A 51988-nucleotide genomic window follows, 5' to 3' on the forward strand; every position below is an offset into this window, starting at 1 on the left:
AGAGACTCTTGAATGCTGACAAAAACTGAGGATGGATGGATGTGGGGGGGAGGGAGGGATGGGCATGGAGGAGGGCACTTTGGGGATGAGCACTGAGTGTTATGTAGAAACTAATTTGACAATAAACTATTTGTAAAAAAAATAAATAAATAAAATAAATGCTTTTAATAATGAAAAAAAAAGTTTTACTTAATGCTCTTTGCAACATGGACACTTACTCATAATAAAAAACAATTGTAGGGCAAAAAAAAAAAAGAATAGGGAAAAGAAAAAAAAAAAGGAAGTTTTTACTGGAGAAAAAAACCAGAGTTATGGTTAGAAACGGAAGATAATAGGTATTGTGTGGTACTATGAAACCTAATAACAGTATGTGGACTTGAACAACCACCAGGCTAGGAAGTGGCTGAGTCCAGACAGAACTTTAGGATAAGGCAGGAGGCCCCCAAAAGGGTCATTTTAGAGTATTAATATTACAACGAGAGCTGAGGAATATGAACTCTAATAGAAACTATGATACTAATACACTAAGGGAAAAGGACAGTTGAGATCAGAATCCTACAAGTCAAGGTCAAAGCAGAGGCCAAGTGCTGGTGAGCCCATCTGGGGTGTGCTTGGGGAGGACATGAGAGCAGTAATTGGTGGAGATTCTAATAGGTAGGTATTGGATGTCTCAGGGATGTAGGTTCAGGGTTCAGAAACCCAGGCTTGGGGAAAGTCAGGGCAAGTCCCTGAGGCAGGGAACGAAACACACAAAAAACAAGAACTCAGATAATGAATTATCCTGGTCAGCAGTGGGACAGCAGCAAAATCAGCTTAGGTTGAATGACAGGCTGCTGAAGTAGGATCTTCTAGGAGCGTCCCTACTAGGAACTGCCTTATTGCTGGATTTGAGCTGGGCTGAACTAAAAGGTGGCAGCTAAAATAAAGAAAAGTAATCTATTAAAATGCAATGTCCTATAACCCAACAAGTCTGTCTTGGAAAATTTACTCTAGAAAAATACTGAATGTGCCCAAAGAAGCATATTCAAGGTTGCTCATTGAAGCACTGCTTGCATCCAAAGAATTGAAAACAACCTCAGTGTCCATCAATAAGAGACTCATTATGTGCATCCGTACTGAAATAATGCATAGCAATCAAAAATAATGAAGACATTCTTAGTGATTGACATGGGAAGATCTCCAATAGATAAGGTTGAGTTGGAGGTATAAAAAGTGGCACAATGTTATGAACTATGTGAAGTTGTTTATGTCTCTGAGAGATAGTAGGAGGGAGAAAGAGACCTGCCAAATGTAGAAGGTTCTGGCAGAGTAGAATCTGGCAATCATTAAAGATCATTACATTTGGGGGATGCCTGGGTGGCTCAGTGGGTTAAGTGTCCAACTTCAGCTCAGGTCATGATCTCAGTTTGTGGGTTCCAGCATTGGGCTCTGTGCTGACAGCTCAGAGCCTGGAGCCTGCTTTGGATTCTGTATCACCCTCTTTCTGCCCCTCCCCTGCTCGCTCTCTCTCTCTCTCTCTCAGAAATAAACTTTAAAAAAAATTTTTAAAAAAGATCATTACATTTTGACATGTCACATACCACAAAGATGCTGACTCAGGAAGAACTAAAAAAGATGGATGGCTTTGGATAGAAGGAAGCCATCCCTGACCTTCAGGAGAGCTTCCGGCAGCTGAGCCTTAGGAGACTGCAGAAGTTAGTGGGCATGGCCTCCACTGTTTCTAACCTCGGCCTTATGGGTAAGAGAGGCATGCTGGAGCTGTCAGGCAGAACGGTCCAGGGAAGAATTTTTAGACCAAGGCAGATCTGGGCATATACTTGAGGCAGGAAAGGAGAAAGCCCTTCAAAAGAGAAACTAAGGAGAGCACAGGAGTAGAAAGCAGTGGGCTTGTAGAATGTTGAGGCTCCCAAGGAAACTTGGAGCCCACCTTCCCCTCTTATTTTACAGTTGAGGAAACTGAGGCCTAGGGAGGTGTTGTGGGTTCAGATCATGGTTTGGAATCAGACTCCATTTCTTAGTAGCGTGGAAACTGCTTTGAGCCACTGTTTCCTCATCTCAGAAATAGAAGTAAAAGCTGCCTACTTCATACAGTGGTGAGGCTTTATTTCTGTTTTTTTATCATTATTATTACTGTTGTTAGTTAACATTTATAAACATCTACCATGCCCAACCCTCTTGTGGTGCCCTCACAGACTAACTTATTTAATTTTCATAATAACCCTGTCGGGTAAGAACTATTATTATTCCCTTTTTACAGCACAGAACTGAGGCATCGAGAAATATTAAGTTCCACAGCTAACACGTGATGGGAGCAGTATTCAAAGCAGGCAGTGGGTTCCTGAGTCCCAAGCTCTTAGTTATTCAGTCTACTGCCTCTGCATTAGGTCACTGAAAGTGCCTGATACAGCGCCTTGCATGTGGCGAGGAGTCAACAAAGCAGGAACAATCACCGCTAGCTAGAGAAGGAGTCCGCACCTTCTCAGTGGCCACTTCTCCGTGGCCAGGTGTGTCACTTTGCACTACACTGCACTGGTCACCTTGTTCTGAGCTACCTTGGAAAAGAAGAAAAAAGGAGGGGAGGCTGGGTGGCTCAGTTGGCTAAGCATCCAACTTCGGCTCAGGTCATGATCTCATGGTTAGTGGATTCGAGCCCCGTCGGGCCTTGTGCTGACAGCCAGCTCAGAGCCTGGAGCCTGTTTCAGATTCTGTACCTCCCTCTCTCTCTGACCCTCCCCTGCTCACGCTGTCTCTCTCTCTCTCTCTCTCTCTCAGAAATAAATAAAAAACATTAAATTTTTTTTAAAAAAAAAAGAAGAAGAAAGGAAAAACAGAAAGTTAGCTACTCAGCTGAGGAATCAGGGCCCAAATGGCTCAGAAGGAGAACTTTTGAAACACAGGGGCCCAAGGCCCATCAGTCAAACCCCATTTCAAGCTCTTTTGTTCAACTGGAGGTGGGCCGAGTCAAGGATTGCTTAACATAAGGGGCGCACCGGTCACCATTTGGTAGTCTTTCTGGTGATATGGAGATTTTTATAGTCACAACACAATGGATTAAAAAAAATTTTTTTTAATGTGATTATTTATTTTTGAGAGGCAGAGCATGAGCTGGGGCGGGGCAGAGAGAGAGGGAGACGCAGAATCTGAAGTGGGCTCCAGGCTCTGAGCTGTCAGCACAGAGCTCGACAGGGGCCTGGAACCCACTAACAGTGAGCTCACGACCCGGGCTGAAGTCGAACACTTAACTGACTGAGCCACGCAGGCACCCCAGCACAACCGATTTTTGTATCTTCTGTCATGGTACCTCATCATGGGTGTTCCGACACACGACACAGTAGCTCTAGACCATAGCGGCTTTCCAATAGCCTGGCCCGTGAACGTGGCCCCAGCTGGAAACCATCTCCATTCACAGGCTGTATGTGTGCTGGAGCACTCCTTCACCCTCTTTTTTGTTTTTTAATGCTTATTTATTTATTTATTTATTTATTTATTTTTGAGAAAGAGAGAGCATGTGTGTATGTGAGTAAGGGTGGGGCAGAGAGAGAGAGAGAGAGAGAGAAATTCCAAGCAGGCTCTGTGCTATCAGCACAGACCCCGACGCCGAGCTCAATCCCATGAACTATGAGATCTTGACCTGAGCAGAAATCAAAAGTTGTATGCTTAACCGACTGAGCCACACAGGCACTCCCTCCTTCACATTCCTTCTTTTCTTTAAAAAAAATTTTTTTAATGTTTTATTTATTTTTGAGAGAGAAAAGAGAGAGAGCGTGAGAAGGGGAAGGTCAGAGAGAGAGGGAGACACAGAATCCAAAGACAGGCTCCAGGCTCTGAGCTAGCTGTCAGCACAGAGCCCAATGCGGGGCTTGAACCCACGAACCCTGAGATCATGACCTGAGCTGAAGTCGGCGGCCCAAGCAACTGAGCCACCCAGGTGCCCCTACCCACTTCACTTCCGAAGTGAGGAGATCTCCACCTGCACAGCTGGGGTAGATGCAGCACAGACCAACCACGGGAAGAGGAGTTGTTCTTCAGCTTTCCAGGTAGCGGGCTGCCACGGTCCTCATACCACATTTGCACCCAACACATATTTTGGTTTTTAAAAAGCAGCTTCTGCATCCAAGGCTATCTTCGAATGGAGGGGCTCATACATTACAGTAAAGGCAATTCTGTGCTGCAAGATCTGAAATGGTCACTGCTCTTCTGTGTGCCTATAATAAAGCTTCACTAGGAGCCCAATGAGAATGTAAGGACTTTTTTCTTTATGTTATTCTGAAGACCTAGAACTAATTAGAAACCCACAGTGCTTTTTCGAAGAGCCTGTGGCAGAAGGGAGGGATACAGGTAAGATGTCCATTCTTTCAATAAATGCTTACAAGGACCTATTATGGGTTCTGCACTGAGTGTTTAGAGGGTAGGGGAGAAAGACAGCAGAGTATGACCATGACCTTTCAGGAATTTATCATTTACAACACAATAAAAGACAGAGCTAGGATTCGAGGCTGGCCACGGTGCAAGCTTTCATTTCCTCACTGGTAAAGTGGGATATTAACAGGACTGCCATGGTAGTGTTGCTGCAAGAATGAAATGAGACATTGTATTTACGACATTGTACAGAATGTCGACTACAGGGTTAGAGCTCATGGCACACTAGTTACTGTTGTAAATAACTGAAAGCAGGTAAGGATCACATTGATCATGATAATCCTGAAGATAAAATTCACAAAGATAAGAGTGTTTAGAAGACTGGAAGTGTCATGAAACATTTGACAAACATGAAAGCCGTAAGTCCTCCCCAAGTGAGGATTCCTCCTCTCTTCAATGGATCCAAACTCCAGCCCCCCCTCTAGACTGTTACATGTGTCCCCACTGTGTCTTTGTGCTGGCCACTCCCCAGGCTCTGGACCTGACTTTTTGGCACTGTCTCCTAGGGCCCTGTCCCTCCCAATGTAAGAACAATCTTCCTAAATCTTAATCTTCTCGACTCCAGCTTCCCTGCTCTCCTGACCACAGGGAAGCCTATGCCAATTTTCCACTATTCACCCAGGATCCTGCCTTAACCTTAACATTTTTCTTTAAAAACTTGTCTGTTTTTTTCAGGAGCACCTGTGCAGCTCAGTCACTTAAGTGTCCAGCTCTTGATTTTGGCTCAGGTCACGATCTCACTATTCTTGGGATTGAGTCCCGCCGTGGGCTCCATGCTGAGTGTGGAACCTGCTTGGGATTCTCCTCTCCCTCTCTCTCTGCCCTTCCCCTGCACTCTCTCTCTCTCTGTTTTTCCCTATCTCAAAATAAGTAAATAAACATTAAAGAAAAAACTTGTTTCTTTTATGCAGGTGTCTTTCCTGCCCTCTAGAAACAAGATAAGATCAGAAATGTGGCCAAAAGTCTGGGCAGCTACTTTTCTCTCTTAGGGATATTCCTACATGTCCTTTGCTGACCTGGCAAGATCTGTGAGTGGGGGAAGGATATTAAAAGTTTCTTGTAGGTGGGTTGGCCCGGCAATCACACACTCCAAACCCCTATGCTTGCCCTTTAGAGCAAACACAATCATTATTCATTGAATGTCACTTTTTTGGAATGGAGGAGCCTGCAACTTTTCCCCTGGACCCTGGATGTCAAGGACATGTAGTGACGGTGCAGGGAAGATGGCAGGTGCCGCCAGAGGAGCCTGCCTCCGGGCCTCTAGCAGCAGCCGTTCAGCCCTGGGCTCTCCCTGTACAGCGCCAGCCCCAGGGCACATGTGGATAGTGCAGAGCAGCTCGCCAGGCGAGGCAGAGTGTTAATGAAAACCAAGTGCATGGGAATGGCATCAAATCACTTGGTGCTTTGGGGTCTATTCTGGGGCTCCACCAGATCTGATTGCATAATAGACCCATTTGACGTAATTGGAAGTGGAAGCCAGCAGTTTCTTTACTTGTTTTGAGACCTGCAGCATCTGGCATGCAAGTCTAAGGGGGCCGGACTCATCTGGAATGGATCTGGGCAAATGCAGGAAAGGAGGAGCCCATCCTGCCCCTTGGCCAGTGTCCTAGGCTCTGTGCTAACATCCCCTGTCCTGACCTCCTAGGTGTACAACCTCTGTGGCCCCAAGGGCCTGACTGATATCTTCACATGGAACCTGAAAAGATAAGGCTATAAAGCTTCTATCATGGCCAGATCTAGGGAAATGCAAAGGCCGCACATCCCACTCCTTCTCAAATTTTTTTAAGGAGCCTTGAGACTCCTCTGTTAGAACAATCTCGGCCCTTTGGCAGGAGTCAGATTTGTCAGGGTCCACACTAATTTGAAGCTTTGAGGTTGAAATAGTTCCGTTGTGTTATGATGAGGAGCACAGGCTTTGAAAGTATCACCCTAGGGTTTTCTTGCTGCCGGTACAGGGCCAGGGAGACACAGGAGGTTTGCAATGGATGACTCAATTGTCACCTCGCGAACCCATGCAGCAGCAGTCTTAGCATCCAGCCTCCCCGCCTTGCTTCCCCAGGAGTAGCAGGGAAGGAAGTTGGAAATACCCCCATAGAGACTATGAGGCCTATGCATTGTAGCCACTTCAGCTGTGAACTGTTACACAGTAATTAACTACTGCTTTCTGCTTGGAGACATCTGAAGTTTAAGCGTAAAATCCTACAGAGGGTGTCATGCTAGTTATAGCAAGAAACATCTAGAAGGGACGGAGGTCTGAAGGAGCATCTGGCTGCCTGTGAGTCCAGTGCCAGAGACCTAACCTTCCACAGGATAACTGAGAGAACCCTGGAAAAGACTCATGGGAAACTGCACTGTGTTAATAAAGAGAATCCTAAGCCCCTGGCTTGCTTTGGCATGCTTGAGCATGCTGACAAGATCCAGAACAAGCCATAAGCACTAAGATCAGGCAGCTTGCCAAACTTTTAGCAGGCTTTGCACACTGCTCTTGGAACCACTTCAGAAAGAGTGTGGGTCCAAGTAGGTTTTGTGATGGGAGATTCTTGGTAAATTTCTTCTCGGTAGAACCCTGACAATTTCTGGGTAACATTTTTTCCTTCTCTTGAGAAGCAGATGGAATAAACAGATCAAGCCTGTTGTTCTATTATTCTATTGTTCTAAGCAAGATACACCAAGATCTGTGTCCATTACTAGGATACAGATAGATTGGAGTAAGGGAACAAATTTAAGATTAGCAACTTCTTTGCATATATCTGTTTGTTTAGTAATCACGCCGATTTGCTTTCTGTTTGTATTTTAGAAAGAGAGAGAGAGAGAGAGAGAGAGAGAGAGAAAGAAAGAAAGAAAGAAAGAAAGAAAGAAAGAAAGAAAGAAAGAAAGAAAGAAAAGAGAGGAAAAGGAAAGAAAAGCAGAAACTTGCCCTATAAATTAAGATTGGATGTCCTCACAGACACAATTTCTGCCCCAAGGAAAGTAATACATGAGGTCAGAGTGGCCAGGAGCTCGGCCTTAGGTAACAGGAAGCTTTCTGTCCTCAGTGCACTTCCAAGGGACCTGAGCCAGACCAGGTTTCTTGGGACACCTGGACAAAGACTATCTGACAGAGGGCCAGAGCAGGGAGGGTGGTAGCTCTGCACTGGGTGGCATTGCATTTGATGGGAAAGAAATATAATATATGAGAAAATGAAGGGAAAGGAAAACCTTTTGGAGATGTCTCTTTATTTGGTGTCCTCTACATTTCACTTCGAAGCAATTAAGAATAAATAAAATACAGGCTTTCCCAGAGAGGGGAGACATCCTTGACTTGCGCAGAACCCAGAGAAGATGCATTTTACAGCACTTCGATGACAATGGAGATTTCTGAACTTGGATGCGAGCATTGGCCAGACTAGCATTTAGTTCAGTTGATACCTGCCACTAGCTGAAGTTTCACTCTGAACCACATAGGCCCACCCTGAGCTTCGGGACATCTGGTTTACCACACACCTCTCCACCTTGCTTTTATGCCTACTTGACAGCTAAAAGCTCTCATTTTCACTCCTGGGTCTATAATTTAAATTTCTAAAGGAAAAAGAAAGACTCTAAAACTTTGGGGTTTAGTAGACATTAGTAAGAGGAAGCCTTTTGCCTTAGGGAGAAAAAAATACATGATCTGCAATTTGGACCTATAGCCTCAGTGACTGTTTAGACCAGAGACCATATATGAAAGGCTAAATTGCCGCATAAATTCTTGAGGCACACTGTGGACAATGGTTAAAATGTAACCTTGTTTTAGCAAAAGAAGGAAGGGAGGGAAGGAAGCAAGAAGGAAGGTTTCCTAAAGACGTCTTTAAAAAGATTATTATAATCAATGGTTGATGTTCTCCCAACGAGAGATAAAATATATCCTTGACCTAAGTGAAATCCATTAGCAATCCATTTTAAGAAACTCATGCATGCGCTGGCTGTCTTCCGAGTAGCAGGTATGTGGTGTTTGGTGTTAGTGCAAACTAACATGATGCACTTGACTCACTTTAATTCAATGATGCAGATTTAGGTAGATATAAATTTGATCCAGCCTATCTCATTTAATGGTTTATTTTTTTTTTTAAAAAAAAGCTTCAATTCACCTTTTCCATTTGTTTCACTTCAGCTCTTTCACCAAGTAATTCTGTCTGTATTGTCACCCTCATACTCAATGTATGGATAAATATAGAGGGAAATGATCACTGGGAGGAAAATTAACGTTTGGGTCATACATCAACTCTGCTTACTTGGCATCCAAACACATAATTCACATTGCTGAAAAGACTCCAGTGATTGCTTATCCATTACAGATCAATTGCAGAAAAGGCTGTAACATTATCAGAAGCATAATTTAGGAATCCTATAAACATTTAGGATTTAAAACCTCACTTACTGAATAGCCAATGCATAGTAATTAACTCAGGTGTGAAATTAAATTCAACCCTAAGAAATATTTACATGCATTTGGTTTTAAATCCTGTTTTGAAGCCTTTCTAAAGAAACTGCATGCTAAAGGATCAAAAGGCAGTGTTAACAAACTGACTCCAAGCCGTCACCATCCCATCCTAAGGAAAATCACCTCACCATTCATCGTCTGCTTAATGTAAAGCATCCAAATGTATGCATCCATAGCCCAGTAAGAAACTCATTTGTCCAATATTAGGCTGTTTGAATTTTGTAATGCACTTCCCATTAATACACATCCATTCAGCATTTGTATACTTTTCTATTTGTCTGTAGCTGCTCAGAACCACTCACCATTTCCTGTTTGATCACATAGCACCTGCGGAGCTCTCTGCAGAAAATCTGCCTTTCTTTGGCCTAGGCTCCTTATCTCCAAGAGCCAACTAATCAAGGTGGAGGGGCAAGAGAGTGGGAATGGTCCTGGGAAGTCCATCAAAACTAAGACAAGAGTTGTCACATCGCAATCCTATAAACAAAGCTAGGAAAAGTTTTCACACAAGAAAAAAAGAATAGCTGTGGTCTTGCCAGCTCTGATCAGATATTGTAGAGTAGATCAAGCTGTAAGGAAATGTAGAGATCACTTCGCCCACCCTCTGACACCAAACTTCTACATAAAGTCCTCTGTCATTCAAATGTAAAACTTTCTACTATTAGAGAGCTGGAAAATCCACACATCTCCTATAAATGTATATTGAGTTTCAGTAGAATTTAAATCCACTACACAAAGATTCCTTAAGCTTTGCGCAAGGCCAGTTAGGTGTAAAGCAAGAACAAAAGCAGAGATTTCTGGCTGTGAAAATAGGCTTTGTAGCTTTATCTCCTTCCTTTGGATGTAAAGGCTGAAGAGGAAGGTTAAGAGTAAGGCTAAGAGGCGCTGAGCTCATTCCCTGCCTTGAAGAAAGGAGTGTCTTGATGGAAGGCATTCAAAGAAAGTTCCAAGCACTCTGAGCTCGTGCAGCAGGTACATGACTTGGAAGCTCCGTGTTCTGGTTGTCTGTGGAGCTGCTCCGAGTTGGGGGCTACAAACTTTCACTTGCAAGTGTGGCACACATGGTGGGGCGCTTGGGCGGCTCAGCAGGTTAAGCTTCAGTTCAGGTCACGATCTCAAGGTTTGTGAATTCCAGCCGTGCCTCAGGCTCAGAGCCTGGAGCCTGCTTCAGATTCTGTGTCTCCCTGGCTCCCTTCCCCTCCCCCACTCGTGCTTGCTCTCTCTCCCTCTTTCTTTCTCAGAAAATAAATAAACATTAAGAAAAGAAGAAGAAGAAGAATAGCGCACGTGGCTATTGGGTCCTGCTTCACTCCATTGTCTCTGGGGCCTCACCACCTCCTCTTCTGTCTGTGCCCTCTGTCTTAGTAAAGTTTTCTCTGGGTTCTATCAGTGTGAGAAAAGTTTAATCCTTTCTGTGCCTTAAAAGATTGATAAACTGGGATGTCTGGATGGCTCAGTCAGTAAAGCGTCGGGCTCTTGGTTTCGGCTCAGGTCATGATCTCATGGTCTCATGAGTTCAAGCCCCAAATGGGGTCCACGCTCATAGTGCCGAGCCTGCTTGGGATTCTCTCTCTCTCTCTGCCTCTCCCCTGCTCGCTCTCTCTGTCTCTCTCAAAATGAATAAACTTATAAAAACTTGTAAAGAGATCGATAAACTTATACTCTCGTTTCATATCCACCATTCTATTACAAACAGCATCATGTTATCACCTTCACACACAGTAATGCATGTTCATAACCAGGCTAGAACTGGGGAAGAATCATTCATCTATGGATCATAGATAGTCTGGGAGCCCACATTTTGGTGGGTGAGAACTTTTTAATGTTTTCCACTCTTATGCTTAAGAAATTACTTCTTACATATAACTCTATGGGTAAGATTAAATTCTGCTTTTCCTCTTTTAATGAAATAATTTTTCACCATCATCCTTATAAAAATCCTTTCAGCACATGAACACCTTTTTAATGATAGCCCTTAAGCGCCACTGTTTTCCCAGTGACCCAACTAATGTACACTTTCCTGAATCATTTTTTACTTGGGTGTAAACTCCTATAGACAGGAATATGTCTATTTTAATGGATGCCAACCAATAGGTAGTAAGGACTCTCCTATCACATGTAGATGTGTAGCAATAGTTTCTCAGGAGGAGGAGAACATTGGCTAATGTTACCTGAGAGCTTAGTGTATGTCAGATATTATTCTTAGAGCTCTACCTGGAATCAACTGATAAATTCTTCCTGAAGAATTATTAACCTCATTTTACAGATGAGGAAACTGAGGCATGGAATGGGTAAGTTATCCATGCAAGTTACAAAGCTTGAGAGTGGCTAGTAATAAAAAGAGAAACAAACATGGTGTAAGTCCATTTCTTTGATCTCATTTCCTCAACAAGTAACCAACTTCCTTCACAAAGACTCATCTTCCCCACAGATACAGTCTCTTGAAATTAAATAATAATAAAGCTAAAGTGGAGGACCTTCTCACTGGTCCATCTCCATCAAGCCCATAGTTTCCAGCATGATTTCTCGTTATCATTCATTTGCAATCCTTCCTCTGCCCTTAGAAATTAAACTCTGTCCAGAAATAATTCTGACCAGATGTGGCTCAAGTATTTCAATCTTTGTAACTAAACTAGTCTCCAGTTGCCAGAGGTAATTTTGTTTGCAGATTCTTTCTTTTGAGTCTCGCTGCCACAGAGAAAATTGTGCATAAAAAGCAAAGGGAGTAAGTAGGAAAAATCTTTTTAGATAAAATCTATTAGCTAGTGAGACTTTCTAAATCCACGTGAACCCCTTAGCAAATAGATCTGGCAAAAACAAAAAAGTAAAAAATATATTTCTCTGAACTTCTCTATAGGGAAATGATGAAAATGTAAGTAATCTGTGATCATGAGCAATTAAACCTTGAAAGCAAGTTTTGTTTCCAAATTTGAAAACTAAAATAAAAATCACCCATAATCCCACCATTCAAAAATCACCACTTGACATTTCTGCACCTTTTCTTCCAGTCTTTTTGCCTATTTTTAAAACACTGTTAACAAGCTATCTTTGAGGGGTGCCTGGGTGGCTCAATCGGTTAAGAGCCCGACTCTTATTCTCGGCTCAGGTCCTGATCCCATGGTTTCTGGATTGAGCCCCACATCCGTCTCTGTGCTGACACTGAGAGCCTGCTTGGGATTCTCTCTCTCCCTCCCTCTCTGCCCCTTTCCATCTCTCAAAATAAATAAACAAACATAAAAAATTTTTTTAGTAAGCTGTCTTTGAGAACTCAAGGTTTATGTGAGCCATTTAATAAAGAAGTTTATCCCTTGGTATTTACTCAAGGAAAGAGCCAACACTAATTTGGAAAGGTAAATGCACCCTATGCTTATTAATAGCAGCAATATTTACAAGCCAAGATATAGAAGCAGCCCAAGTGTCCATTGATAGATGACTGGGTAAAGAAGATGTGGTACACACACACACACACTCACACACACACTCACACACACATATGCATGCACTGGAATATTACTTAGGCATTAAAAAAAGAAGATCTAAGATCAGGGGACGCCTTGGTAGCTCAGTCAGTTAAGCATCTGACTTTGACTCAGGTCATCATCTCATGGGTCATGAGTTCGAGCACTGCATCAGGCTCTGTGCTGACAGCTCAGAGCCTGGAGCCTGCTTCAGATTGTGTCTCCCTCACCTCTGCCCTTCCCCCACTCCCTCTCAAAAATAAACACTAAAAAAAACAGATCTTGGCATTTGCAACAACACGGATGGGGCTAGAGTGAGATAAATCAGACAGAGAAAGACAAATACCATATGATTTCACTTACATACAGTACCTAAAAAAGAGCACAAATTAATAAACAAACAAAAACCAGAACATAAATATGGAGAACAAACTGGTGTTTGCTAGAGAATGAGTGAAATAGGTGAAGGGGATTAAGAGGTAGAGACTTCTCGATATAAAGTAAGTCATGGAGATGAAAAGCACAGCATAGAGTATATAGTCAATAATATTGTTATAACCTTGTATGGTGACAGATGGTAACTACTCTTATTGTGATGATGATAGTATAGTGTACAGAATTGCCAAATTACTGTGTTATAAACTTAAAACTAATATAAAATTGTATCTCAAGTAAAATTAAAAAAAAGAAGAAAACATTTGTCCCCAGGAAAGAAACTCTATTGTCTCCCTGTCCTCCTATAATATATTAATCAAAGGCAACTCAAGTCATTGAAGGAAAAATAAAATTATTTTAGCCACTCAACTATAGCCTTTCCTATTTGGAAAATAAATTCTTCCATTAAAATTAAAGGTTACCAAATAACGCTTAGCATGCACCCCCTCATTTCTGAAGGTGATTTAGCTACTCTCAGCTGGTAGCTCTTAACGACAGTATTGAAAGGTATGTGCAATGAAAGGGTCAAGTTTAAGACTTCTTTAAACCTCTGCTCTCCGCCCCTGTTAATGGCTTCCTGGTGTTAGAGATTTGTTTAATGATCAACAGTGGCTTCTGTTTCTACCACTGAGTCTTTCAGAAAACAGCATAACCAAGTCAATGTTTAACTGGATTCTTTGGGTCTGAAATGGCAGAGTGGGAGTTGAAGGGACATCTCCGTGGAAACCGGGCTCCCAGGAAGTCGCCAGAGGGGTTCCTGTGTGGTGAAATAAAGCTAGAAAGATGTCATGAACTGCTTTGTGGAGCTGGGGTAAAATTCTGAAGTACCTTAATTAAAACCAGCCAAATGAAAGGCCCCAAACCACTTCCCACATGGTTCTTTGAACATCTTTAGCATGAAATGGGCCTGGGCCACTCTAAGCCTCACCCTAGAGTGACCAAAGTAGCGCCTTTGCAAAACAAAGAGGAAGAAATGCCCTCAGCCAGCCCCGTGGACTTTGCATTCAATCAGAATCTGGAAGAAAAGAGTTCATATTTGTTCGGAGGCCTGCAGGACCGGAACAAAGCTCTAGAAAGACAGCTGCCACCTCTCCGAGAGACCGGGTATGGAAGATACTCTGCAGGTAAATGTTAAGACCCATCATGAGATCTGCGTATTTGGGCCAAGGAGGGCTATTGACAGATGCTATTGACAGATGTGCTTGACTGTCTGTTTCTATAACAATATCAGAAAGTTTCTAAATTGCTGAAATGTGAGGGAACATCTTTCAACTCAAGGCTGAGTGTTTGTCAATTTTAAGTATTCTGGGTACATTAGAACGGGCGTGCAACAGCCCTGCACAGAGGGCTTCTTACCATTCCACACGAGAAGGAAAAAAAAATCCTTCTGTTTCAGCTTAGTTTATAGTGCTTTCGATGTTTATACCTAGCTTTGCCAGACGATTAAAATTATATAGATAAGATGCGATAAATTATGACAATCATATGTTTGTTAGATTCTAAATGCAAATCATTCTCCCCAGTACCATTTAGTGCATCACGCTTTGTTGTTTTGAAAGCAACCCTTTCGCAGTGAATTCATCCTAATGTGGAGTTGGAAACCACCCCAAACAGAATTGATTTATTGCAATACAGATGAGAGAATGAGTCATCCCCTCCCCAAGCCCACATTCTTCACGCGGAATATGCACTAAGTTCTGTCATCTGCGGAACTAAGAGAATTTTTCCCATTATGACTGGAAGTTCTGAGCCTGAAATGGCTATAAAGTAGCCTGGGGTATTTTAGAAGATTTCATTTTTATGAAAATCACAATGGTAATTAAACAGAGATTCTCACTTGGGAAGAGAAATATAAGTATATAATGCATACATATGTATGTATCTATGTAATTTTTTTCTTTCTTTATATTCTGGATCGATAACACAAGTAAGTTCCCATTACTGGTCAAGTTGGCCAGAAAGCCTGATATTCTCTTTCAGTATCTGGTAGATCTCACCTGGACTGATTGTCGTGCCTCTTTTCTGCAGAACTGACAACCCTTGACTGGCTGTATATGGCCTGATTTATGTTCTCCAACGTCCTAAGCATGTGAATGAGAATTTTCCTCTACTTTCATTGAAGAATTCCTTTTTATGCAAACCCTGTATCCAGAGTTTTAAGATTCTGGTAACTGAATAGTGAAAATTAAGTCTAATGCATTAGAGTCCTACCTGGAAAATATTCTTATTTTTCAAATGACAAAATCACATTAAAAATAAATAACAAAGGGATGCTGAACATCCTGACCCCTAATTTCAAATGACCCACAGTCTAAGCCCAGCTAAATACCAAATTGTATGACTTTGGGCAAATTACTGCATCAATTTCCTTTGCCTATAAATCAAGGGTAAAAATAACTGCATGACATAGCCTGTACCGTTTGGGATGAATTGAATTACATAAGGAGGTGTTATCACTGAAATCATAGTATAAAAATAAGGAGTAGTCAGGCTGCTGGAAAAAAAAAAAAAACCCGTTGCCAGAAATACATCTTTTAATCAAAAATGTTATTTCTTGTCATTACTGTTGTTTCTGTCTTGTTCCATATGCTGGCATCTCTTGAAAGAAAATAAGGACGTGGAGAAGTTTTTAACATGGTCATTCAAATGTTGTAAGGATAGAAACACATAATTCTGCAAGGATTTTTCCATTTAGAATGCAAAGTGAAACTGTAGGGTAGTCTACACAACAATCTAGGAATCAGAATGCTTCCAGATTTCAAAGAGGAAAAGACAAAACTTCATTCATGCAGCATTAGGGCATGGTAGCAGTCCTAACATCCCTGGATAATCAAGCTAAAAAATAAAACCCATACTGGACCTGTTGAGTCCTAGCTCTGTTTCTAATAAGGCTTAACTCTGTAGCCCTGTTTTGCCTCATCAGGAAAGAATATTGATATGTTGTATTGTGGGAATACACGTTGTATTGTGGGAACTTGTAGGAATTTCTTTCTCTAGTCAGGGGGACTATTTGATTGGGAACATGAAATGCTAAACTTTGCATACTCCTATTATACACCCATACTCCATTTTTTATTACCTTTCTCTCTACCTAATACCTATCCATCTATATATCCACCATCCATCTATGTCATGTGAAAGGAGTATTTATTTTCATTTCTTAAAGATATATTTTTTTTCTGATTTCCCAAATTTATTTTGTAGAGATTTCATGAAATGAAAACAAGTGAAAAAGTTTCTGTTTTCTGGACCAAATTCTATGTTTGAACAAATTTGTAGTCAACACATGGTTGATTTTTCAGATTTTCCTCTAAATATCAGTCCAGGGAAGAAATGAGGAAAACAGAAATTAAATCCTGGGTCTAAGCTAATATTTTATCATTTGCATCCATGTAGGAACCCTGCTTTATGTGTTTCATCCCCACTTCAACATGCAGGTTGGACATATATAACTAAAAAGGTACAAGAATGTACTAACAAAGTCAAATGATTAGCCCAACTTAATAGTAAGTGTTTTAATGGTTTGTTTTTCTTTCTCTCCCAAACTTTCAAGTGCCCAGGGCCATGTATTTTGACATCCCACTGGAACATGTGGAAACAAGCATCATTAAAAGGCATCCACCCCGAAGACTTCAAGTAAGATGAATTTAAAAGGCTTCATAAGGATTTTCTTGGATTTAATGGTAACATCCCTTTATACTATAACCATAAAGAAGGGATATTGAAAATGACTAAGCTAATGAGAATGTCATCAATTGCAAAGACCGTATTTCTTTAGGATTTCCCTTTATAATGATTTCACTTTTAAGACCACCACCAAAGGAAGGAAATATAGTATCAAAGGAACGGGCATTATGGGATTCAAAAGACCTTTGCATTTTGCATTTGATGAGTTAGAATGGAGAATCACTTGCAACAAACAATGATAACAATAATAACAGCGAGTACTATTTAATTACCACCCACTTCAAGTCAGATATATTCTGGGCAACTTGATCGATGTCAATCATTTAACCTTCATATCTCCTCTACAACAAAGGAAGAAGTATCTTTGCTTTGCAGTTGTGATTTAGAGAATTAGGTAACTTTTCCCAGGACAATGGAGCTCAGATATCAAACACGTCTCTGAAGCTCATGCTCTTAACTAGCAGCATAGTTGATTTGTACAGACCTTCTATCCCTAACCTTTTATCGTTGTAAATGTTAACTGGTTGCTGAAATTGAGGACATTGGATTCCAAGGCAGCAAAGCAAGAGATTTAAATGCCTTCACCTCAATAAATATTTAATCAATTCTCTCTAGAGAAGTATAAACTCTAAGAACTCTCATCCTAGAAGGGGAAAGAGATCTGAGTGGGTCCCTGAAAATGAGCATCAGCTAAGAGAAGGGTTTGGGCTCTCCTGTGAGCGGGATCTATCACTGACATTTGGGAAAAAGGAATTGGAACAAAATCCCATCTGATACACAATTCACTCAGACATCTGGACAAATCCCAGAGGTATTTGAACTCATTTGTTGGGGATTATTTCTATTTCAATTGGTTTTTATTTACCTGTCTTCTCCAGAAGCTCACGATCATTATTTGAAGTGATTATATCTTTTGTTCACCAAAAGAGCATCGTTTCCTAAAATATTAGAAACCTCAAAACATGTTTAAAGAAAAATCAAGTATAATTATATCAAATTGATATATAATTTTAAAACTTTTGAGCATATCTCTAACTAAACTGGACAACTTAAAAACTTACCTTTTATTCCTAAATCAAATGTATCTTTTCAAAGTTAGTGTGCTTAATATAATGTTCCTATGGAGCCAGTAAGCTAAATAACTCTAGTAGAAGATATTACTATAACCAGCAAAAAGTATTTGTAGCTGTCTGTAGTTTACAAAGTACTTCTTTTTTCTTTTTAACACAAAGAGAGACAGAGCATGAGCAGGGGAGGGGCAGAGAGACAGGGAGTCACAAAATCAGAAGCAGGCTCCAGTCTCTGAGCGGTGAGCACAGAGCCCGATGTGGGGCTCGAACTCATGACCAGTAAGATCATGACCTGAGCTGAAGTCAGACACTCAACTGACTGAGTTACCCAGGCACCCCCACAAAGTACTTTTTAGATCTATCAACCCTAAAGCAGCTAAAGTTAGGCTTTGATTCTCGAGTCAATCAAGGGCAAAAGGAGAACTTTGGTGTTTCAGAACAAAAGACGGTATCCCCACATCCTAACCAACCTCCTTAAAAATGAATCAAGACAAATGAATTATTTGAGTGCAAAGACGATGTCTTATTGAGTCTTATCTCTTCAGTCACTAACACTTAATATGTTCTCCCAAAAAGCTTATGAATGAATGAATGGTGAATGAATAGATGAATGAATGACACTGAGACCCATTATCCCTGGTGGGAACAAAAATCAAAATGCCTTGTCCTTGCTGTTGCAGACCTGTAGCATCCCTGTATTGTAAGTGTAATTGACTAGTTGCCAACATGACGAATTATGAAGATATAGGAGTGTTTGTTCAACCCAAGAACTGGGAGGCACTTGGGCTTCAGGTAACAGCTTTGCCTTGGAACCTGAAAGGCACAACTCTCTCTGTGTCTCCCCTGAGCATTCCTTCATGCATTCTTTATTCTTCCTGCAGATCGACTTTCTTTGCTCCTCAGGACCACTTGGTGAAATATGGACACCTCAGTTCTTGAATTTGCATTTTTATAGTTCCAGTCAAATAGACAGATTGGCCTGGCTCTTTGGGCTCCAATTTGAAATTCCTAGGAGGAAAGATCTTATTGGTTCAGCTTTGATCATGATTCCAGTTCTGTTCCAATAAGCTATGACTAGAGGATATGCTTATGCGTAGAAATGTGAGCAGAGAAGCGCCCCCCCCCACCGCCCCCCGCCACCAGCCCATAAATTCTGGAAGCAGCTCCCAGAGAAGAGGGAAATCACTGGGAACTTGGCAGACACTCTCTAAGATATCAACTATAATTATCTTCACAAATGAGGCTCAGCACATTTTCCACCACAAATGGGTTTTTGAGAGAATAATAAATGCTGGGTTCCCATGACATGCTAATTAATAGCCTAATCTCTGCCAAAGAAAATTCTAAAAGTATTTTTAATTATTAAACCAAATCTAATTGCATCCTAAATAATTTGAGTTGCACATTTGGCACTCTCCACTTCCTAAACATCTACTCTTCAAGTAAAGAGCAGGTCATGAACTAAAGTTCTCCAACTTGGAGCTGCTTAGCTCTGGGAGCCCCTTCCAGGGAACTCTCCATCCAACATGCTCATCTCATGCTGAAAGGAGATGAAAGGCACTCTGCACTGTCCCTCCTGGCCTGATTCACCTTCTCATCCAACCATCTCTGATCCAACCTAAGGTGGAGATCAACCGCCTCCACCCCCAGGGCCCCAGGTAATGTGATTTCCTCAGATTACTTCCTCCCTCATCTCCTAAGATTTACTTAAATCTCACCTTGCTAGAGGCTTATCATAACCTCCTGAGAGTTGCGATCCTTACCCTGGTGAGTCTGGCTCCCGTGATCCTCCATGATCTTTTCTTTTCTCCGGAGTACCTGAGCTCCATCTAACACACCAAGCAATTTACTTCTATTATGTTCATTGTGTATTTTCTGCATCACCTCCTTGCCAGTGCTAGAATACAGTCTTTCACAGATGCAGGAATTTTGTCTGTTGTCTTCACTAATGTATCTGAGTTTCTAGAACAGTACCTGGCACATAATAGCTGATCAATAAATATGAGTTGAATAAATGTTGAATGAATGAATGAATGCAAAGGGGAAAAGATGAGTATAAAGACTGCCAATAAGAGACAGGGAGGCTGGTTCTGACTCAGACGGTTTCATTATTTGTTTTCAATATTATATGGTTTGCCACAAATTTATTCCTTTTCCTTGCCTTTTCTCTTTGACCATTTTCTATTATATGTTTCTTTGTGATCTGTGACAATGCTTTACATATCTGAGATCTAGCCCTTTGTTAGTTATGTGTGTTACAAATATCTTCTTTCCATCTATGGTTTGTCTCTTCATTTTGCATGTGTGTGTGGGTGTGTTAGTGTGGGTGTATATGTGGTCACAAAGATTTCCACTTTAAATGCTATCAAATTTCTCAATCTTTATGTTTTATAGTTGTGTTTTATCTCAGAAATTTTTATTTTTCCCAAGGTCATAAAGATATTCTTCTTTGCTTCTTTCTAAAATTAATATTTACCTTTTCACATTTAGGTCTTAATCCATCTGAAATTCATTTGGGTACAAATGTGAATCTGGAATTTAATTTCACTTTTTTTCCATCTGAATACTCTATTTCCTCAGGACTCTTTCTGGAATCATCCGTTCTTTGACCATGGACTTAAAATGTTACTTCTGCCATTTATTCAGGTTCCACAGCTTCATGAGTCTGCTTTAGGCTCTCTCTTCTGTTGCGTTGGTCTATTTGTGCATCTCCCTAGGAACTCCGCACAGTCCTAATTATGTACCTTTAAGCATAGTCTTAATATTGAATACGGAGGGTCCTTTTATTCTTCTTTTTTAGAATTGTCTGTGTTATTTATGGTGCCTTGCTCTTCCACATGAAGTTTGGATCTTTTTGTCAAGTCCATTACAAACCTTGTTAATAGTGTGACTGAAATGCATTCATTGATTACTTGGGGGAAAATTGACCACATTTATAATACTGAGTCTTCTAAACTACAAACATGGCATAAATTTCCATTTACTCTGATTTTCTTTTAGATCTTTTAAAAATGTTTTATAATTTCTTCCCAGGGTTTTGTGTGATTATTTTTTTAGGTTTGTTCCTATCTACCTGTATCAGTCAGTGTTCAACCAGAGAAACAAAACCAGTAGAAGGAGATTTTATATATATATAAATATATATGTAATATATATATTATTTATATTTATATAAATATAATGTAATATAATATTTATATAAATAATATATATAATGTAATATAATATTTATATAAATATAATGTAATGTAATATAATAAATATAATGTACATATAAAAATATGTAATATTTATATATATTACATTTAATATGTGTATTTATAGATACATATATACATTATAACATAATATAATATATTAATATTTAGTATTAATATTTAATATGTAAATATATACAGTATAGTGTATAAATATGTAATATATTACTTTTTGGGGGGGGGCAGGTAATTGGCTTATATGATTATGGAGGCTGGCAGGGCAAGTTCAAAATCCCCAGGGGAGGCCATCAGGCAGGCCAGGCTGCAAATGCAAGGTGTGAGCTGAAGCTGCTGTCCACAAGTAGAATTCTTCAGGGGAGTCAGCTTTACTTTTAAGACATTTCAACTGTTTGAATCAGGCTCACCCAGAATATCTAAAGTAATCTTCCTGGCTTAAAGTCAAATGGTTATTGACCTTAATCACATCTACAAAATGATTTCACAGCAACACCTAGATTAGTGTTTGAATAACTGGAGGCTGTAGCCTAGACAAGTCCATGCTGACCATCAAAATACATTATGGGGGTTTTACCATCCTATTATGAATGAGGTCTTTTCCCCGTCCATTTTCTTTTCTTTTTTTTTTTCTTTTTTCTTTTTTCTTTTCTTCTTTAGAGATGGGGAGGGACAGAGAGAGAGGGAGAAAGAGAACTTCAAGCAGGCTACCGGCTCAGCATGGAGCCCAACACAGGGTTCAATCTCATGACCCTGAGATCATGACCTGAGCTGAAATCAACTAAGCCACCCAGGTGCATCTCTCCATTTACTTCTCTAAACGACTATTAGTTGTGAATAAGCAAGCTATTGAGTTTTGCAGATTGAATTTTGTGTTCCACAACTTTACTGAAATGAATTCTAATTGTCCATAGATTCTTTGAGATTTGCTATGTAGACAACATCTTCTATAAATAAGAATAAAGTTTTTTCTTTCTTCCCAGTTTTTATTCTTTCTTCTTATTATTTCTTCTTCTTCTTATTTCTTCTTATTCCTACTTTTGTTTTCTTGGCTTTTACTTTGACTAGAGTTTCCTTCTGATGTTGAATACCAGCATCCTTCTCTTATCTCTGACATTAATAGACTTTTGGTTTGAAAACTAAGTACATTTGCAATAAGATTTTGATAAACACTGGTCAGGGTCCCAAAAGGAATCAGATACCATATATTGAAATTAGAATAATTCAAGGAAATTTTCTTTGTAAGTAACTATTTATGAGGTTTGGATCAGGGGGACCACAGAGGATATGGCAATAACCACTAGTGGCGGCTGAGGGATAACCATCTCTGAGCGAAGGGACTCAGAGAGTGAGAAACTTCTAGAACCTGGAAGGAGACAGTCAGGTAGAGGAAGGTGCTTTGAGAGAAACAGGACACAAGCAGCCCAATATGCCCTTGCAGGAAGGAAGCGGGGGGAAGAAATACCCTGTTCTCTCTTCTCTCAGATCTACTCCCAGGATGTCTCTGTGGCTAAACCCAGTGGGAAGCCTGAATTCAGGCAGGAGAAACTGGTTACTCACAGGCAGAGAACACGGTAGAGAAGTGTGGCAAGTGGATCTGGAGAAGCAAGTGGGAGCTGTCTGGCACAACGCCACTAAATTGTTGACATTCCCTTTCTTCCTACTGTGCTAAGAGTTTTCCTTAGGGCTCAGTGTGAAATTTTATTGATATTCTCCCCTTCATCTATTAAAATAATCATACACGTTTTCTTTTTAAACCAGTTGATACAATGTAGTACACCCATAGACTTCGTGATGTTGAACTAAGCTTGTATTCCTGCCATAAATCCTACTTGGCCACAAGATATATATACAATTATATTGTGAGATCATCTTATGCCTCGGGTGTTCGCATCTATTTTCATAAGAAAAACTGTCCTGGGCGCCTGGGTGGCTTAGTCGGTTAAGCGTCCGACTTTCGCTTAGGTCATGATCTCGCGGTTCGTGGGTTCGAGCCCCGCGTCAGGCTCTGTGCTGACTGCCAGCTCAGAGCCTGGAGCCTGTTTCAGTCTGTGACTCCCTCTCTCTCTGACCCTCCCCTGTTCACGCTGTCTCTCTCTCTCTCCTAGAAATAAATAAAACATTAAAAAAAAAAAAGAAAGAAAAGAAAAACTGTCCTATAATTTCCTATACTGTATTTTTCCAGTTTTGCTTTTCAGGGTTGTACCAGTTTTATAAAATTCACTGATTACCTTTTTCTTTCTTCTGTTCTCTATAATATGTGATCTAACACAGTTGTTATCTTAAAAGTTTGATGAAATAGCCCTGTGAAACCGTCTTTAGCCCCCTGGACTTTTGGAGGAATGAGAAATTTTTCTACCAACTTAATTTCTTAGTTGTTTCAATTACCTGATTTCTTCCTGTTTCAATTTTGCTCATTTATATTTTTCCAGAGTATCACCCATTTATCCCTGTAAGCTTTCAAATTTATTGTTATAAAGTCTTAGCTTCTTCATCTTCAACTTCTAAAAACCTTTCTCTATTTGAGTATAGTTGACGCACAATGTAACATTAGTTTCAGGTGTACAACATAGTGATTCACTCTATACTCATGCTGTGCTCGCCGCAAGTATAGCTACCACCAGACAATATACAATGCTATTATGACACTATTGACAATGCTCCCTATGCTGTTCCTTTCCTTCCTGTGACTTATTCTTTCCATAACTGAAGACTGTATCTCCCACTTCCCTTTCACCCATTTTGCCCATTCCCTGCCCCCTTCCCTCTGGCAACCACCAGTGTGTTCTCTGTATTTATAGGTCTATTTCTGCTTTTTGTTTATACATTTGTTTTGTGTTTTAGACTCCACATCTGAGTGTAATCGTATGGTATTTGTCTTTCTCAGTCAAATGAGACTGTTAAGTGACTTATTTCACTTAACATTATACTCTCTAGGTCCATCCATGTTATAGCAAATGGCAAGATTTCATCCTTTTTTATGGATGCATAATATTCTTTATATTCAACTTTTTGATAATGCTTGTAAAGCTAATCTTCCAAATTACATTCTGATGCAGCTCTCTTAAACCAGGTAGAAAAGGAGAGAACAACTCAGCCCCTGATTTCAAACTGTGATCCTTGCTCTAGTTTACCATCTTACATGAGTATTTTTAGGTCTCCTTTAATTTGTAGAATTAACTCACAGCCATCAGAAGGCCCAAATGCCTTAGGGATCAGCTTCCTCTGAGTATGTGTTTTTATTTTTGTTTTTGTTTTTTCTGGTCCATGGAGAATATATATCTTGTATTAAAGGGAAACTACATTTTGTTCTTTGGTTTTATGTTTCAGTTTTCATTGCTAAATGATCAGGGCAAAGAAAGCTATTGAAATGTGAACTCATTGCAATGCCTTGACCAGAAACTCTTCCTTGGGCTTACAGTCTCTTACTCCAAGACTGTCCTGGATACCTTTACCTTCTTCCCAGATCCTTGGAGGACATACATCCTTGAGATGGTGCCAAACAAATTTTGCAATTTCTTTGAGCTCCTCCTGCCCATCTTTCTCTTCCTGTTAGGACACAGAAGCGATCATCTCAGGTCATTGAGTCACCAAGCTCAGTGACTTCTGCTTGACTTTTAATCTCCATTTCTGAATCTCCCAGCTGACATTTCAACTGATTATCCTTACCATTTGTTTCATTTGAGAAGTCAAATAACCCAGAAACCTTTAGATAGAGAATACATTTTTTTATAGCATGAGACTTAAAAAACAAAGTGTCAATCTACCATTCCAGTTCTCCAATAATTCCTTCCCTTGTATTCTCTCGGAGGATGATGAAGTGAGGCATCTTTCTTCCCAAGCAGGGAAAAGGAACATTGATACGAACCCCAGAATTCTAGGACAATTTCATGTGACTGGTTTGTTTAGAGAAGCCAATCTTCCAACAATTTTTTCTGCAAAGCTTCTCAGGCCAAGTGCGAATACTTAAGAGAGGGATCCTATTTGTAATGTTCGTTGCTGCCATCTAGTGCCCTTTGTGGAGGAATAGGTGATTCTTCAGTTTCTTTCCAAAGGCCAGGAAGAAAGTAATTGCCTGGAGAAAGTTCTTAAAGACACCTACTATTTAACCCTTAACAGAACTATGGGTTTAAATAAATGAGTCTGAAAATAGAAGAAGATAAATATATGCTTCCAAAGAAAAACCTGGCCCTACAAATTTATGCATATGTTATTTTAAATAGCTGAAAATATTTAAACAGCTGCATTCTTCAGACTCACATTAACAATAATGCTCCACAAACAAATCCTCTGGGTCTACTCTGATATAGCTCTGTATTCACTTGAGACGATATGGAAACCAATAGACCCCAATCTGGAAAATCATCAGAATCTCCTGGAGATACTTTCCAAAGAAACAATTGAGAAGCTGGACTTCATTGAAATTAAAACCTTCTGGGTCTGGGACACCTGGGTGGCTCCGTCTGTTGAGCGTCTGACTTCCGCTCAGGTCATGATCTCTCAGTCTGTGAATTCAAGCCCCACATCAGGCTCACTGCTGTCAGCATGGAACCCACTTTGGGTCCTCTGTCCCCCTCTCTGTGACCCTCCCGCACTTGTGCTCTCTCAAAAATAAATAACATTTAAAAATGTTCTGCTCTGCAAAAGACAGTGTCAAGAGAATAAGAAGACAAGTAGAGAAGATGAACAGAGGGCAAGTGGGCATACGAAAATATGTTCAACATCATATGTCATCAGTGAAATACAAATTAAAACAACCATGAGATATCACCATACATGTATTAGAATAGCCAAAATCCAAATCACTGACAACACCAAATAGTTGGGGAACAGCAGGGACTCTCACACACTGCCAGTGGAATGCAAAGTGGTGGAGCCACTTTGGAAGTCAGTTTGGTGCTTTCTTAGAAAACTAAACATACTCTTCTCGTACAATCTAGCAATCGTGAGCTTTGGTATTTACCCAAATGAATTGAAAATTTACATCCACACAAAAAAATTGCACATGGAAGTTTATGGTAGCTTTCCTCATAATTTCCAATTTGGAATATATATATCCAATTTCAAATTTGGATATAACTGAAGATGTCCTTCAGTAGATGAATGGATGAAGAAACTATGGTACATCCATATAATGGAATATTATTCAGCACTAAAAAGAAATCAACTCTCAAGCTGTGAAAATACATGGATGAAACTTAAATGTTTATTGTTAAGTTAAAGAAGCCATTCTGAAAATGGTGCATACTGTCTGAGTCCAAGAATATTGACATTTCAGAAATGGCAAAACAACAGAGACTGTAAAAAGATCAGTGGTTGCCAGGGGATAGGGAGAGGATAGTGTGGGATGGGCAAAACAAGGACTTTTAGGCCAGTGAAACAATTCTGTAGGACACTACATTGGTGAATACATGCCACTATACATTTGTACAAGCCCATAAAATGTACAACACCAAGAATGAACCCCAATTTAAGCTATGGACTTTTAGTGCTAATGATATGCGAATGTAGGCTAATCAGTTGTAACAGATGGTGAGCGATGTTGATAATAGAGGAGGTTGTACATATTTGGGGACAGGGGTTTTATGGAAACTCTCTGTACTGTCCACTAAGTTTTGCTATGAACCCTAAAAATTAAAGTTTGTTATTTATATATATGAATATACATATATTCATTCCCAGGACATATCCCAGACCTGTTGAATCATAATCTCCAGTGAATAGTCCAGGAACTAAAAAAAAAATTTTTTAATGTTTTATTTATTTCTGAGAGAGAGAGAAACAGCATGAGCAGGGGAGGGTCAGAGAGAGAGGGAGATACAGAATCTGAAACAGGCTCCAGGCTCTGAGCGAGCTGTCAGCACAGAGCCCAATGCAGGGCTTGAACCCACAAACCATGAGATCGTGACCTGAGCCAAAGTCGGACGCTTTACTGACTGAGCCACCCAGGCGCCCCCAGGATTTTTTTTTAAATTCCAAGAGATTCTGATGATCAGGCAGGTTTAAGAACATGTAGAAAAGGAAGGAGATTGGGATTTGCAACTGGACAGACCTGAGTTTGAGTCCAGAGTTGCCACTTCCTTGCCATGCAACCTTGGACAAGTTATCAACCTCTCTATAATGGGGAATCATCAAGATTGCCCACAGTGTTTACAGGAGGATTGAACAAGCTGACATCTTGGGACCCTGGGTGTGACAGACACAGGGGCAGCTGTAAAGGCACATGGGACTCGTCACCAGGAAGAACTGGATCCTGAACCAAGTCCAGGGAGTGAAACAAACACTTTCTTGTTCTCCCCCTCATGCCCCAAATCCCCCTTCAGCCCTTGGCGATTCTTCTTCCCACAAGTAGATGAATATCTCCCCTTGATCTCTGTTCTCCCCACGTCCTGATCTGATCAGCTGTTAATTCTTGTGCCAGCAGGTCCCATTTGCCCAGCATCTTTACTTTCTGCAGAGAAGAGAGCCAGACAAACCTCTGTCTTACTAGCACTCATCACGTCTCATTGCATTCTTGTGCAGTTATTATGTTAAAAAAATCTACTTTCTCACCTAAGGTGTGAATGGAACAGAGAGCCACTTCCTACCACAAATGCAAATTGCCTGGCACATGTCTAACCTAAAGATGGGCTCTCCCCATTTCCACATCCTTTGCCCTTGTCTTTGTCCTTGCCAGCTGAGCTTTGGGTTGCTCCAGCAGAAAGGAATGCAGGCTCTTTTCCCTAGAACAGCTCGGGCCAGGCCCAGAGACCAGGAAATTGTTCTCCAGGGGAGTAACAGGAGGTACAAGTCATGCTCCCCATGAGCGCTGTCTGCTCAGCATCCATTTCTGTCTCCCCCTTCTCTCTTCTCACTCTGATCACCTTCAAAGCCAAGCTGGCTTCCAGGTCTACCCCTCAACAATGCAACAAATCAGACTAAAATGAAAAATAATTTCAAAATAAATTATCACTTGCCTGGAGTGTTGGACTAAGGTGGGAGTAGTGCTCACACTATTTGTCTCAGCGTGGCATCTTCCTCTTGAGCCATGTCTTCTCTGTGTCCTTGGCCACCTCGTCCCCATCCACCAGCTCATCAGTATTAGAGCTTCTCAAGTCTTCAGTCCTTGGCTCTGCTCTTCTCACTCTTGACCTCCTCTGTGACCATGGCTTCAGTTATTCTTCACCCAGGGATGATTCTCAAACATGCATCTCCAGCACAGATGTCTCCTCTGAGCTCCATGCTTGTATATTTCATTTTCTACTCAACATCTACACTGCTATGCCTTAAAGGCATCTCAAACCCAAACTGCTCCAAACTGAATTTGTATTCTCTTGTTACATTCCATTCATACCTGGTCTTCCCCTAGGGTTCCCAGCTCAGTGAATGGTAACGCTATCCACCCCTTTGGATGCTGTGTGGACCCTCCACTCTCCCTCACCAACTAGAACAAATCTTATTTGGTCAGTTTTAAATATTCGCGGAGCCTATCTGTTTCCCTCCATGAACCCCCGACCCAGCTCCGTTGTCCTCTTATATGCTCTCCCCACATCTTTGATTTCTCTTCTTTAGTTTTCACACTGCAGCTAGAGCGATCATTCTTTTCAAAAAGCAAATGTAATCACACCACTACTATGCTTCATACGTGTCAATGACTGCCCACTACTCTTAAGAAGACCAACATCTTTGGAATGCCCCATCAGGCCCTGTAAGACCTGGCTCCTGCTGACCCCTCCAGCTTCATTTGAGCCATTCTCCCCTCACTCTGAACTGCAGTCAACCAACTTCTTGCAATTTCCCCAACAGATCATGCTCTCTCTTACCTCAGGGTTATTGATTACGTTGTTCCCCACACCTGGAACACCTTAGTCCCCTAAAATTTCCTAAGTGTCCAACTTTGGCTGAAGATTTCTTCTTCAGAAAACTTTATTGGACTTCCTCCTTACTCCTCTCCCCCTTGAATTAATTTTCTAGGGCCGCTGTAACAAAGTACAACAAACCGTGGGGCTTTAAACAATAGAAATGTATTATCTCACAATTCTGGATGCTAGAAGTCTAAGATCAACAGGGTTGGTTCCTTCTGAGAGCTGAGAGGAAGAATCTGCCCCATGCCTCTCTCTTACCTTCTGGTGGTTTCCTGGCAATCTTTGTTACCCCTTGGCTTGTGGGAGCATCATACAGATCTCTGCCTTCCTCTTCACAGGGTGTTCTCCCTGTGTGCACATGGGTGTGCATCCAAATTTCCCTTTTGTAATGAGGACACCAGACATATTGGATTACAGGTCATCCTGCTCCTTTGACCTCCTCTTAACAAATTATATCTACAAGGACCCTATTTCCAAATAAGGGCACATTCTGACATACTGGGGGTTAAGACCTCAACATACAAACTGGGGTAAAGGGCACAATTCAAGTCATAACACCCTCCATTTCCAAGATGGAGTCCCCTGGTTATATATTGTCATATTCCTGCCCTGTAGCCTTTTTCTACAAAGTATGGATTTTAGTTTGTAATTACCTTCTCTTTTTTTAATGTTTATTTATTTTTGAGCGAGAGAGAGAGAGCACGAGCGGGAGAGGGGCAGAGAGAGAGGGAGACACAGAATCCAAAGCAGGCTCCAGGCTCTGAGCTAGCTGTCAGCACAGAGCCCAATGTGGGGCTTGAACCCATGAACTGCGAGATCATGACCCGAGCCAAAGTCGGACACTTAACCAACTGAGCCACCCAGACACCCCGCATAATTATCAATCAATAATCACACAAGCAGAATGTATTTGTTCCCCCCATAGATTGTGATCTCCACAGGGGCCATGTTGCTTTCGTTGACCATTGCACCCCTATGCCTGGCACACACTAGTTGTTCCGTGTGTACTTACTGAGTAAACAAAGGAATTCTAAGGGCCTTCCAGGTCCCTACCTGCATGTCAATGTGGAGAGACCCACCTTTGTCCCCCAGGCCTGCTCAGTCATTTCCCAACGCTCCAACTTCCAGAGCAGTAAGTCATCGAAGCAAGTAGGGCTCAAGGCAGGCCCACTTGTTCCTCAGTTGCTTCCTAGTGTTAGTGATCCCTTGAAACTCCAGCGTGATCTCCCCCATAAAGACAATCCCCTGCTGGGTGAAAAAAAAAAAAAAACTTGTCCAAGATTTGTAAGCCCACTGCACTTTCATTTAAATGTGCCTCAGGAGTGCCAGTGATTATTATTGAGGAGGCTGAGGGAGCTTCTCTGGAGATCTTAAAAATAGGTCACTTCCCTAAGGACTGAACGAGTTCAGCCGGGCAGTTAAGGAATGAATAAAAGAAATTCCTGGTGCCTCTTTCATCGTTAATACTCTAAGACCCTTGTTGTTTGATAGCTTCAGACTTGGTCCCTAGATGCAGACAGAAAAGGATTCTTAGTCTTTTAACTCTCTGACAAATATTCAGATCAATAAGTCACTGGCAGCGGTGAAAGGGAACAATGAAGAACCCAGATGAGTTAAAAAACTCTTGCACAGATACAACCATAATCCTCTTGAAATCGCCTTCCCTGTGTGTTCTCAGGAATAAGGGCTACTTTTGCAAAGTGGTAAGATAGTTTAATGTCTGGCTTTTATGTTTTACCACCTCATGGTATGAGGAATGCTGAATGCTCTAAACGTTGGACTTCTAGAAACTTGAACCCATTGACCTGCCACAAGAAATTACTTCTGAAAGGCTCCTGAGCCAGCAAGAAGTCAAAACGACGCACAGAGCAAAGGTGAACCGCAACGCTAACTGGAGGGGGTGGGTAATGGGGGGCGGGGTGGCCTGTCCTTTCATGTACTCCCTACAAGAAGACCTCAAAGACAAATCAAACTATTAGGTCATTCAGAGTCAGGACTTGCCAAAGCTATCCATTCTTTCCCAGGCCTGCCTCCAACTGGCAAAGACTCATGTGTCTGAGGTAAACTCTGGGCCCTTCTCCACTTCCTGGTGAAAACAGGAAGATGTAGATAAGAGAGAGGAATTTTACTTGGACGCTGGTAGTTCTAGAAGTGTCCAAATTTATGAACAATCTAGGAGGACTCTTTCCTTTTATTTTTCCCCTCAGGTTCAAACTTTCTCTTCATTCTCAGTCTTTAGGGGAAATCATATCTACAAGGTGTCCCGCACTTATTTGCCACAACCTCAGCAAAACAGGAATCCTTGGAAAAGGTCTTCTGGAGAGCCTTTCCCTTTTATAAGTTTGTTACTTTCTGCTGAGAAGATTTGCCTGTATAGACGTGAAAACTGTGAGGTAGTAGATTTTCAGCCCTTTCCACTCCTGATTCATTGTGAGGCTGGCAAGGCGCTGCTACACAAAACGAGATGTGGGAAGATAATTCCATTTCAGGTTTGCAAAACTCTACAGGAACCTTAAAAACTATATTAGACACACATCAAAGCTTTAGTCATTGAGGGCTACCCAGAAAGGACTCAGTGGAGAGCTACAACGATCCACCTTTGACATCACAAGAGATCTCTATGGACTATAACTGATGACTGATTGACATCTCTCTCTGTTCCAAAAAGAATTGCAAGTTGTGGATTGCAGAGTCAATAACAAATTACCCAGTTGTAACGAGTGTGGCATCTTTCACAGCAGGACCTGGGAAAGACAATGCAAATTCCAGGGTACATGCCGGGGAAAAGACAATATTTACATAAGATGAGAATGTTGGAAATGAACCGTAGCAGACAAGAGGTAAGTATGGGGAGAGAGAAGAAGAGTGTCATATTTAGCACATTTACTCCACAGAATCCCTGCCCTCGCACAATGGATGTAGTTTAGCATTCATCCCCAGTCTTTACTTAGCATTTTAAATTTGGTCATTGGCACCGAGCTGGGAAGAATCCACAAGATCCCTTCTGCTACCGACCCTGTGGAGCCTTCTCTTTGTTTTCAGTCACAAGGACAGATCTGTGTCCCAAGTCTCTCTGTTTTTCCTTTCTTTCCGATTTTTTTTTTTTTTCACAAATTGCTCCTGTGACATTCTGGCTTCAGCAGGAAAATGAGGTCAGATCATTTTTCTTGATGATGTTCTTAGTAAAGAAACTCTGTTCTTAGTAAAACAGAGGGGGGTGAGTTGGTCTTTATTTTGATACCTAGGCGCCCCTCCATAATTCACCCCATAGAATTATCTCACAACAATGATCCCCTGTAACACACCCTTTTACAGTAGCGTCTCCCATAATTGTCATAGTCCATATTTCTCACTCTAGTGTTTAAGCCTAAAGTCACTGTCTTCTGCGATTCAAAATATATCACCTGCCTGACAACGAACGTTTTTACAAAGCTCCTCCTCTTAAATCAAGCCCTAGCTTTTTGAGGCTGTGGGCATATACTCTCCTCTTTCCTAACAAGCCCATCCTGTGCATAGAGAAAGTTTCTGTACCGTCTAACAGGAAAAAGAAACTGTGTTCTGCTTAGGGGACCGCAGATGAGTACAGTTAAGCACTCAACTTGCAAAGTGGCTGATCTGTTGACCTATTCTGGTAACAGTAGCTCAGGGGGAGAACACTAATCGATTATAGTGGATCATTTTCAGGCCCAAGCAGAGTTGAAGAAAAGTCTTCACAGGGAGGCAAGAATTAATAAGCAAAAACCGAGGGACCATAAAGCCAAGAAAACCCTTCAAAGAAGCATCCCAAAAAATGACGACAGGGACCTTCCAACCTTTCTGCCAGATGAAACCTTGAACAGAAGTCCAGGTGAGTCATGAATTATCCATTTTTAGCAAAATAAAATATCGCCAGTGTTTTCAAAACTTCATCAAATAAACTTCAGGGGTGGGAATATAGCAAGGAGTAGCCTGGGGTTTCTGCCGATATGTACTTCCTGGAGTATAGTGATCACACTGTCATGCAATTTGGGGTGCCCAGGAGGAAAAGACAGAAGCTTCAGCACTGGAATAGGTAAGACGTGTCTTGTTAGAGGCTTACTGTGCTTTCCAGGCATTCTTGCAATCCTTGCTCCATCCTCGGGAGGGAAAAGGCAAAAGAGCCTCATCTTGTGGTTAAAGAGAATGAACCATATGGACTTACGTTAAGTAGCAAACCGGTATCAGCCAGTTTGCTGCCATGTGCAGACACCCTCCCCTACCCCACATTTCCCCCTGGAGCCCTCCCAGACTCATTCAGAATGTCTATAAAACTGAAGCCAGCGTCCCTGCCCATCCCAGGCTTGCTCCCGTGACACCTGCTGTCTCAGGGGGTGAGGCCTCCATCCTCTGGGCCACTCGGGCCAGAGACTTGGGGCCTTTCCAGCCCTTCGGCTCCTGCTCCCAGAAGCTGGTCAGTCACAAAGTCCTGTCGATGTCACCTGGCACTGAAGTCTTACCTCTCTCACGTGCCCAACGCCACCCTTAAGTCATTGTGTCACACCAGCCTCCTGTGTTCCTCCTCCAAGTCTTCCCCTTCTTCCATTGACCCCACTACCCTGATGCTCGTGGGTATGATCCCCAAGCCACCAGCACCAGCATTACCTGGGGAGTCATTGGGCCCCAGCCAGAGTGACTGAATCAGAAAATGTAGGGGCAGAGGCGAGTAATCTGGGTTCAACACTGCCCTAGGTGATCCTGATACCCCTAAAGTTTAAGACCCGCTGCTTTACTTGGTAATCAAAGTATTGGCCACAGCACAGCAACATCTGCATCACCTGGGAGTTTTTTAGAACCGCAGAATTTCAGGGGCACCTGGGCGGCTCAGTCAGTTACGCGGCCGACTTCAGCTCAGGCCATGATCTTGCAGTTGTGAGTTCGAGCCCCGTGTCGGACTCTGTGCTGACAGCTGGAGCCTGGAGCCTGCTTCAGATTCTGTGTCTTCCTCTCTCTCTGCACTTCTCTCTCTCCTTCTCTCAAAAATAAATAAATATTTTAAAATTTAAAAAAAAAAAGAAATGAAGAATTTCAGGCCCCACTCTGGACCTACTGAATCAGGATGTGCATTTTATCAAGATTTTAAGGTGATTCTCACGCACAATGAAATTCTAGAAGCACCCCACTAATAGCAAAGTAATCTTATAAACTGCACATCTGACCATATCTTGCTTTAAAAAAAAAAATCCTCAGTGAAAATCCATCAGCCCGAGGACAAAGGCTTAACCCTGTACCCTGGCCCTCCAAGTCTCTGAGATCTACTTGCCGCTTACCTTGCTGGCTCTCTCTGCAGCCACTAGTGCCCAACTTGGCCTCCAGCCAGGCTAGACTGCTCAGTGATTTCCAACAGATAACTGTGTTCATAGTCTGTGCTGTGTTGTTCCACTGATTAGAGCCCCATTAAGTTTGCCTGTCCATACTCCCCCAGGGCAAACCCACCCTTTGAATATATAATATTGTCCACACACAGAACTTGCTGTGCCATGAGCTAAATTTCCACATCAGCAAGACTGGCCACTGAGAGAGACCTACACAATCCCTGTAGGTCATGACCGTGTCTCTGGAGGTCCATGAGCTTCTCGGATGCAAAGTCGCCAGCTGAAAGAGACACGGCTCCTGCTCAGAAGAATCGGATGCTTAATCAATAAGCTAATTAAATAAGAAAAGGCTGAATAATTGAAAATCTACTTGGGGAATCTAGTTAACCTATACTCCCAGTGCCAGAATGAAATATGCTAGGTAGGCACATAGATAAACAACTTTGACAATTTGAAAAATATTGACCAAACAGTCCAAAAAAGCATCTCAGCTAAAGTTAGACACTTAGAGTCATGGCCTGAGGGTAAGCCAAGAAAAGCCAACATTGGTAAAAATCTTTGGAAGCTGTCCCAGGTCTGGAAGGGCCCAGGAAGGACTGTGACATGTGGAGAAGAGGGGTTCTCTGCATTCCTACTGCTTTTCAAAAAAAAAAAAATTTTTTTTTAATGTTTATTCATTTTTGAGAGAAAGAGTACAAGTGGCGGAGGAGCAGAGAGGGAGACACAGAATCCAAAGCAGGCTCCTGGCTCTGAGCTGTCAGCACAGAGTCCGATGTGGGACTCGAACCTACGAACCATGAGATCGTGACCTGAGCTGAAATCGACCGCTTAACTGACTGAGCCATGCAGGCGCCCATCATTCTGTTCTAATTAAGGTTTGTTGAGTGCTTACCGTGAACCAGACACTGTCCTCGACCTGCGACATGCATTAGTGCTCTTGATCCTCACACAGCCTGTATAGAAGGAGTTAGTATTAGCCCTCATTTGACACAGCCAGGATTCCCAGCTAGGTCTTTCTTGTTCCAGAAAGTTCCCTCCACCCACCTCCAGCCCCTCATATACCTTCATCGGGACTCCAGGGCCTTGGACCTCTGTCAAGGACAACCTTGGCAAGTCTGCAAATATAAGAATGTGTCTTTTCAACCTTATCTTTAAGAGCAGGCCACCCCTCTGCAAAGCCTACAGATTTCACCACCATACTAGGCACATGCTCGAGCTGTGATTCCTTCTTCCTTATTCCCAGGGAGCATCTTTGCTTTATTTGTCTTCTGAAAGCAATTCATTTTTGTTTGTCCTAAAAGTGAAGCAAAGTCAAGATCACAGCTTTACAGGAGCTTTCTGAATGCTAGTTCATGCCTGGTCATTAAGATTCTGCTGTAGGCTTCTTCTCTTATTGAATGCTATAGTTGCCCATTCACGTTCCTTCTTTGGGAAGGTGGGAGGAGAGTTTTAGGTCCCTTATAAGATAAAGGTCTATCTTCGTTTTCTGCTGCCTCTTTAAAATAAAATTTTAAAGTGCTTCAGTGGCTCTTTTGGTTAAGCATCCAGCTCTCGGTTTTGGCTCCGGTCATGATCTCACAGTTTGTGATGCAGGGTGGGTTTGAGCCCTACGTCAGGCTCTGCACTGACAGTACCCAAGCCTGCTTGAGATTCTTTCTCCTCCCTTTCTGCCCCTCCCCTGCACTTTCTCTCTCTCTCTCAAAATAAACATTAAAAAAAATAAAATAAAATGAAATTTTACATACATTTTACATTTACATATTTTAAATACATTTTATATATTTATACAATGAATTACATATAACATATAATTATGTAATAATTACATACACCTTATTATATAAAAATTACTTATAACTTATATGATGGCCCACTTGTTCATAACTTACACAAAGTGAACCCTGTTTTCTGGGTGTACAATTTTATGACTTTTAACATGTTTATGTGGCTCCTCCCTTTTTTAGAAGCCATGATATAGTATAGTGGGTAGAAAAAGCAGCGAACGTGAGGAGTGCCTGGATGACCCAGTCAGTTAAACATCAGACTCTTGATTTAGACTCAGGTCATGATCTCACAGTTTGCTAACAACACAGAGCCTGCTTGGGATTCTCTGTCTCCCTCTCTCTCTGCCCCTTCCCTGCACTCTCTTTCAAAATAAATATTTTAAAAAAAAGAAAGAAAGAAAGAAAAAGCAGTGAACTTGAAATCAACTTGAAATCAAAGTTCTTCATCTGAGCCCCAAGAACTATGTTTCCAATTGTAAACTCCATGGGAACAGGAGCTTCTTTTTGTTTTGTAGAACAGTGCCTGGTACCCAGCAGACTCTCAATAAATATTAGCTATATATTTGTCTATATAGCTTTATTCTATATACAGAGAGAGAGATTATAGCTCGACTGCAATTATCTAACCTCTTTGCACCTCAGTTATCACATCTGTAAAATAAGAATAAAGCCTTGTCTACCACTTAGGGTTTATGTAAAAATTAATCCAATATATGTAAACGCACCTATAAAATGTAAAGTGCCAAACACATGCATGAGAATAAAGACAACTAAAGAAAGATGGAACTGATGTCTCAGAGTGAAAACAACCGCACACTTCGGGGGCAGTGTCACTTTAAATATATTGTCCCCTTCACAATTCTGGTCTTATCTGGCCCTGGCCCCTGCACTATTATCTACTTGGTATTTTTCTTTAAAGTATCTGAGGGGTTATTTTTAAAAATATTTTTATTTTTATTTATTTTTGAGAGAGACAGAGTGTGAGTGGGGGAGGGGCAGAGAAAGAGGGAAACATCTGAAACAGGCTCCGGGCTGTCAGCACAGAAGGTGATGGGGGGGGGGGGGGGGAATGAACTCACAAACCTTGAAGTCATGACCTGAGCCAATGTCAGATGCTTAACTAGCTGAGCCCAGTTTGTGTTTTTAAAATTTAGCCTTGTGAATGAAATAACTGTGTAATTATGGGTTTGATATAATGTTGATACATTTTGCTAAAACATATATATATTATAAAATACATAACCATCACACTTTTTTTAATGTTTATTTATTTTTGAGAGAGAGTATGTGTGCAAACAGGGGAGGGACAGAAAGAGACGGAGACAGGATCTGAAGCGGGCTCTGCACTGACAGCAGAGAGCCCGATGCAGGGCTCAAACTCACAAACCATGAGACTATGACCTGAGCCAAAGTTGGACACTTAACTGACTGATCCACCCAGGCGCCCCACCATCAAGTATTTGTAATACTTTATATAATCCTCGTACTACTGAAAATCATTCCCTTCCCCCCCACCCCCCTGGCCTCTATTGCTTTCCTCTTCCCTAATTAATTTTGAAGTTGGATACCCTTTCCTCTGCGCTGCTCACCCAAAACCTATTTAGGTTTTTAAACATTGTATTTTTCTTTTTCTTTTTTCTTAAGTCTAGCAACCCCGGAGAATCAAGCAGGGATTTATAAAAATGTAACAAGTAAAAAGACATCTGGCTCAGAAGTTCTTAAACTTTAATGCTATGTATACAGAACCATGTATATAATAATTTATGAATGATTTAAGAGATTTTCAAGGATAAAATTGAACATGCGAACTTGGCCTCACTCACTACTTTAGGCCTGCATTATCATAACATCAAGAGTGGTGTGGGACTTGAGCTATTATTAATATTGCATTAGATCCCACCATTAACAAACATTCTCTTCCCGTTCCAAATCCTCTGCCTCTAGTCAGCAGAAAATCTCTGTTGCCAGTCTGAATGGGGCCTCCAGCGGTTCTTGGCTCATCTGCAGAGCAGAGATGATTACACCCCCTGGCCCCAATGACTGAAGTCTTCCCCAGGCCCCAGTTACCAGTACTTCTCACCACTCAACATTCTCTGATTGGCTCACTTGTTCACTTGTCTACTCATAGACCCGGTTCCTGGCTTTGGTGCCTATGCAACAGTATAGACAACAAACAAACAATGACGATATAACTGGCAGCCCTCACAACCTGAAAGTCAGAAGGTTTCCAGGAGGAAGTGATATTTAAGCTGAGACAGGAAGTAGCTGGACAAAGGGGACAGGAATCCATATTCCCGTGAGGACCAGGGTGCTGGAACATTCAGAACTGTTCATGATTACAGCACGTGCAAAAGTTCTTGACTGGGGAGGCAGATTCAGGTAGTGACCAGTGATGACTCAGGCACAGGCAGGGCCCAGAGAACACAGGGTCTTGCAAGTCGTGTCAAATAAGGACTTTGAACTTGAGCTTAAGATTCCCGGGAAGCCACTGAAAGGTCAGGGGAGCCACACAATGAGGCTTACATTGTCAACCATCATTCTGTCTACCCTGTGGAGAATGAAGGGGAAGAGAATGTAAGAGGATGTGGGGAGACAAGGTCCAGGAGTGTAGGGTGACAGCAGAGAAGGAGCTGAATGTGAGGCATTCAGGAGATTCAAATGGCAGAACTTGGTGATGAATCGCATGTGGGTGCGTGGAGAAAGCACGGAGGCCAGGAGGATTCTTGGGTTTCTCTTGAAGAACTGGGCCGACAATAGGGGCAAAACTGGGGCCATTTGCTGGATTAGGGTAACTGCGAGAAGAAGTGAGTTTGGAAGAGAAAGAGCAGGTGAGTCTAACATGTTGCCAGGAGACATAAAAATGGAGGCACCCAGCGGTACAAAACAGTAATTGTAGCTCAGGAGAGAGATCGGGGCCACAGACATAAATTAATGATTGTTTCCTGTCACTACGATATGTATAGATGATAACGATAATTATAATAACATTCAAGGTGGGGAACAGGGCAGTCCCTTACTGAGCCAGAAAGGAAACTAATGGATCACAAAGCACAAATTCCACATTGAAATGATTAATTTTCTTATATAACAGTATGTAACATCAGTTATCAAGGGCTTAAATGAAATATGCCATAAGATTTGATAAACAATTATCTTTAAGATGAAGTCCAAAAGTTATGGCTGGTTCAACCAGATGGAGGGAACATTCTGGGCTTTGACCCAGGGTGGTTTTCCTAGCTCAGAGGGGGCCATTGGTTTTGTTTGCTTAAAAGCCATCCTTCCTTGAATAAAGCCCCTGTTGTTCTGAAATGCACTTTAACAGGGCATTGGGTACAGCTAAAATAAAAAGCTACATACATATGTACATAAAATCCCATATCAAATAAATTAAATCTATCCTAAGAAGTATAGAAAGTAAAATGAAATTCATTGAACTCCCTAGTTCTGTGTGTCTGGAGCGCAGCCTGACCATTTGTGTTTCTAAAAGACTCCACAGGTGACTCTAACATGAGGTGAGAGTGGATGTCAAAATCAGAAAGTGTATATCACGTGCCTGGCACATAATAGATTTTCAATAAATAGCACAAGGCAACATCACCTGTGCAATACTCTTGCCAAAATTGTGTAACCTTAATTTAATCACAAGGAAACATACAAACCCAAATTTAGGACCATTCTACAGAACAACTGGTCTGGATTCTTTAAAATGACAGTGTTAGGGGAAAAGAAGAAGACAATGAAGGAGGGATGGAGGAAGAGAAAGGAAGGGATCAAGACAGAGAATAAGGTAAGGAGGAGGGAAGGAGGGAAGAGACAGAGAAAAAGGAAAAAAAAAAACAGAAAGGGAAATGTCTTGAATTAAAGAGATAAAATAAAATATAATACATAATCCTAGATTGGATCCTGGATCTAAAAAATAAAACACAAACATGCAAACAAAAAGCAACTATTTAGACCATTTTGGGACAACCATGAATATTAGAATGTAGACCATATATTCGAAACCAGTAATATATCAATGTTAAATTTCCTAAGGGTAATAATTATAGTGTAGTTATGTAGGAAATGCATCCTTGCTGTGAGATTTGTGGTGATGTATTTGGGGGAATGTAATTGCAACTAATTCTCAAATAGCTCAGCTGAAAAGCATGTGTGCATATGTTTATGCACGTGTATAAAATGAAAGCAATATTGTGACAAAGAGTTGTCAGTGAGTTGGGGCATACACGAAGGTATTGACTATTCTTGTGACTTTCAGAAGATTAAAAAAATTTTTTTGAGAAAGCGCATGAGCCAGAGAGAGGGGCAGAAGGAGGGGTGGGGAGAAAGAGGGTGAGAGAGAAAAAGAGAATCCCATGCAAGCTCTATGCCCAGCGCGGAGCCTGATGTGGGGCTCAAGCTCATGACCACAAAATCCTGACCTGAGCTGAACCTGAGTTGGACACTCAACCAATTGAACCACCCAAGTACCCTATATATATATATATATAATATATATAATAATTAAACAAATAATTTAAACAAAAGTCATATATATATATATATATATATGAACACCAAGCAAATTATTCTGTCTTCATAAAAACCTAGGCACTTAATAAAGAAATAAATCATTGTTAGAGAGAAAAATTAAATAAAGTTTAAATTTTCTGTAGATTTGGGGGAACATCAAATATGGAATGACTGTTGTCCCCGGAAAATTGGCAAAATGGAAATGTGGCTCCGTGAACAAGAGGCTCGGGGACAGCTTCTCTGGGACAGTTCTAGCTCTGACTCAGATGAGTTGACGAAAAGCAAGAAGAAACCACAAGCACTGGTGAGGACAAGGACGGAGAGAATCACACTTTTTGATGAGTTTTTTGATCGAGAATAAAAATGCTACTCACTGACCTAGAAATTGTGTGCGTTGAAATCTTGCTTTCCTGTAAAAATTCTTCAGGTTAGTTATAGGAACTATTTTGAGGAAACCATTTCACCGTCTCTTCATTTGGAGTCCTAAAGTTAACAGGTTTGTCATACACGTATCGTTAACTATGCTGCATAACTGCCTCAAAACTTAGGGCATTTGTCCCTCTGTGCTGTGTCTTGCTGGGTTCAGCTGGGTGGTTGTTCTGCTGGCCTCTTGTGGGATCTTTTATGTAGTTGAAGTCAGAAGGCTTCAGCTGGACTGAAGTCATCTGGAGGTTCAGCCAGGACGCGGAGGCGGTTGGACCCCACCCCTTCCCCATGTAGTCGCAGAGCCTCTTTACGTGGTTGCTCCAAGTGGTTTCTCCATCAGGGTAGTGGATCTACTTTTATATCAGCCCAGGACTCCCCACAGCAAACGTTCCAAGAGGAGGAAGCGGAGCTGCCAGTCCTCTTAAAGCCTCAAAGGGGAAGGGGCTCCCCATCACTCTCACCACATCCTGTTGGCTAAGGCAAGTCACAAGCCAGCTCACCATCCATGAAAGCGAGGTCTACACAAGGGCATGGACTCCGAAGCATGGTCTCTTGGAGTTCATCTTTGAGACTTGCCACCACACCATACTTTAAAAAAGCAAATTAGATCTTATAAAACAAATGGATGGGAAAGTAAAATTGATACACATAAAAATGCATTTTTAAACAAAAGTCACCATAATGCTACATTAGACAATAAGCGCACTGAAGTCATTCTTGCCAGTTAGCAACAGGCCAGAAGTCATTCTTGCCAGTTAGCAACAGGCCAGAGGTGGAACAATGTCAAGTGTGGAAGGTCATTGCAAAGGAAAGCTCAAAAGTAAATGAAGATCTCTTAGATTACGATGTACATCTTAGGACTCTAAAAGGAATCTTAGAAATGTTCAGTTCAAAAGTTCCCATTAACAAAAATTCAATCTTTAGGCAATTTTAATAGCTTCTTTTGTGTAAATTAGGCTCTACTTTTAGCATCATCTAAAAATACTTTTAAGCCATCCGGAAGTTTCTAAGAATGTAGCGAAACTTTAAAACAAAGCAAAACAAAAACATCCTTTTAAGCCCTTCACTGGGAAACTTCTCAACAGGAAACAATAGGGAAACGCCACCCAAATTTGACACCCACTACGTTCAGAGCGGTCACTAAGAAGCTACGAGGCCTGCGTGTCAGGGGACAAACGTTCATGTTCTTGCAAGGACAGAAGGCAATTGGGTCACCCCTGGGCATTTCTGCTCCCACTTCCTACTGTTCTGTGAGAAGCACATTTCCTGCAAAAGAATACATAAACTGTTTGACCAGCCAACCTTCTTGAAAAAGTAAGATCTCTGAGAGGAGAGACAAGTCCAACTTCTTCATAATGTCCTCACCCACCATTATGGTGCATCTGGGAAGCTTAAAACAGATGCTGACGGTAAGGGGGATTAGGGCTGTGACTTGGAGACTGGGCGACACCCCTTCCGGAAGCTCCCTGGACTGCGAGCTCCATCAGGACACGGACCATGTTTCCTCCCCGTGGCATCCCCACTTCCTAGCAGGACACCTGGCACAGGGTTTATTATTAAATGTTTGTTGAATTCATTAATTTCTGTGTTGAGTTAACTAGGCAGTTAGGGAGGCGCTGGTTTCTCTCCAGCTATGTAGTTGTTCATTCTCATTTCCATCATTTCCCAAACTCCTAGAAACACCAGGTTGATTATGCAGTAAAAAAGGGGAATTTTTTTTCAAAAGCTTTTGGAATTTATACATTTAAATGGAGAGCATACCTGAAGCATTGCCCTCGGTTATTGGAGCTAGACACATACGCCACTGAGGATGTCATAGTTCAAAATATGTTTTGAGACTCTATCAGAGGAATGCTTTCTCTGTTTGAGTTTATTTGCCCGCTCCATGTGGAACTCCCCCTCACTTAATTATAAATTCAAGAATTTGAAATTATAATAATAATGGTGATAGCAATAGCTACTAATGTGACTAAGGTGCATTGACTGCTTATCGTGTGTCCGGTACTCTTCAAATGCTTTATAGATTTAGTCCTCATGAAAACTTTGTGGATCAGAATTAATATCATCCCTATTTTACAGATGAGGAAATGGAGGCAAAGAGAGGTTTAGTAACTTGTCAGAATCACCCAGCAGAATTTCCTTTTGGGGGAGACTGTTGTTGACTGGAAGGGACCTGATGGGAGCCAAGAGCACCTTCCTCTGCTCCTTAATTTTACCTCAAACTCGACAGCGGCAACATGTGGCATTCTATATATTTTTTTCTATTATGTGGTAGGGGGGAGTAAGTGTTTTTTTTTTTAATTCTTTATTTTTGAGAGAGAGAGACAGTGAAACAGAGTGCGATCAGGGGAGGAACAGAGAGGGTGACACAGAATCCGAAGCAAGCTCCAGCCTCTGCAGCCAGCACAGAGCCAGATGCGGGGCTCAAACCCACAAACCATGAGATCATGACCTGAGTTGAAGTCAGATACTGAACTGACTGAGCCAATCCAACAGGGGCCCCTGTTGCTGTTTGTTTTTGAGAGGGATAATACTGCACTGGAAAGGGCGAGAGCTTTGTGGGACTATTTTTTAGCAAGGAAGAATTTCCTTGGAGCCTGATAGCTTCATGACGGGCACAGGGCAGGATAAGAACACTTGAGAAATAGCTCAGGAGGGAGTTTCCAGGAATAGGGAGAGGCGCACACAAAGGACATGAGAGAGCCAAGGCGAGCTTACCTTCTCCACCCTTTGGTCCGGAGCAGGATCGTGAGCAACCCCACCGGGCGTCCCATCCAGGATGGGATTCAGGTAACCAAAAAACTAACAACAAATAGGATTTATGGGCCCACCTTTCCTTTACCTGGGCTGGGACAGAACCCTGGCTTTGGGTTGGTGCTTCCTTCTTAAGCTCCAGGGTAAGGCTACGGTACCCAGCTAGAGTTGAAAGCTACAGCCTTAGCTTTACCAGATGTATCAACTTCTGTCTTTAAAGGCAACAACTCCTGAGTCAATTTTTCCAAGGTAAGGACATGCAGCCTGGAGCTCCACAAACAGTAAGAGAATGTTCGTTTTGTTGGTAATTGGTAATTGTCGGAGAACACCAGTCCTTTACTTAATCTTGAATTTGTTTCAGGGGCAACGCAGGGCCATCAGTAAATACAGCTGTTGCTGGTGAAAACCATAAAATTCAGGCTGGAGGCAAAGTTGTCAGTTTTCTTCAATTGAAAATCTGCTTTGGAAAGAAAAAGGACTTGCCTATGGCCGCATGCATGCTTTCTCTTGTGAAAATAATATTTTCCTTTTTGCTCTGAATTTTTATGGGAAAGAGAAATGTCCTTTTTTAACATACTTTTGAAAATGTGCCTTTTTAAAATTTTTAAACTTTTTTCAAGTAGGGGGCCATTTTTCTTGTCTATTTGGATGGTAATTCTGAGTTACTCTGCTGGGGCTTAACCAAAGAGGACTCTTGCAAGAGTCATCTGTGAAGCAGTCTTGTAAACAAATGGATACTGTTTTCTGCTTACTCAGAGACTTTTTTTTTTTTTAATGTTTCATTTATTTCTAGGAGAGAGAGAGAGACACAGCGTGAGCAGGGGAGGGCCAGAGAGAGAGGGAGATACAGAATCCAAAACAGGCTCCAGGCTCTGAGCTGGCAGTCAGCACAGAGCCCGACGCGGGGCTCGAACCCACAAACCGCGAGAACATGACCTAAGCGAAAGTCGGACGCTTAACCGACTAGGCCACTCAGGCGTCCCTCTGCTTACTCAGAGACTTTAAAAACAGAAAACAAAACACTGGTTCTCCAAGCCACTCCGTTTCCTACCAGGACAGCATACCTATCGTCAAATCATAATTAATATCAACTGTTTTCTGCCTTGAATGAACAACAACAGGGAAACGTGTCAGAGGATACTCCCTTGGAATGTTCTTTCTCTGTAACTCTAGCTTTCAAGTTCTCATTTCCATTATGGCTAAAACTGCCCTCTTACCAGTTCAAAATACGTCAGGCATTTCTGGCTTAAAATGCATCTGTTAGGATTCTCTCTGGCTCCTCCTGTTCTCTCCCCAGCCAGGGTCATGTCTGGGGAGAGAAGGACAGGCCTTGCTGATGACCTTGTTCTCATGAGGGGTAGGGAATGTCTCAACAGTGCCGCCCTTTGTCTGCTCTGGCTTTGACTGAAAGATACTGTCTTGAATATATTGGGCATTGACCTCCCTGTCCTTAGCACTCATCCCAACCTCACTGGCCAATGTTATTTCCCACTGTACTGTTAGCACTGGCCTCGTATGATGATTGCTCATGTGCAAGTTCCACGGTTCTGTCCTGTCCAACTTGGGTCCCACCTCAGTTTGGATGGTGCTACTCATCCTCAAAGAATCAACTCTTTTTTCTGTGCAGTACCTGGGGTGGGCTGTCCATCCCACATCCTATGCAGAGTCCCAATGGCTCTCAATTCCCATCTCCTTCCCATTGCTCTTCGGGGGCCTTGGAAAAATTTTGGATATTCTCTCTCTAACCTACAGGAGTCAAGGCTCAGGAGGTGCAACTGGGAAAGCCCCGTCTGTAGCAACTTGCTTTGTTGCCATTATTCCTCTGCTGCAGCCCCCAGATGTTGCTACGAAGAAGATCCATAATATTTTTAAGACGACCTTCCCCCCACCAAAAAAAGATATATGTTTCTATATACCCTGCAGACAGAGACAAAGCTTTTATGCCTTTAGGTCAACGAATCTTCCTAAGGGCAGGAGTAATAGTCAAAATACTTAACTATACTCAGAGCACAGGCAGCAATCCATCAGTATGGCTCCAGCCTAGTTACCTAAACAGAACTCATTGAGTTAGACTCTACCTATGATCTCTATGTTATCCCTCAATGATCATATTAAATGTAAATGATCAACAACACAATTTATTTATTTATTTATTTATTTTTAATGTTTTATTTTATTTCTAGGAGAGAGAGAGACAGACAGCGTGAGCAGGGGAGGGTCAGAGAGAGAGGGTCACAGACTCTGAAACAAGCTCCAGGCTCTGAGCTGGCAGTCAGCACAGAGCCCGACGCGGGGCTCGAACCCATGAACCATGAGATCATGACCTAAGCGAAAGTTGGACGCTTAACTGACTAAGCCACCCAGGCGCCCCCAACAACACAATTTAAAAACAGAGATGGCCAGATTGAATTAGAGAGCAAGAACTAACTCTGTGTTATCTACCAGAAACCAGCCTTTGATATAATGTCACAAATAGGCTACAAGTAAAAGAATGAACAAAGTGTACCACGGAAAACTCATCAAAAGAAATGTGGAATGGCCATTTTAATATTAGACAAAGTAGACTTTAGAACATATAACAAACATCATCACTGTTAGCAGCCAAAGTTACATATCCTTTAAGTTTAGCAAGAATGGAAATAAAATATCATGTTGCATGCCTCCCCCCAACCCGGCATGAAAATCATATCCCCAAAAGGAATCTAATGGCCATGCTGCATCACATCCCCACATTTGGGAAGGCAGATCCAGGTGATTGAAAGCCTCGTAGAACTCCATAGAGTTGGGATGGACATTTTCTCCAAGAAGGAATTCAAGAGCACTGAATAAAAGTAGCAGATGTCCATGACAAATGGATGTTTCTGGACTGGCTATCTCCCTAACATGTCACGCAAATGTGAAGCATAGCAATGGCACCACCCCATCCAAGAACAACATGTCAGTGATGGAGGAGATTGTGGGAGTTCTGAAGCAGCCTTTTACAAGGAAATCATTCTCTGAGAGAATGGATAAAGAAATAATTTCTCTTCAGAATTTATCAGCACAGACTCTAAATTCAGAGATTCTAGGAACCAGAAAAGATGTTATCATGGAACCCAGGTTTTCAGGAAAGAAACACAATGTTTACAGTGTCCTATTTTGTGTACCCCCATGGACTTACACAAATGTTCCTGCCATCCCTCAACATTTCCCAAAAATAATTTCCTCCAAAAATATAACCCAAGCCTTCTCCCTCCATGTAAAGTTGGGAACTCTCTCCATCAACTTCTGGTTCACAAGATATTGGAAAGCTTCTTGAAGATATATCCACTTGATATAGGATCAAGTGGAACACCTCAAATCACAGACTCTAAATGAAGGGGAATTTAGGGACCTTCTATTCCACCATCTCTCCCACAGGGGTTGAGATAACCAAGCACCATAGAAGACCTTCAGAAGAGACTGGTTGACCAACTGATTATGACACATACTGAATTAGCTCCTTTGGTAAATGTCTTAATAATTATTTGAAAAGAGACTTATTTTTCAATCAGTGTGTTTTGCAAAATAACACAGACACACACAGGCACACACACAAACCAGCCACCACCCATCCCCCCAAAAAAGAAGAAAGAATCTCCAATATTTCTGTAGACTGGGATCTACTCATTATAGGCCTTCTTCAATCTAAGGATTGTAAAAGTTTGCCACCTACTGACTTTTTGCTGAAGTACCTTGTTCTTCTTGAAATATTGCAATCATAATTCAATGCCAGCGACATGCATTGAGGTCTGTTGGTTTTTGCAACTATTTCCCAATAAAATGTGAAGAGTTTTTTTTCATTTTCTTAAAATAAAATCCTGTAGGGAAGACAACCAAAAGTTCAAAGATCTCACACAGATAGGCAAGTGTTCAGTGCTAATGTTCATTTGAAGGCCCTCTGCTGGCCATCCTTATTGTATGTATTCCTTAGTTGGGAAAAAAAGAAAAAAGAAAAAGGAAGGAAGGAAGAAAGAGAGAGAGAGAAAGAGAGAAAGAAAGAGGGAAAGCAAGCAAGAAAGCAAGAAGAGAAGGAGGGAAGGAGGGAGGGAGGGAGGGAGGGAGGGAGGAAGGAAGGAAGGAAGGAAGGAAGGAAGGAAGGAAGGAAGGAAGGAAGGAAGGAAGGAAGGAAGGAAAAAGAAAAGGAAAGTAGGGGCACCTGGGTAGCTCAGTCGGTTAAGCGTCTGACTTCGGCTCAGGTCATGATCTCACAGTTTGTGGGTTCAAGCCCCGCAGTGGGCTCTGTGCTGACAGCTAGCTCAGAGCCTAGAGCCTGATTCATGCTCTGTATCTTGCTCTCTCTCTGGCCCTCCCCTGCTCATGCTGTCTCTCTCTCTCTCTCTCTCAGAAATAAATTAAAAACATTAAAAAAAATTTTTTTTAAAGAAAAGGAAAGGAATCACAAAAAGCTGGGAACAGTGAGATTTTCTAACATCTTTCAGTCCTCTCGGCCACTCCAGCATTTCTTTCCCTGCTTGTTTTCTTCCTTGGGAAAATGGGTATGTCTTATTCCCCTTTATGGAAAACAGGTCAGTGGATCTGGCCCTGACCTTCTGTCTTGTACTGAGCTGGCTTCCATTTTTTCCCATTATTCTTATTCTTTTTATTTTTTATCATTCTTATTCTGTCACTTATGGTTTCTTTCCTGACTTCTTTCAGAGGTATTCCTTAATATAGGCCATGTAGTACATACCAAGGGTTTAAAGTAATATCTAATTACCAATAAGCTGGGAGCTCTTAGAGGCAGACACATAAAACCATCCCTAGGTATTACACGGTGATATTCTACAGACTGAGGAGTGAACGTGTCAGGACAAGATGCATCACCCACCACATTCTGAGGGTAGAGTCTGTCCCACTAATTATTTTCTCTTCCCTATTCCCATTTTTTAATTTTTCTCCCAATCTCTCTTTCCTCTTCGGAATCTTTTGGGCTACACTGCCTCTCTTCCCTTTACCCTGCAAGCTGAGATCTTCCCTGGAAATATTGTCCATTTGTCTATAGGTGTGGGAAAGCTAACCCAGAGAAGTTTTGAAATTCCTTGTGGCCATCGGATTCTACGGTAATCAATCAATCCATTGCCCATCTGATTTTAAACATACTAATATAGACACAAATGAATTGCAAGGTTTTTTCAATAAATGAAAACTAGTTAATAAGGATTGACCTACAAGAACTATAACCTGAAAAGGGGTCTGATAACAATAGAACTTATCACCAGCAAATCACCATGGAGGTCCAAAGGCAAGGAATAAGAAGATTATAGCAAATACAGACAAGAAAAAGTATTGCCAGGGGCGCCTGGGTGGCTTAGTCAGTTAAGCGTCTGACTTTCGCTTAGGTCATGATCTCGCGGTTCGTGGGTTCGAGCCCCGCGTCGGGCTCTGTGCTGACTGCCAGCTCAGAGGCTGGAGCCTGTTTCAGTCTGTGACTCCCTCTCTCTCTGACCCTCCCCTGCTCACGCTGTCTCTCTCTCTCCTAGAAATAAATAAAACATTAAAAAAAAAAGTGTTTAAAAAAAGAATTATCCAGCCCCCATGTCAACAGTGCCAAAGCTGAGAAACCCTGCCTTAGAAGAATGATCAGACATTTGTAAATACAATTGGAAATCAACATTAGTACAATACCATTAAACTAGACTCTAGAAAAGAATTTCCCNTCTCTCTCTCTCTCTCTCTTCTAGAAATAAATAAAAAATATTTAAAAAAAAAAAAAAGAAAAGAAAAAGAAAAAGTATTGCCAGCGTTAGAAATGTTTGAAATGTGAATAACAGTCTTTGCCACAGTTTCTTAATCTAAATAGTAAGGTAAGAGAAATCCTTGATGACACACAGCTGCATCAAACCCTGAGCAGAAACTCAGGGTTTCTGGTCAGAGATTTAAGGTTAATCTAAGCCTTATAAATACTTTCAAAAATTCCAGAATAGAATGACTTCTCAGTGAGTACCTACTATGTCGCTACTCTATTGCTGTATAACAAACCATGTCAAAATTTAGTGGCTTCCAATAATGATTTATTGCTCAATTTTGCAATTTGGATGGGACTTGGTAGGACAGCTTACCTCTGTACCATTTGACATCAGTTGGGCCACTTCTGGCGTTAGATTCACATCCACGACAGCTCACTCGCAAATTGTTGGCTATAAGCTGGGAACCATCAGCCTAGAGCTTCAGTTCTTGTGCACAGAACTGGACAAGTGTGTGTGCTGCTTGGGCTTCCTTAGGACATGGCAACTGAATCCAAGAAGGAAATGGAACCTGTCAGTCCTTTTAAGGCCTCTTAAAGGCTGGACTTGAAACTGACATACTGTCACTTCTGTCATGTTTGCTTAGTCAAAGCAGTCAGATTTAAAACCCAGAGTCAAGAAGATGGGGGAGTACATTTTTCTTTCTTTTTAAACAAATTTTTTTACATTTTTCATATGTATAAATTCAGCCTCGGAAATATTAAGTAACTTACTAATATTATGTGAATTTAGAGAAACTAGAAAAAGGAACTGAGGGAAAATTCCTTTTCCTTAACCACCCAAGACCACTTGCAACTTCTGCTTCATGCAGAGTCCCTGGAGAAGAGAAGAGAAACAAAGAGGGATAGGAACAGACGGCATAAGGGAGAACTGAAGAGATTGTCAAGAGATTTGTTTCTCCAACATCACACTAACATGCAAGCTCCTTAGGGGTAAGGATTGCTGTCTGGTTTGTTCACTACAATAGACCCTATACTAGCCTAGGACAGGTGCTTCATAAATATCTATCGAATGAATGAGTGAGTGAATGAATAGGCAGTATGAAAAGACCACCTCAAGTTTTAATTCAATGAACATGCTAGGTAGAGGATTTGGAATTGTATATTTCATGTAAGCAAAAATTAAATTAAATTAAAAATTAAAAAGCACTGTCTAAATATTGAAAACAAATAAACCTAAGAATATCACATTAGTAGCCTGACCACAAAGAATAATTATTTCAAATAACTCTGAAACACAGCATTTTAACTCCATATCATGAGTAGGATATAAGATAAAAGCCTAAAGGTAAAAGAGCCATAAAGAAAATAAATTGTTTCGGTTATCATGCTGATAATAATTATATTTGAAATTATCATGTGTTTGTTAGAGACTAAAACATGTAAATAATTATGAACCAAGAGTTTCAGCATAACAGACAGATAAATATAAAATCAAAGACATCTATAAAACTTTATACTCTAAAATTTGAATTGGAAATTTCAATACAAATGCATATTTTTTCTTTTTCAAAAATATGTATGTCCCAGCTCCAGCCACTAAAAGGGCCTGAAAACAATAAGAGCCTAGTAGCTCTGAGCACCACCTCCACCCACATTGTGCCCTATAACGACCACATCCTACCAAAAGAAGTCAGGATTGCTTGGAGAAATGACTGATTCCAGGAAATAGCAAGAATGTGTAAGATGATTCTGGGCCACTTTGTTGTGCAAGAAAGTGAAGAAATTATCAAGTATTACTGCAGTCGTATACAAAGGTTATAGTGGCCATCAGAAGGAGCTCCAAATGGCCAAAGATAGATCAATTTGAGCAAAGAGTAACTGCAATGGATTACAAATATGAAATATAAAAGAAATCCATTTAGTTTATAATCAGTAAAATAATAACTCAAAAGGAAAACATAATTATCACTTTGAAGATTTCCTTTTTTAAAACATTTTATTTATTTATTTTCTAGAGAGACTATGAGCAGAGAAAGGGCAGAGAGAGAGGAAGAGACAGAATCCCAAGCAGGCTCCATGGTGTCGGTGCAGAGTCTTATGTGGGTATTGAGTTCACAAACCATGAGATCATGACTTGACCTGAAACCAAGAATTAAACACTTAACCAAGTAAGCCACCCAGGCACCCCATCACTTTGGAGATTTCTACCACACCAACTCATTATTCTTAAAACTAGTAAATAACAGGGGCACCTAGGTGGCTCAGTCGGTTAAGCGTCCGACTTCAGCTCAGGTCATGATCTCTCGGTTCGTGGCTTCGAGCCCCACATCGGGCTCTGTGCTGACAGCTAGCTCAGAGCCTGGAGCCTGTTTCAGATTCTGTGTCTCCCTTTCTCTCCGGCCCTCCCCTGTTCATGCTGTCTCTCTCAGAAATAAATAAAACATTAAAAAAATATTTTTTTAAACCAAACTAGTAAATAACATGAAAGAACTAGCAATTAGTCCTGCCTTTCATCTATAAATTGGATTTCAGCAGAACCAAACAGGATGAAAGAAAATTCTTCTTGATAGAAATGCAAACAGAATGGTAGAATTAGATGGACACCACTTAGCAACCCCTACTAAAATAATGATTCTAAGCCATGAAAATGAATGCAGGGGCACCTGGGTGGCTCAGTGGGTTAGGCGTCCAACTTCGTCTCAGGTCATGATCTCGTGGTTCGTGGGTTCGAGTCCCGCATCAGGCTCTGTGCTGACAGCTAGCTCAAAGCCTGGAGCCTGTCTTTGGATTCTGTGTCTCCCTCTCTCTCTGACCCTCCCCTGCTCAAGCTCTCTCTCTCTCTCAAAAATAAATTTTAGGAGAGAGGGCAAGATGGCGGAGAAGTAAGGAGCTCC

The 51988-nt window shown here is 41.4% G+C and overlaps 1 protein-coding gene across 2 annotated transcripts; it reads left to right on the forward strand.

Annotated features, from left to right (window-relative positions):
* Window positions 1–13557: 13557 nt before the first annotated feature.
* Window positions 13558–40592, forward strand: CCDC198 (coiled-coil domain containing 198). Of its 2 annotated transcripts, none has more exons than XM_039225575.1 (6): window positions 13558–13892; window positions 16322–16404; window positions 30369–30455; window positions 31323–31421; window positions 32266–32428; window positions 40351–40592. In XM_039225575.1, exons 1-6 carry the CDS (start codon window positions 13670–13672, stop codon window positions 40566–40568), a joined length of 873 nt encoding a protein of 290 aa, XP_039081506.1. In that variant the 5' UTR covers window positions 13558–13669; the 3' UTR covers window positions 40569–40592. The 2 variants fall into 2 exon arrangements, with proteins under 2 accessions (XP_039081506.1, XP_039081505.1); XM_039225574.1 differs by having other exon boundaries at window positions 13559–13892; window positions 31320–31421.
* The last annotated feature ends 11396 nt before the right edge of the window (window positions 40593–51988 follow it).

This window comes from Hyaena hyaena, unplaced genomic scaffold (assembly GCF_003009895.1).
Source record: "Hyaena hyaena isolate Hyena2069 unplaced genomic scaffold, ASM300989v1 scaffold_2368, whole genome shotgun sequence".
Taxonomy (NCBI): domain Eukaryota; kingdom Metazoa; phylum Chordata; class Mammalia; order Carnivora; family Hyaenidae; genus Hyaena; species Hyaena hyaena.

Bases quoted from the DNA above. Each gene is read 5' to 3' on its own strand.
- CCDC198 (XM_039225574.1), top strand. From the start codon at position 13,670: ATGGGCCTGGGCCACTCTAAGCCTCACCCTAGAGTGACCAAAGTAGCG. The intron at 30,456-31,319 runs GTGAACCGCAAC...CATCTTTCACAG, and splicing joins AAACGACGCACAGAGCAAAG to CAGGACCTGGGAAAGACAAT. The intron at 31,422-32,265 runs GTAAGTATGGGG...GATCATTTTCAG, and splicing joins TGAACCGTAGCAGACAAGAG to GCCCAAGCAGAGTTGAAGAA.